The sequence below is a fragment of the Triticum urartu genome, chromosome 4A (assembly GCF_056163025.1).
Source record: "Triticum urartu cultivar PI428250 chromosome 4A, HENAU_Tu73, whole genome shotgun sequence".
Taxonomy (NCBI): domain Eukaryota; kingdom Viridiplantae; phylum Streptophyta; class Magnoliopsida; order Poales; family Poaceae; genus Triticum; species Triticum urartu.
The window spans coordinates 269,106,697-269,178,785 of NC_141876.1; positions in this window are offsets into that span (position 1 = coordinate 269,106,697).

Genomic DNA, 72,089 nt, shown 5'->3' on the forward strand with positions numbered 1-72,089 from the left:
GTAGAAACAGAATAATGCTATCACTACATGCATATATGGCTGGTGGAAAGCTGTATGGTTGTAGTTGTTGCGAAAAGCCAATTTTTTCCTACAACAACGGAATAGATTTTAATTTTACTATCATGGTGGTTGAAACATCATTGAGAAGGTATCCCCAACTCAGTCCCAATTAAAGTGATTAACATCCCAATAGTATTAATTAAGCATGGTGAGATACATGTGATAACCCAAGTACTAGATACTCAAGAATTGTCCATAACGGGGGACAGGACTAACCATGATTAGATTGTACACTCTGCTGAGGTTTGCGCACTTTTCCCCACAAGACTCGATCGCCTACGTTGGATTTCTCGCACTACATGGTGTTTGAGAAACGGATGACCCAGACACAGTCTTTTAGAAGCGTTAACTCTCAACTCCGGGTAGACCATAGCAAACCTACAAAACCCACTACCTGCTGATCTACCTCTTCAAGAGCTTCACGTAACTTACTCAACTATGCTAGAGCCCATAATAGCTTGTGGCTGCACACGGAAGTTTCTAGCATGAATCATCTCAGTTCCCTTTGAGCCTGGGTGGCGGTCCATAGGAAGATCACACGGGTACCCCGGGATTTCCAAAAAAACAGACAACACTGGGTTCCCCAGGTGCCTCAATCCACCCAGTTGTTTGATTAAGTTGCCACCTTAAGTTGAACCATTAATTAACAATCTCACCTCTGACATGAATTTCACTCAAACCCAAACCAAGTCTACGAGCATAGCATAGCAATAAGCAATACGTAGAAGTAACTCCCAAGGGTTTGAATGTAACAGGGCAATAGGTTCTACCTCAGCAACTACTTCCCAACCCACAAGTTAATGACATCCTAATCATGCAATGTTTGAGGATTCGAACTAATGCATAAAAACTGGGTAATAATGGGATATGATCAAAGTGTTACTTGCCTTGCTGACGATCCGTGAATCCTAGAGACTCGTAGTAACATGCTTCGCACTCCGGAAATTCTATCGCAAGCAAACAATAACATACATAAGTAACAAGCAATGATGCACAAGCAAAACTCAAATAAGAGAGGTTGACCAGAAAGTTCAAATTAAGAACTCCGGTTCGCAAAAAGAATCAAATCAAACGGAGCAACGAAACTCAAATGGCAAAAGAAAGAAGCTTCATTTACTAATCTGAAACTAGGTCAAATTTTACAGTAGCAAAAACTTGTTTGAGTTGGTTAAACGGAAAGAGGGTTTCGAGACGAAACTCCAGGCGCTTGAATCGCCTGATTCCGTTAAACGAGCGAAAAGATAAACAGAAACTAAGATCGGATCAGAAATCACGATCAGAAAAATCGCGGAATAAATCCAATAAAAGAAAACTCATGAACGGACTAACGAACGAGCGTTCGTTAGCTGTAACTAACGGGCGAAAACTTCCGTTGGTTGTAACTATCAAAAACTGTTCCTGGTAACTCCTCTGGGAAAACATCCGGGTAATCCTTCACTACAGGCATTTCCTCCTGAACGACTCCCATAAGGGCATTCACTTGACTCCTCCTAGGCACATGCCTAGATACATACTTAATCCTTCTTCCTTCCGGGGTGGTGAGATAAATCGACTTACTAGCACAGTCAATGCTTCCTCCAAACTTTGACATCCAGTCCATACCCAATATCACATCCAATCCTTGTGACTCCAAGATAATTAGGTCGGACGGAAAAACATGTGTACCAATGGTTAAGGGTATCTGGTCACACCATCGGCTAGCCATATACTCTGCTCCGGGTGAACTCACTAAAAGAGGGGCCCTAAGGGTTTGGGTTGGTATTTTAAACTTATCCATGAATCCCCTTGATATGTATGAATGCGATGCACTAGTATCAAAAAGAACAAGAGCGGTAAATGACTTAACCAAGAACTTACCTATTACCGCGTCCGGCTGCTCTTCAACCTCCTCCACGTTAACGTGGTTCACTTATCCTTTGTTGAATGGATTGGGCTTCTTCCCAGTGCTTCCATTTCCGTTTCCATTCCTTCCTTCGGGGCAATCATTGGCATAGTGCCCTGTCTTCCCGCACTTAAAACAGGTAACCTAACTTAAGTCTCTTTTGGCAGGACTGGACGGGTTGGAGCTGTTCTGATTGTTGTTAGCTCCGTTCCCATTCCCATTCTTAGCACCACTGTGGTTATGTGATCCTCCTCCAGTGTGGTTGTGACCTCCATGGTTGTGAATAAGTCCTCCCGTGTTCGGGGTTAGGCGAGGCTTCTGCTGAGCTCCTGAGTTATACTTCCCTTGTCCATACTTTCTCTTGCAGCTCTCAATCTGCTGTTGTTTCCCTTCAATCATAAGAGCCTTATCTACCAACTCCTGGTAGTTGTTGAAGGTTGCTACCATCAACTGCATGCTCATCTCATCATTCATCCCTTCCATAAACTTCTCCTGCTTCGCGGCATCTGTGGCCACATCATCAGGGGCGTAGCGAGATAACTTGCTAAACTCATCCACGTACCGACTCACAGTACGGTTCCCCTGGCGTAAGTTGCGGAACTCCCGCTTCTTCATTTGCATAGCTCCAGTGGAGACATGGGATGTGCGGAAAGCTTGCTGAAACTGGTCCCAAGTGACATTGGCTATAGGAAAAGTGGATGTGTAATTCTCCCACCATGAGGCTGCTGGTCCATCCAATTGATGTGTGGCAAAGCGCACCTTCTCAGCATCTGTGCAACCTGCGGTGTTCAACTCCCTTCCAATTCGGCATAGCCAATCATCAGCAACTATAGGCTCGGTGCTACGGTAAAACACCGGCGGCTGTAACCTTAGAAAACGGGCTAGGTTGTCCATTGGCGGTGGGTTGTTGTTGTTGTTGCCCTGGTTCTGAACTAGCAATTGCATCAAGGCATTCTGCTGCTGGATCAACTGGGTGAGCTCCGGCGGGAAGGCAAAACCGGTGTCATGTCTCGGAGGCATTTGAGGGGTTTAGATGGGAGAGATTTAGAATAGAAGAGGTCTAATGAGAAAACACTACCCATATGCACATGAGACAAACACAATCATTTCACTCAATCAATCAAGCAAGGGCATACAAACGGTCTAGAACTATCGCAAAAGTGCTCACTACTACTATATACATGGGGGAAATACTACTAATATATGGTAGTCATCTAGAAATTTTGATCGGTGGAAGACTACATGATGTCTGCTCTAGCTTCGTCTTCAAAGTCATCATCACTAGGGTTGGAGTCGGTGTCGTCGATGATGATGTAGTCCTCGGGGCGTATTTCCTTGGGTTCTTCTTCTTCTATTGGTGCTGGTCCTCCCATGAATACTACGATCTTCTTGACTAAGTCGTCATTCTTCTCCAGTAGGGTCTTGATTTCCTCCTCATATCCATCGCGGGTAAACTTGAGTTATTCCTCCAGCTTGATGATCCTAGTCTTCGCCTTCTTCAAGTCCATCATGTCCGCACACATCTGGTTCTCCTGACGTCGAATGTGCTGGTTTAACTCCGGGATGAAAGCTGCAATGGATCTATCCTTCTTAGTGCTGATTACTTCCCATTGCTCGTCTCGGCGCCCACATATTTGGTAAATAGCGTCCTTAAGCTCCCTGTTGTAAACTTCTCCAATGCGTCCCATGGTGATGTGAGCTGCCATACTCTTTCCTAAACTCCAGGTTGGTGCGTCGAAGGAAAATTCTATGGGTTTAGAAGTTGGCGAGAACGTCCTTCCTGGAACTTGTACTTGAATCATCCAGTGCTCCTCTTCAGGTAAAGTGGCGTTGTACGTCCCGGTGAAGCATGGTATTCCAATGTTCAAGTACCTAGTGACTTCCTTCAAGTGGCGTCCAAAAGGTGTGTCTTCATCCGGTTGTGCAAACTTGTTCTTCATCTCCGTCATCCTAAAGAGTAGAAAGTGGAGAGGAGTCAGAAATAAGAAGAGAAGTGTGACCTAGGTTTTATCTTAGTGGTCGTGTCCTACACTCAGCGTGTTCTCTGATACCATCTTGTAGCGACCCGACCTCAGATGGTCAAGTCTCTGTGCTTCAGTGTCATCCCTGGGTCGGTAATGCTGACACACACAGTACTCGAAGGATTTATAACAGAGTAGCAATCACACACTATTACATCGAATGTCTCCAAAGAGAACTTATTACAATAATATGGCTTAAGGCCATCTAATGCGATAACAGCGGAAGGCTTGGAAGATAGGGTGAATCCATCAACTCCAACGACATAGCTGAGCTGCACGGCAACGACCTAACGAACCTTACTCCTCGTCTGAAAAGTCTGCAACATAATACGTTGCAGCCCGAAAATGGGTCAGCACATGGAATATACTGGCAATATAACACAGTAGAGCAGAAACAGAATAATGCTATCACTACATGCATATATGGCTGGTGGAAAGCTGTATGGTTGTAGTTTTTGCGAAAAGCCAATTTTTCCCTACAACAACGGAATAGATTTTAATTTTACTATCATGGTGGTTGAAACATCATTGAGAAGGTATCCCCAACTCAATCCCAATTAAAGTGATTAACATCCCAACAGTATTAATTAAGCATGGTGAGATACATGTGATAACCCAAGCACTAGATACTCAAGAATTGGCCATAACCGGGGACACGGCTAACCATGATTAGATTGTACACTCTGCAGAGCTTTGCGCACTTTTCCCCACAAGACTCGATCGCCTCCGTTGGATCTCCCGCACTACATGGTGTTTGAGAAATGGATGACCGAGACACAGTCTTTCAGAAGCGTTAACTCTCTACTCCGGGTAGACCATACCAAACCTACAAAACCCACTACCTGCTGATCTACCTCTTCAAGAGCTTCACGTAACTTACTCAACTATGCTAGAGCCCATAATAGCTTGTGGCTGCACACGGAAGTTTCTAGCATGAATCATCTCAGTTCCCTTTGAGCCTGGGTGGCGGTCCATAGGAAGATCACACGGGTACCCCGGGATTTCCAAAAAAACAGACAACACTGGGTTCCCCAGGTGCCTCAATCCACCCAGTTGTTTGATTAAGTTGCCACCTTAAGTTGAACCATTAATTAACAATCTCACCTCTGACATGAATTTCACTCAAACCCAAACCAAGTCTACGAGCATAGCATAGCAATAAGCAATACGTAGAAGTAACTCCCAAGGGTTTGAATGTAACAGGGCAATAGGTTCTACCTCAGCAACTACTTCCCAACCCACAAGTTAATGACATCCTAATCATGCAATGTTTGAGGATTCGAACTAATGCATAAAAACTGGGTAATAATGGGATATGATCAAAGTGTTACTTGCCTTGCTGACGATCCGGAATCCTAGAGACTCGTAGTAACACGCTTCGCACTCCGGAAATTCTATCGCAAGCAAACAATAACATACATAAGTAACAAGCAATGATGCACAAGCAAAACTCAAATAAGAGAGGTTGACCAGAAAGTTCAAATTAAGAACTCCGGTTCGCAAAAAGAATCAAATCAAACGGAGCAACGAAACTCAAATGGCAAAAGAAAGAAGCTTCATTTAATAATATGAAACTAGGTCAAATTTTACAGTAGCAAAAACTTGTTTGAGTTGGTTAAACGGAAAGAGGGTTTCGAGACGAAACTCCAGGCGCTTGAATCGCCTGATTCCGTTAAACGAGCGAAAAGTTAAACAGAAACTAAGATCGGATCAGAAATCACGATCAGAAAAATCACGGAATAAATCCGATAAAAGAAAACTCACGAACAGACTAACGAACGAGCGTTCGTTAGCTGTAACTAACGGGCGAAAACCGTTTGTTAAAACGAACGTACGGACGAACGTCCGCTAACAGGAAGAACCGAGAAAAACTGGTGAATCCGAAAAAAAATGGATCTAGGGTTTCTGAATAAAAAACCGAACGGTTTTTATAAAAAAACCGGCGGCGGGGCGCGGTGGCTACCTCCGGCGAGGGGCTCCGGCGGGGCGGGGTGCGGGGCGGCGGGGCTTGGCGGCGGCGGCGCTAGGCGGCGGGGCCTGGCGGCGGCGGCGCTAGGCGGCGGCGGCGGCTGCGCGCGGCAGGGGCGACGGGGCTAGGCGGCGGCGGTGGTGGTGTTGGGGGCGGGGGTGGCGGCGTATATAAAGGGGCGGGGCGGTGACTTGGAGGAGGGGGCAAGGCCCGGCGGAGGCGGAGTCCAACTCGGACTCCGGTCCGAGTGGCGGCGACGGCGGCAGCGCGCGCAGGAGGCGGCGGCCTGGCGTGGCTGGGCCTTAGGCCCAGTCGGCGCAGAACCTCTTTTTTAAAGAAAAAACTTCGCCGATCGAAATAAAATCCTAGAAAAAAACCTAAAATGCCAAAACAATTTTTTCACCGTCTAAATAAAATATTTAGAACAAGATGAACATTTTCTTGGCCCTAAAATGCAATTTTGAAAAACATGCAATTTTTCTAATGCAAATAAAATCTGAATAAAATCAAATAAAAATCAATTTAATGATTTTAATATTTTTCCTCCAATATTTCATTTATTTTGGAGAAGTCATATTATCTCCTCTCTTTAATTTTTAATGTGAAATATTTTTCGGAGAGAAATAATTAAAATCAAATCCTCTTTTCATTATTTGATAAAAGAATCAAATATGAAGACCGGGAAATCCCCAACTCTCTCCAAGGGTCCTTGAGCTGCTTAGGATTTCGAGGATTATGGAACGGAAAAGCAATAAAACATGATATGCATGGATGATCTATGTATAACATTCCAAATTGAAAATTTGGGATGTTACATTTGGGTGAGGAAGATGAGCTTCTGTCGAGGACGACTTCATTTCAAGAAGGGAACGATGATGAGGACATCAATACCATTGTTACACCCACAGCCCCTGCTGCTATACATACTGGACCAATTACTAGAGCTTGCGCACGCCAATTAAATTACGAGGTACTTTCGTTTCTTGGTAATGATTCTAATGTTCATAAGAATATGATGCTGCCTAAATTGGATACATTTGTTTTGCTTACAAATGAAGGGCCTAGCTTGGACAAGAAAGATGAACCTTGGAGCAAGTTCAATCATGGAGATGATGGCGTGCTCAAGGGGAACAACAACGGAGTTACAAGTGATGATTCCAGGACTTTGAAGCCACCATAATGAGTGCATGAAGCCTTGGGCGAAATATATAAGATGCCACTTCATAAATTTCATCCAGAGGCTATCCTAGGTGCTGTGTCACCTTACTTCTGGGACAGGCCCATTTAATTTCGAAATACTTGATTATAGGCTATTTTTAGTGTCTGTATGTGTGGGGAAACAAGAGTTAGGGTTGGATTCAGACCCCTCCTCCAAGTGCCACGAAATTCCCCCCTCTCTCCTCCATATATACAACCCTTAGGGCATCATTTAGACTTTGGGTTTTGTTTAGATTAAAGTTCGCCATAGCTGCAACTTCGCCTACTTCGTTTGTGTTCGACAACCAGACAAAGGCGTCACAGAACCTCACCTCGATCAATAAAGCTTTCCTCTTATATTCGCAATATCCGGATTGCAATCTTAGTTTCTTGCTTGTTCTTCGTTTGCCCGCAGGAAACAGACCTTCGTGGTCAGGTTGATCGTGCTTCGGCATGGTCAGTAACCTCTTGGAGTTGGTTTAGCGATTGCTAAGGCGCGACGTCCTCGCACATTCATAGTCAGATCGTCAAAATTGGCTTCCACCAAAACGATAGCCACCATCTCATCGAAAGACGGGACACCTTTCCCTCTATAAGGGAACACAACACACCATGGCGCGCCCAGGTGGGTTGTGCCCACCTGGTGCACCTCCCTCTGATATTATTTGCACCAAAAATTCATAAATATTTAGAAGAAAATCGTATTAAATTTTCAGAGTATTATGAGAACTTTTATTTTGGGGTCATTTTTTATTCCGCGGTAAATTCAAAAAATAGACAAAACATGGCATTTTATTTTATTCAACTAATAAAAATATAAATAAAAGGTTGGGACAGAAGGTAGTTCTTACTAAATTCATCAACTTCATACCTCTCAAAAATGATCCATTAATAAGGTTGATCAGGTCTTATTAACAACGACTTTCGATTAGCATGAAACCGAAGAACTTTCGTAAATCACTAAGTTACCTTAACGGGGATATGAATGTCCCCAACAATAAGCATTTCATATTTCTTTTTGGCAGTAGGTAGAGGTAGTTGAAAACTTCCATTAATGATTGTTGGAGATTTTTCAATAACATTAATACCATTCACTTGGAATTGTTTCTTCGGAAAGTGCATTGTATGCTCATTACCATATGAAAAGTGACCTTGCTTTTATTGCAATCAATAATAGCCCCTACAGTATTCAAGAAGGGTCTACCAAGCATAATCGACATGTTGTCGTCCTCGGGCATCTCAAGTATAACAAAGTCAGTCAAAATAGTAACATTAGCAACAACAACGGGCACATCCTCACAAATACCGATAGGTATGGCAGTAGATTTGTTAGCCATTTGCAATGATATTTCAGTAGGCGTGAGTTTATTCAAATCAAGTCTTTTATATAAACAGAAAGGCATAACACTAACACCAGCTCCCAGATCACATAAAGCAGTTTTCACATAATTTCTTTTGATGGAGCAAGGTATAGTTGGTATTCCCGGATCTCCAAGTTTCTTAGGTACTCCGTCTATAAAAGTGTAATTAGCAAGCATGGTGGAGATTTCAGCTTCCGGTATTTTTCTCTTATTGATGATGATGTCTTCCATATACTTTGCATAAGGACGCATTTTAAGGATATCGGTCAAGCAAGTACGCAAAAAGACTGGCCTTAGCATTTCAGCAAAGCGTTCAAATTCATCATCATCTTTCTTTTTAGTTGACTTTGGGGGAAAGGGAAGAGGTTTTTGAACCCAAGGTTCTCTTTCCTTACATTGTTTTCTAGCAACAAAGTCTCTTTATTTTTAGGTTGTGGGTTATCAAGCTCAACTACAGGTTCTATCTCAACATCATTGTCTGGTTCTTCATTATTTGGTTGACTATCTTCATGAACCTCATCATTAACTTTTTCATTATCAGAAGGTGAGTGTTCACTACCAGGTTGAGTTTCAGCATCAGAGATAGATACTTCATTATCAGGAGGTTTTTTGACTTCAGGTTCACTAGAGGCATGCAAAGTCCTATCATTTTTCTTCTTGTTTTTCTTTTTAGAAGGACTACGTGCATCAGTGTTAGATCTTTGAGAGTCTTGTTCAATTCTTTTTGGGTGTGATGACCCACAAGTATAGGGGATCTATCGTAGTCCTTTCAATAAGTAGGAGTGTCAAACCCAACGAGGAGCAGAAGGAAATGACAAGTGGTTTTCAGCAGGGTATTCTCTGCAAGCACTGAAATTATCGGCAACAGATAGTTTTGTGATAAGATAAATCATAATGAGTAACAGGAAAATAAAGTAACTAAGGTGCATCAAGGTGGCCCAATCCTTTTTGTAGCAAAGGACAAGCCTGGACAAACTCTTATATGAAGCAAAGCGCTCCCGAGGACACATGGGAATTGTTTTCAAGTTAGTTTTCATCATGCTCATATGATTTGCGTTCGTTACTTTGATAATTTGGTATGTGGGTGCACCGATGCTTGGGTGCTGCCCTTCCTTGGACAAGCCTCCCACTTATGATTAAACCCTCTCGCAAGCATCTGCAACTACGAAAGAAGTATTGAGGTAAACCTAACCATAGCATGAAACATATGGATCCAAATCAGCCCCTTACGAAGCAACGCATAAACTAGGGTTTAAGCTTCTGTCACTCTAGCAACCCATCATCTACTTATTACTTCCCAATGCCTTCCCTTAGGCCCAAATAATGGTGAAGTCTCATGTAGTTGACGTTCACATAACACCACTAGAGGAGAGACAACATACATCTCATCAAAATATCGAACGAATACCAAATTCACATGATTACTTATAACAAGACTTCTCCCATGTCCTCAAGAACAAACGTAACTACTCACAAAGCATATTCATAATCATAGTCATAGGAGTATTAATTATCATTAAGGATCTGAACATATGATCTTCCACCGAATAAACCAACTAGCATCAACTACAAGGAGTAATCAACACTACTAGCAACCCACAGGTACCAATCTGAGGTTTTGGGACCAAGATCGAATACAAGAGATGAACTAGGGTTTGAGAGGAGATGGTGCTGGTGAAGATGTTGATGGAGATTGACCCCCTCTCGATGAGATAATCGATGGTGATGACGATGGTGACTATTTCCCCCTCACGGGGGGATGTTTCCCCGGCAGAACAGCTCCGCCGGAGCCCTACATTGGTTCTACCCAGGTTCCGCCTCGAGGCGACGACGCTTTGTCCCAAAAGCTTCTTCTTGATTTTTTCAGGGTAAAAGACACCATATAGCCAAAGATGGGCACCGGAGGCCTGCCAGGGGGCCTACAAGATCGGGGGGGGGGGGGGGCGCCCAGGGGGTAGGGCGCGCCCTCCACCCTTGTGGCTGGCTGGTGGCCCCCCTCTGGTTCTTTCTTTTCCCAATATTTTTTATATATTCCAAAAATAATCTCCGTGAAGTTCCAGGACTTTTCGAGTTGTGCAGAATAGGTCTCTAATATTTGCTCCTTTTCTAGTCCAGAATTCCAGCTACCAGCATTCTCCCTCTTCATGTAAACCTTGTAAAATAAAGAGAATAAGCAAAAAGTATTGTGATATAATGTGTAATAAAAGCCCATAATGCATTAAATATCAGTATAAACGCATGATGAAAAATAAACGTATCAGGGTGTCCCTCGGGATAAAGTGGCTCCTGAGTCATTTTACCTCCTCTAGTTACTACTCTAACAGCAAAGTCATGTATGTTATTGTTCATTTCATCTAGCAACTCTCTTTGAGATTTAGCAACTTGTTCTAACTAGGCTTGAACCATAGAAGCATGTTTTTCCACACCTCTAACATCATTTGAGATTCTAAATAACAAGTCACTCAAGCGAGCAATCGTATCGGAACTGTATTTCAATTGTTTCATAACATTTGCATTGAAGTGATCGTGTTTTCTAATATAATTTTCAAACTCATATAGACATTGGCTAGGGTGCATATTGTGAGGATTGTCATTATCATTGAATTTCATTAGAGAATTTACCTCTACCACCTTAGGCAATGGTGGTGTATTAAGCCCATGTGTTTCTTCAATAGGAGGTAAATTTTTGACATCCTCAGCTTTAATACCTTTTTCCTTCATAGATTTCTTTGCCTCTTGCATATCTTCCGGACTGAGATATAAGATACCTCACTTCTTTGGAGTTGGTTTAAGCGATGGTTCAGGAAGAGTCCAATCATCATAATTTTTCAATATGTTATTCAATAATTCTTCAGCTTGCCCAATAATTTGTTCCCTGAAAGCACAACCAGCAGAACTATTTAGGAAATCCCTAGAAGCATCGGTTAGTCCATTATAGAAGATATCAAGTATTTCATTTTTCTTAAGAGGATGATCAGGCAAAGCATTAAGCAATTGGCAAAGCCTCCCTCAAGCTTGTGGAAGACTCTCTTCTTCAATTTGCACAAAGTTAAATATTTCCTGCAAGGCATCTTGTTTCTTATGAGCAGGGAATTTTTTTTCCAGAGAAGTAATAAATCATATCCTGGGGACTACTCACACAACCAGGAGCAAGAGTATCGTACCATGCTTTTGCATCACCCTTTAATGAGAATGGAAATAATTTGAGAATATAGTAGTAGCGAGTTTTCTCATCATGACTAAAAGCGGTAGCTATGCCATTCAACTTAGTAAGATGTGCCACAACAGTATCAGTTTCATAACCATGGAAAGGATCAGATTCAACCAAAGTAATTAACTATGGGTCGACAGAGAATTCATAATCCTTATCATCAATTGATAGAGGCGAGGGTGTCCCGATCTTTCGATGAGATGATAACTATCGATTTGGTGGAGATGACTTTGATGATCCGGCTACAAACGTGCATGACGTTGCGCCTTAGCAATCGCTAAACCAATCTCTTGAGGTTATCGACGATGCTAGAAGCACGGTCAGCCTGATCACGAAGGTCTATTCCTGCAAGCAATCGAAGAACGAGCAAGAATATGATAAAGCAATCTGAATATTACCAATATATATGAAATATTGATAACTGTGGGGATCCGTAAACAGTCTTCGTCTGGTCGTTGGACACAAATGAAGTACATGAAGTTGCAATGGCTAACTTTTAACTAAACAAATCCCAATGAAAAAGCTACTAGATGGATCTACTTATATAGGAGCAAGGGGTGGCGGCTAAGGAGGTGGGTGGACATCCCAAGGCAACCTAAAACTAACCCTAGGTCAAACAAGGCTCATGGGCCCAAGTGGAGGTGATACAACACCTTTGGGCTTGTAGTTTGACTAGGATTCTGCTGCAATGTCAGATTGTTTCGTCCATAACTCAACGCTCCGGACGAATTTGAAGGTGAATCTAATTGGGTTGGAAAGAGCACGAAATCTACTTTTAAACAAAAAAAGAATCACCCAATTCAAAGGTCGTATGAAAATGGTGTTGGCATTTTGAGTCAGGTATGTATGTGCAGTCCGAATCTGAATCCAGAACGTGAGAGACTTGGACTCTATCTTCTCTTGGCCCAAAAGTGACGTGAGAGGACTTTTTGAACAGCACCTAAACTTCTCTTTTTTCCCTTATCTTCATATGTGGATTGTACAAATGTCCCATACACCACACAGATATACATGTATGCAATATTTTTGGTCATATCCAAGGTAGTCATGTCCTCATCATCCTCCCTTCTTCAGAACAAAGCCGTCCTCGGTGTTGCTTAATCTGAAATGTGGCTAACAAAAGAGAGAAGGTTTACATGTTGTGTATGTATATGTCATCCATTTTTACTTCTCTTGGTTTTTGCACAAATGACACATGTATACATGAGTAACTTTCATAGCTCATAAAATCTGAAACCGAAATATTATCACAAGAAGTAGAAGACATGAAAATATTGCAACTCAGTTTGCACATATAAGTGATGCTCTTATTCATATCAAAGGATTGACAATGTTCATCATTAAACCATCCCAACATTGGTGAATAAACCTTATTTGCATCAAATTTACATGCTACAACATGCTTAAATAAGCAAACATGCAATAAGTCATTTGACACAGAATCATCACCAAGATTAGAGGTCATATCAAAATGATTAAACATTGGTTCTTTTGCATCAACAGTTAATTCAATGGGTGCACTCAAAATTGTTGGTATTTCAATTGTTTGATCACATGACGCATTCATGACAGTAACAAGATTCTCTAAAATAGGTGGTGTGCTCAAATCAACAGGTAACTCAACACATGGTGCATTCAAGTTAACTAGGCATGCATTATTCTCATGTGAAGTTATATCATCAATACCTTTACTGTTACCTTGTCGCAAAGACGTAGCTGATGTAGGTATGGACGTTGACAATGTACCATACTCTTGAGATGATGTCGTGCTCACAATCCAAGGTGGGGCTGCTCTAGTAGGTGCAACAGTGGAGGAACCAACCGGCGGTGGTGAGCATGAACTGGAATAGTAGTTGTTGTAGTCACCCAATGCATCCTCCTGTATCTATCTCTCAAAGATACAAGCGCGCACATACATACCAGTAATGCAATGAGGAATATAATGAAATCTTGCTCGGATATCATGGTTCAAATCACCAAAAAATCTATTCATTGTGTCATCCTCAGATTCTTCTATGTCACAATGATGCATATAAGATTTGAACTCTTGGTAGTAAGCATGAACGGTGTTAGTGCCTTGTTTTAATTGTTCCAATTTGCAAAGCAATTCACGACGATAGTAAGGAGGAAAAAATTGTTATCTCATTATAGCTTTCAAAACTTTCCAAGTTTTGGATTGGTTATCAATGTTTTTCTTACAATGTACACTCCACCAAACAGAAGCAAAACCAGTAAAAGCTCTAGTGGTTGCTCGTACTCTCTCAAGTTTAGAAAAACCATGGTGACTAAAAACTTTTTCTACTTCAAGCTCCCAACCTAGATAAATAGTAGGATTAAATCTACCCGCAAATGATGGTAAAGAGATGACCTGACCATATGCTTGTGTGTGTTGTCCCAACTCTCGCGATGGTGAAGATGTGTCCGTTGTCCAAGAACTTCTATCTCCGGAACCTGTCATGATTAGTAGAAACAAGAAACAAAATTCGAGAATAATGTTCCTATGAACTACTAGGATGTGGTTGTAAAGTGCTCACAGTAAAGCAAATATCAATATCTTGCAAGTTCTTCCCATGCGGCAGGTGGTGACAGGCAACCAGCGGTATCAAATAACTCTGAAGATTGTGTAAAGCGATTGCCAGGGGAACGTACGTATACACGGTGTAGAAAAATGTGGAGCTGGGTTGGCTATATATGGTAGCAAAAGATTAGCAATAATCAATTCAGAGATGCAATGTTGAATAAACGCTCAATGACGGTACTGTGTTGCTCCTAGGCTAGACTGTACTAGAGACGCGAGCCTAGAACAATAATGAGGTCACGGCGTAGCACAACTAGCATCAATGAAGGATACTAAGTAGCTCTAGACGACAAGATATAAGTGAAGATCACAATAGCAGTAAAGATAATGATGAAAAACAATTGCCAAGCAGGATATACAACAACTTTCTCTCAAACTTTTCTCTGTGCCAATTTTCTGATAATTTTTCTCAAGAATGGCACTGACTCAAGCTTTCAAATGCAAAAAGAATCACTCAGTTCCGAGTTGAAATGAGGAGTCAAAAAATTCTAAAACTGGCATGAAAAACTGGAACAAGCTGTGTTGCGAACTTTGGAGGGCAAAAACACCTATTTAGAAGACGATTTTGAGGTGCCAAATATTGCACAAGTCTCTCCAACTATTTAGATGCAGATCGTCACTAGCTTTCATTTGAGTACTCGCGGAGCCAAACGGGCTTCGTATGAGGAAGTTATGGCTGTTTTACTGAATAGTGCACGAAACAGATTTCAATCCAAAATCAACTACGAGATTAAGTCTAGATAGATCCGAATTTTTTTCTTCTCTCTTTTTTTTACTCACACTTTTTTTCTTTCTCCTTTTTTTTCTCTAACTTTTCTTAACTTTTTTTCTTTGCCTTTTTTTCTCTCTCCCTCTTTCCAAGACAAACTAGATAAGATGCAGATTGGATCTAGCGAAGATGTGAACGACCTCAACTATGATTTTGACAATGAACAATGGGTAGCATGTGGTGGAAATTGATGAATGGGTGGTGGACAGTGGAGGGGATAACGATGCAGCGGCGGCGTGACTAATATGAATAGAACTTGAAACTCTAAAAGAACTAAACACTAAGACCAGCAACTCGACATGACGATGCAACCGATAATTCAACTATGCAAGCAATGGAAAGAAAATTGCAAAGGCTCGGACTGGCTTGGACAAAGGATGAATAGATCTAACTTTTTGTTGTTTTTTCTTGGACAATAGGTAAGAAAATAAATCTAATCTTGGAAAAACTGGAAATTCTCACCGAGCAACCTAAAAACTGATACCACTTGATAGAGGCGAGGGTGTCCCGATCTTTCGATGAGATGATAACTATCGATTTGGTGGAGACGACTTTAACGATCCAACTACAAACGTGCACGACGTTGCGCCTTAGCAATCGCTAAACCAATCTCCTGAGGTTACCGACGATGCTAGAAGCACAGTCAGCCTGACCACGAAGGTCTATTCCTGCAAGCAATCGAAGAATGAGCAAGAATATGCTAAAGCAATCTGAATATTACGAATATATATGAAGTATTGATAATGGTGGGGATCCGTAAACGGTCTGGTCTGGTCATTGGACATAAAGTAAGTACACAAAGTTGCAATGGCTAACTTTTACCTAAACAAATCCCAAGGAAAAAGCTACTAGATGGAACTACTTATATAGGATCAAGGGGTGGCGGCTAAGGAGGTGTGTGGACGTCCCAAGGCAGCCTAAAACTAACCCTAGGTCGTACAAGGCTCATGTGCCCAAGTGAAGGTGATGCAACACCTTTGGGCTTGTAGTTTGACTCGGATTCTGCTGCAATGTCAGATTATTTCGTCCATAACTCAACACTTTGGACGAATTTGAAGGTGAATCCAATTGGGTTGGAAAGAGCACGAAATCTACTTTCAAACAAAAAAGAATCAACCAATTCGGAGTCCATATGAAAAAGTTGTTAGCGTTTTGAGTCAGGTATGTCTGTACAGTCCGAATCTGAATCCAAAACATGAGATACTTGGACTCTATCTTCTCTTGGCCCAAAAGTGACGTGAGAGGACTTTTTGAACAGCACCTAAACTTCTCTTTTGCCCTTATCTTTATATGTGGATTGTACAAATGTCTCGTACACCTCACAAATATACATGTATGCAATATTTTTTGTCGTATCCAAGGTAGTCATGTACTCATCATCAATAAAGATAGGTGAAGTAGCAAACTTAGAATCATATTGCATTCTAGCATTTAAGGATTTTTCTTTATGCTTGCATAATAATTTCTCTAGATCATCTCTATCCTTACAAGCAAGAATGTCTCTAGTTGTCTCTTCATTCATAACATAACCTTCCGGTACCTTAGGCAATTTGTATCTGGGAGGGCTAGCTCTAGTAGGTGTTTCAAGATTTTTAGTTTCAAGCTCATCATCAGTTTCAACAATATCATGTTGTCTTACTCTAGCAATTTGTTCATCAAGAAATTCACCTAATGGCACATCATCATCAAGCAAGGTACTAGCATCATCATAAGTATCATTCATAGCGGATGTAGCATCATCAACAACTTGCGACATATCAGGATTAATAGCATGTGGTGGTGTTGCAAGTTTACTTATAACAGAAGGTGAATCGAAAGCAGAGCTAGATGGCAGTTCCTTACCTCCCCTCGTCTTAGAGGGAAATATCTTGGTCTTAGCATCCTTCAAATTCTTCATAGTGATAAATTGATAAATACCTATGCTCCCCAGCAACGGCGCCAGAAAAAGGTCTTGATAACCCACAAGTATAGGGGATCGCAACAGTTTTCGAGGGTAGAGTATTCAACCCAAATTTATAGATTCGACACAAGGGGAGTCAAAGAATATTTACAAGTATTAGCAACTGAGTTGTCAGTTCAGTCACACCTAGAGATTAATTATTTGCAACAAAGTGATCAATAGCACAGTAATATGATAGTTTTGATAGTAGCGGCAATAGCAATAGCAACGGTAACAGTGATAGCAATAATTTTGTAGCAAGTGCAATAGTAACGATAGTAGTGGTGACTTAGCAAGAACAGTATAAGAGAAATTCGTAGGCATTGGATCGATGATTTGTTGGATGATATTCATCATGTGACAGTCATATCCTAGGGCGATACGGCACTAGCTCCAGTTCATAAATATAATGTAGGCATGTATTCCGTAAATAGTCATACGTGCTTATGGAAAGAACTTGCATGACATTTTTCCTACCCTCCCATGGCAGTGGGGTCCAATCGGAAACTAAGGGATATTAGGGCCTCCTTTTAATAGAGAACCGGAACAAAGCATTAATACACAATGAATACATGAACTCCTCAAACTATGGTCATCACCGGGAGTGGTCCTGACTATTGTCACTTCGGGGTTGCCGGATCATAACACGTAGTAGGTGACTATAAGTTACAAAATCAGATCTAGAACATGGATATAATGGTGATAACATAAACGGTTTAGATCTGAAATCATGGCACTCGGGCCCAAAGTGACAAGCATTAAGCATGGCAAAGTCATAGCAACATCAATCTCAGAACATAGTGGATACTAGGGATCAAGCCCTAATAAAACTAACTAGATTACATGATGAATCTCATCCAACTCATCACCCACCAGCGAGCGTATGAAGGAATTACTTACTCCCGGTGGGGAGCATCATGGAATTGGCGATGGAGAAGGGTTGGTGATGATGAAGATCGAAGATCCCCCTCTCCGGAGCCCCAAACGGAGTCCAGATCTGGCCTCCCAGTGAAGAACAGGAGGTGATGGCGGCTCCGTCTCATGAAAAGCGATAATTCTTTCTCCCTGATTTTCTTCTAGAAATATGTAATTTTATAGTGTGGGTTTCAGGGTCTACGGGGCCACCAGGTGGGAACAACCCACTAGGGAGCGCCTGGAGGGGGCGCGCCCTGGTGGGTTGTGCCCACCCAGGTGCCCACCTCCGGTGGTACTTATCTCCAGAAATTCTCTTTTATTGTATAAAAAATCCTCGCAAAGTTTCGTTCCATTCCGAGAACTTCTATTTCTGCACAAAAACAACACCATGGTAGTTCTGTTGAAAACAACGTCAGTCCGGGATTAGTTTCATTCAAATCATGCAAATTAGAGTCCAAAACAACAGGAAAAGTTTGCTTGTTTTCTAGTTTCTATGGCTTATATTGCTCAATATAAATTGTGTAAATGATATGCTAGAGTAGGCATTGTGTGAGAATAGTTATGAATCTTGTCTTTGACAGTACCAAAAGTGAAATGGTTTGCTCTTTATCATACTAACCTATCTCAAAAATTTCCGTTAAGTTTTGTGTGTTTGAAGTTTTCAAGTTTTGGGTGAGATTTCGATATGAGGAGAATAAAGAGTGACAAGACCCTAAGCTTGGGGATGCCCAAGGCACCCCAAGGTAATATTCAAGGAAGATCTAAGCAGCTAAGCTTGGGGATGCCCCGGAAGGCATCCCCTCCTTCATCTTCAACATCATCGGTAACCTCACTTGGAGCTATGTCTTCATTCGTCACATGATATGAGTTTTACTTTGGAGCATGATTTTATTTTTTAGGATTATCTTGCTTTTATTTAGAATAATGTTTTGCATCTTTTATTTCAATAAAAGTGGCAATTATAGCCTTTGCCATGCTTATTTTGCAAGTATACATGTTGCTGTTTGAAAACAGAAAGTTTACCGTTGTTGCAAAAATTCCCTAGAAAAGTCAGAATGAGATAAAATGTTGAAATTTTACAAAATAAGCTCTAATAAATTTTCTACAGTGTGGTAAATGTTCATAATATTTGGAGTTTAAGAAGTATTGATACTCTTGCATTCTTTACAGACTGTACTGTTTTGGCATATTGCTGTTATGTTTGCATTGTTTGCATATGTTTGCTTGTTTGGTGACTCTATTTGAGGATGGGAGTATTAAATATGCAGAGGCATTTAGTATGCAATGTTGAATAATAATTTTAGTGATTTGCTACAATAGAGAATGATAAGGTTTTTGCATTGGTTTATACTAACTTATCTCATGAGTTCTTGTTGAGTTTTGTGTGGATGAAGCTTTTGAGATTTAGGAAAACCGTGATATTAGAAGAATTAAGGAGACAAAAAAGCTCAAGCTTTGGGATGCCCAAGGCATCCCAAGATAATATTTCAAGAAGTCTCAAGCATCTAAGCTTGGGTATGCCCCGGTAAGCATCCCACCTTTCTTCTTCAACAATTATCGGTTAGTATCAGTTGAGCCTAAGTTTTTTGCTTCTTCACATGATGTGTGATATTCTTAGAATGTCATTTTATTTTGTTTTTGATTGCTGTTTTAATAAAATGCTTAGATCTGAAAGTTTTTGAATAAGAGAGAGTCCTCAAATAGCTGCCTATTTACTTAACTACTCGCTTGATCTTCACTTACATCTTTTTTGGAGTAGCCTGTCATTTGCTCTAGTGCTTCACTTATATTTTTTTGAGCACGGTGTGCTTTAGTATTTTTGAAGAAATTATCTCTTGCTTCACTTAAATTAATTTGAGAGAAATAAATATTATGCTCATGATCTTCACTTACATTTGTTTGAGCTTATCAAAAGCAACACATGAAAATTAGTTCCAAAGTGATAGATATCCAAGAAGGATATAATAAAAACTTTCATGAAGATCATGGAGAAAATAAACTTGATTCTTTGTAATAGTTTTAAGATATGATGATAGTGATATGTGAGTCATGTTGGAGAGTAATTATGCTTTAGTGAGAATATTGGTGTTAAGGTTTGTGATTCCCTATGCAAGCACAAAAGTCAATAGTTGTGCAATGAAATTACATCCTACTTGTGGTGCATTATTCGGTGTTAATTATGCTCAATGCTCGCTTATGAGATTATTCATTTCTTGGTTGGTCGCTTCTCAATCTTTAGCTAGCCTTCATTTTGCACTAAGTATGATCACTACTTGTGCATCCAAAATCTATTAAACCAGTTTTGCCACATGAGTCCACTACACCTACCTATATGCGGTATTCTTTTGCCATTCTAAGCAAATTTGTATGTGCCATCTCTAATTTTCAAAATAAATTTCTATTTTGTGTGCTCGAACCGCTCGCGAGGCGGTGAGGGGTGGCCAATATTTTCCATGCTAGATGTGTTATTCTCACGATGAGTGTTTATTCACTTGTCATTGCATGAGAGTAAGGCAAAGGGATGCCCAGTCCCAAAATGAAAAACAAATTTACTTTATGTTGTCAAATAATAAATTCCTTGGAAAGTGTTGGTATGGAGGGCACCCGTGGATACGGTTAGCCATGGAAAGTGAAAGTATGGTGGAAAAAGGAATAAACTTTATTTTCTACTTGGGAACCGCCTATGATATATCTAGCATGGAAAGTGTTGGGAGCTCTAAGTCGTTTTCGTTGGTGGGAACAGTATGCCTCTCAAAATGTTTTTATCTCTCAATTTTTTCTTTGAGCTCTGGCACCTCTACAAATCCCTACTTCCCTCCGTGAAGGGCCTTTCTTTCACTTTATTCAATTTTTATTTTAAATTTGAGTCTCCATCTTCTCTTATAAAGCACCAACTAGGGGGCACTATGATCGTACTTGAGCATTGGGTGTAGTTAATATGCGAGTGTGTTTCATGAATGGATCAATGATTGAGCATGATGGGCTAGGGATAACTTTTTTAGCGTTGATATTCTGAAAGACATGGTTTCTTGGTGATATGCTTGAGTATTGATGTCCTCATATCAAATTATAGACAATTACTTTGGATCATTCAAGTCCAAATGTCCATGCTACAAAAGAAAAGAGTATAGGATGAATATGATAGGTAGAATTCCACAACAAAAATTCTGTTTTAAATTGCAACTTTATCATGATAAGTTTTATGAGAAAGAGTTGCCGTTATGATGCTAGGAAAAGTGATTGAAATTACCATTGATCAAACTTATGCACTTTGCTAGCATTCACACTTCATAAATTATTTCTTTTATCATTTACCTACTCGAGGACAAGTAGGAATTAAGCTTGGGGATGCTGATACGTCACCAATGTATCTATAATTTATTCATGCCATGTTTACAACAATTTTATATGGTTTTGGTATGATTTGCATGGAACTAACCCAGACTGACGTTGTTTTTAGCAGAACTACCGTGGTGTTGTTTTTTGTGCAGAAATGGAAGTTCTCCAAATGTGCTGAAACTTTTTGACGATTTTTTGGAACAAAAGAGACCCCCTAAGCTTCGTGGGAGGGCCAGATGGGCCTCGAGGTGAGCACAACCCACCGGGGCAAGCCAGGCCCACCAGGCGCGCCCTGGTGGGTTGTGCTCACCTCAAGGCCCATCTTATGGAAACACAATTGAATCATATGGAAATCCCTCAACGTGCGACAAAGAATCACTCCAAAGTTTCTGTCGGAGAACGTAGGATGAAAATGTGCGTCAACCCCTATGCATAGATTACCCCAATGTCACCTCGGGAATCCGTGAGTTGAGCGCCAAAACATACATCAAGTGAATCAATAGAACATCCCATTGTCACCACAGATATCCCATTGCAAGACATACATCAAGTGTTCTCAAAGCCAATACTCAATCCAACATAACAAAACCTCAAAGAGAAAGACTCAATTCATCACAAGAAAGTAGAGGGGGAGAAACCATATGATCCAACTATAGTAACAAAGCTTCCTCAAAAGAACTATAGTAACAAAGCTCGCGATACATCAAGATCGTGCCAAATCAAGAACACGAGAGAGAGAGAGAGAGATCAAACACATAGCTACTGGTACATACCCTCAGCCCCGAGGGTGAACTACTCCCTCCTCATCATGGAGACCACCGGGATGATGAAGAGGGCCTTCGGTGATGGTTTCCCCCTTCGGCAGGGTGCCGGAACGGGCTCCCGATTGGTTTTCCATGGCTACAGAGGCTTGCGGTGGCGGAACTCCTGAAATAGGTTTCTTTCTGGGGGTTTTGTGATTTATAGGAATTTTTGGCGTCGGTCTCACGTCAGGGGGTCCTGAGGGACCCACAAGCCTGGCGCGCCCTCCACCCTTGTGGTTGCCTCGGGACTCCTTTGGTCCATCTCCGATGCCCCGTGGGTCTCTTCTGGTCATAAAAATTCATCAGAAAGTTTCAGCTTGTTTGGGCTCCGTTTGATATTCCTTTTTTGTAAAAACTCAAAAATAAGGAAAAAAACAAAAACTGTCACTAGCCTCTAGGTTAATAAGTTAGTCCCAAAAATAATATAAAATAGCATATTAATGCATTTAAAACATCCAAAACCGATAATATAATAGCATGGAACAATCAAAAATTACAGATACGTTGGAGATGTATCACTGATCGACTTCGACGTGGCCCACATCAGCCTCCTGTACAATGCCATCCTGGGATACCCCGCCCTCGCCAAATTCATGGCGGCCACCCACCATGGCTACAATGTCCTCAAGATGCCAGGGTGCAGCAGCGTCATTACTGTCGCCTGTGATGAGAAGGATGTGGTTTGCTCTCTTGAGCATGCTTATCGGGCCGCAACGACTGAGAACTCTAGCGGTGAAGGTGATGTCGCACCTCCTGAGGCTGCTCCCTGTGAAGAAGAAGCAACTCCTCCCCAAGAGCCGCCCTGAGGTAAAGAAATCCATCAGCGACGCCTCAGGCTTCGCGCCTGCCGCTGGGGCGCCTCTCCCTCCCGCATAGGAAGGTGCGCCCGGCGCCTCCCTCAGGACGGTTGATAACCCACAAGTATAGGGGATTGCAACAGTTTTCGAGGGTAGAGTATTCAACCCAAATTTATAGATTCAACACAACAGGAGCCAAAAAATATTTGCAAGTATTAGCAACTGAATTGACCATTCAGTCACACCTGGAGATTAATTATCTGCAGCAAAGTGATCAGTAGCACAATAATATGATAGTTTTGATAGTAGTAGCAATAGCAACAATAACAGTGATAGCAATAATTTCGTAGCAAGTCCAACGGTAACGATAATAGTGGTAACTTAGCAAGAACAATACAAGAGAAATTCGAAGGCATTGGATCAATGATTTGTTGGATGATATTCATCATGTGACAGTCATAACCTAGGGTGATACAGCATTAGCTCCACTTCATAAATATAATGTAGGCATGTATTCCGTAAATAGTCATACATGCTTATGGAAAGGACTTGCATGACATCTTTTGTCCTACCCTCCTGTGGCAGCGGGGGTCAATCGGAAACTAAGGGATATTAAGGCCTCCTTTTAATAGAGAACCAGAACAAAGCATTAACACACACTGAATACATGATCTCCTCAAACTACGGTCATCATTGGGAGTGGTCCCGACTATTGACACTCCGGGGTTGTCCGATCATAACATGTAGTAGGTGACTATAACTTGCAAGATCGGATCTAGAACATGGATATAATGGTGATAACATAAACAGTTTAGATCTGAAATCATGGCACCCGGGCCCAAAGTGACAAGCATTAAGCATGGCAAAGTCATAGAAACATCAATCTTAGAACATAGTGGATACTAGGGACCAAGGCCTAACAAAACTAACTAGTATAAATGATGAATCTCATCCAACTCCTCACCGACCAGCGAGCCTACAAAGGAATTACTCACTCCCGATGGGGAGCATCATGGAATTGGCGATGGAGAAGGGTTGGTGATGACGAAGATCGAAGATCCCCCTCTCCGGAGCCCCAAACGGAGTCCAGATTTGGCCTCCTAATGAAGAACAGGAGGTGACGATGGCTCCATCTCATGGATCGCGATAATTCTTTCTCCCTGATTTTTTTCTGGAAATATGTGATTTTATAGCGTCGGTTTCAGGGTCTACGGGGCCACCAGGTGGGGACAACCCACCTGGGCGCGCCTGGAGGGGGGGCGCCCTGGTGGGTTGTGCCCAACCAGGTGCCCCCCTCCGGTGGTTCTTGGCTCCATAAATTCTCTTTTATTGTATAAAAAATCCTCGCAAAGTTCCGTTCCATTCCGGGAACTTCTATTTCTACACAAAAACAACACCATGGTAGTTCTACTGGAAACAGCGTCAGTCTGGTGTTAGTTTCATTCAAATCATGCAAGTTAGAGTCCAAAACAAGAGGAAAAGCATTAGGAAAAGTAGATACGTTGGAGAAGTATCAACGGACTCGGGGGCTTCCATCTAGAGAGCGTCTGACCTGACCAATGCGACGAGGGAGGTGATAGGGTACCACTTGGAGGCGTGCTTCGACACGCGCCCCCACAAGCAAGGAATGAGGCGTGAAGTACCAGGAGCACGAGAGTTCATCACCAAGGCGATCGAGGAACTTCAGGAAGCACAAGCCACTGGTACAACGAGGTGCTATACAAACGGTTTTTAACCCGTTTCCACGATGGCGTTTTGAACCATCGCCAAGTGAGTTACTGCGATAGGGGGGTCCTTCCCACATGACTCAAAAACCGCCGGGGATAGGCCCTCCAGTCACACACACTCGGCAAAGTGAGGTCGTGTGCGACGAGCGAGCGATCAAATATGATTATATGTACAATTGTGCTAAGAAATACAATTATACATGCCAAATCGTTTCTGGTCGTAAGTACATCCCACACAGTCAGTCCCAGCTAAACGTTTCCATTCGTATGTACATTCCACATAGTCAATCCAAGGGGTATGTTTCCGTTGCTATGTACATCCCACATAGTTAATCCAAGAAGTCTGTTTCCGTTCGTATATACAACCCACATGGTCACTCCAAGTAAAATGTTTCTGTTTGCAGTTGCATCACACACAATTTTCCCCACTAAATCATTTGTGACAGTGTTGCCATTACACATGATATTAATAATTTTATTGTTTGTGTTATTGAATGCATCACACATGGTGCGTAGAAGAAACTGTGTGGCAAAGGCTGTTCACCACACACACTTTTTATGTGGTAAACGTTAGCGCAAGGTGGCCTAATGCAAACAGTTTTCAAGAGGATGTGTGTGTGATTGTTCATTGATCCAACACGGTTTATTCCTAGAAACTATTTGCGTTGCCTGAGGTCATCGCCCATGGTGTTTTCTCAATAACCTTTTGCAATAGGAAGAATCCAATTAGTAGGCTAATTGGCCATTGGCAGGCTAATTGTTCTATTATTAATAATCCATTTATTAATCTAATTGACATTTCATATTAAGAACACAATATATTTCATTTTCATATTAAGGAAGCAGGATTTCATAATTGAAATACATCAGAGTACAACATCATATAGCTTCAGCACTCAGCTACCAAATTACACAACTACACCAACACCAAGTTTCACATGCAACATTTATAACCTTTTGAAATTAGCATCATAGACGGTACATGGACAGATGAATCTCATCTGGAAAACTGCTGAAGCGGAAGGCGAATATTGAGCCTTCATTGATGTTGAAGGTCTTTGCAACTTTAGGCCAGTGCCTGTGGATGATTGACCGTCCATCCTTCGTCCTCTTCAGGAACACTTCAATATTGAATTGTGGGTGTTGTATGAATACCTTCCTCGCCTCCTGACCATACAGGTGGTTTGAGAGATGAAGTGCTTTGGAAAGGCCTGAAAACAAGGATGTGCATACGTACCTTCTCAATATTGGAAATGGGGCAAAGGAATAAAAAAGACAAGGTATAGCAGTTACTATTAACCTTGTAGTGAGCTAATGTCTTCTTCATTGTGCAGATAAAAATCTTGTTGTTTTTTGTCGCTAATTTCTTTATCCTAACAATCTTTCTGAGTTTATTGACTTGAATGATATTCATGGACAACTCATTTCCCCATATGCAAAAAGGGTCGAACAGTGGGTCAAAACCTCTGACAACAGGACCTACATGTGCAAGACCAAATTGTTAAAAACCTAAATATTAGAATGGTTCCTCCAATTGCACAATAATGTGCTATTAGACAAAGGACCGTGCGTGTGCAAACATCAATTGTAAACCTTGGTGCTTCCCATTGTTTCCCTACAACACATATAAGGTAGTTAGTGATCAGGTTAAGTGAGGGTTCACAAGCTATTAGTAAAATATGTTGATGAAAAATAAGCACATTGCAAATTCATCAGATTAATTCAAGCCACATGGAAAACCCATTTATCCAAACCAAGCATGATTAAGAACTAGGAAATATAGCAATTTTATATGTTTCTCATGTATTAAGTGCAGCCAAATTTGATTTATTCCTCACATGCACAACAGTACAAAACTCTACCCACGACAATTGGACATCGCACTGCATAACTGAACCAAGCAGTTAACAAAACACCACAAAAAATGAACCAAACATTAACTGAGCACCACATTGCACAATGTAACATACTCCTAATAGAATATCAGATAGTTAACCAAACCAAGCATGCCCAATTGTATTTGTTTCTCATGTATTTAGTACAGCCAAATTTGATTTATTTCTCACATGGTATACAATAACAGAATGCACCCACAACAATTGAACATCACATTGCAGAATTGAACCAAACAGTTAGCTAAACACCACAACAAATGAACCAAACAATAACTAAGCACCATATTGCACAATGTATAACATACTAGAAGATCAGACAGTTAACCAAACCAAGCATGCTTGACAACTTGGAAATATAGCAATTGTATTTGTTTCTCATGTATTTTGTCAAGATAAATTCGATTTATTTCTCACATGGAAGACAATACAAAATTGCACCCTGAAGAATTGAACATCACATATGCATAATTGAACCAAACAGTTAACTGAACACGACAACTAATTAACCAAACAGTTAATAAGGAGCACCACAATGCACGACATATAGAACATATACACTAGAGCAACAGATTGCATGGTAAAAGTAGATAGGACAATTCACTAGAATTTCTTAAGGAAAGGCAGGAGCAGCACATGCAACGGGTAAACCGAGCATGCTTAACCGGCGTAGCTAGCAAGCTGAACGTAGGTCCTTACAGTGAGCTAATAAGACGAGCTACTCCTCATCGTCGGAGATATCGATGAAGATTGGCTCCTTCGACATGGAAGAGGGCGAGGCCTCCACAACGTGGGTGCCCTCGTCATGGTGGTGAGTTTCCTGAGACGCTCCGGGTACCAACCTGCTGGCTCTCGAGTTGAGGTAAGCACAGGCACACTGAAAAAACACCTCATAGTCTTCATCGAAGGCACCAATGGTGGCCTCGAGAAAACGCCACAAACAATTGTTTAAAGCAGCCAACCGCGTCGTGGCATCGGTGCGCGAGGCGTCGATGGTGGCCTCGACAGCGAGGTGATCCTCCAAGATCTGGGGGTCGGCATGAATGGCAGCCATCGCAACCTCATCCGCGTGTGCGGCCGCGATTTTATTCTCTGCTGCCAAATGCTCCTTGAGCTCCTGGCTATACTGCGTGCACCATGGCTTAGGGCGGCGCTTATGTGGGAGAGGGGTTGGTGATTTGAGTGGAAGGTGTCGCGCCGGCGGGCGGGGCATGTGGGATGTGGAAGGAGGAGGAGGAGGATAGGGGTCGGGTGTGGATTACCTGCCTAGATTGACGAAGCCGAGCAGCGTGAAGGAGGGTTGCCGGTGAGGAGGCGGTGCTTCAAGTAAGGAGTGAAGGTTTCCACTTGGAAAGGAAGGCAGAAATAGAGGAAATGTGGCTTTTGGAAAGGGGGTCCAAGAAGGTAGATATTTCCGCGGAAGCCAAAATTTTTGAATCGGTTCAACGAAAAAACTGGCGCGCAAAGTGTCATCAGACATGGTCCCTTATTTAGCACTGTGTACAATATGTGAATATCACAAACGATTCATATAGCTTAACCCGTGTGTAATGAGTTTGAACGTGAAAAATTTTGGTTCAAATTTCCCTGGTTACAGTGGTCATCCATGTCATTGCATAATTTGGGTACACAAAGGAGACTACAGCACACCCACACTTCTTAATCGAGCAAGTTCAGTAATTAAACAGAGCTAGCTAACCTAAACATTACTCTAAGAAATTAAAGACCAGCGCTCTTAATTAAACAAAACAAAGAGTACTGCTACAATTGGTGCTCGTCGATCTCCGCCGCCTCCTCCATGTCCAGCTCATGCCCGACGATCTCATGGGGAAGGGGCTCCATGGCATCCACCGCACCATACTCGGCATCCATTGCACCATATCTTTGGAATAGGCCGCCATGAGCTGGGCGTGGGCGGCCGCGATCTGGGCTTGGTCGGGCTCCATCATGGCAAGGTATGCCACGCAGGAACGGACGGCTGCTAGAACGCTCTCGGCGATTGCCAACTCTTCGGCCGTGGGTTGCCAACCATTGTCGGAGAAGCTTCATTCGATTTGTGTGGTGACCGCCATGACCTGGGCGTGGGTGGCCTTAGCATGGTCGTGGGCGGCCTCCATCGGGGCTAAGGCTGTCGCTGCGGAACGAACAGCTGTTGTGCCGCTCTCGCCAGTTGTTATCCCCGAGGCAGATGTTGCTGTCGCCACCTGAGAAGCAACAGCGGTTGTTTGGGCTGCCTTGGCTGCCCGGTCGCAGATTGCGGTCACGCTCACGAAGCTTGTTAGCACGCTCCTGGTGGCTACGGCCGCGCTCTCACCGGAGTGGGCCACCGAAGGTGCCCTCACGAAGCGGGTCCACATCCCCATCTTTCACCTGTGATGATTGAACAGTGAAATGATATTTGGGGAGCGAGCTGGTGTGCTTGACACGCCGGCTGTGGACTGAAGCCGACACACCTTCTTGCGTAAGCCGTATGCATACTATACTCCGACGGTACTCCAAGATATTTTGTGTTGCATCTCACACGGTTGGTGATAATAAACTCTGTGCGATTTACTTGATTTTTCGTCTTGATTTGAATTACATAATGGGGCCACAGCTGCAAAAGATGGTGTTTGAATTGCTAGAACTTTTATCTGCAGTGAACATGTAACTATAGGTGTGTCGTCAAAAAATGGAATTATTTAGGGTTCATTTGGACATTTTTATACATTAACTTGGTTTTCTAGGCATTTCAGGTGCACAATTCAAAATTAAACTACATGCACATGCTCCGGTGCACCAAAATTGGTTGTTAAATGATATATATATATATATATATGTGTGTGTGTGTGTGTGTGTGTGTGTGTGTCCATGGGTCGATGCTTATGTCCCATGCAAGAAATGGGGATGAATTTCAAACATCACGGCACCGTGGCTCTCCGGCAAACGTTGAGGTGCTTGCTTTTGTAATTCTAGTAAATCCAAAAGTCGTCTGAATTCATGAACCTTGGCATGCTATCATGGAATGGCATCAACATGCTGGGGTAAAAAAATATTGTCCCATTTGGGGTAGGTTATGGTATAAGCTTCTCAAAAACCAGAGCTTCTCACAAGAAGCCTCATGGTTCCGGTAGGGAAACATGTCACCTTTGTGGACGAAACGATATCTGTTGCCTCTTGTTGCTTTCAAAACATTTCTAGTGTTAGCGTAGAATAACAGGAGTGTTGTGTATTTTTGGGGATTTTCCGTGGTTCGCTTGGACATTTTTATACATTAACTGAGTTTTCTATGCATTTATGTGCATAATTCAAATTTGAACAACATGCACATGCTCCAGTGCATATAAACGGGTTGAAAAATCAAATGTGTGTCATTGGTTGCAACCTTAGGTCACATGCAAGAAATGGGAATGAATGTCAAAAACCTTTGCCACCATCGCTCGGCCGCTAACATTGAGATACATGATTTTAAAATTCTAGTAAATCAAAAACTCGTCTGAAATTCATGAAACTTGACATGATATCATGGAACGGCATCAACATGTAGTGGTAAAAATATTGTCCCATTTGGGGCAGGTTGGGGTATAAGATTCTCACAAACGAGAGCTTCTCGCAACAAGCCTCATGGTTACGGTAGGGAACATTTCACCTTTCTAGACAAAACGATATATGTTGCCTCTTCTTGATTTCAACTTTTTTCTCTGGTGTCAACATAGAACAATAGGAGTGTTGTGTTTAATTTTGAAAAATTTCGGGGTTCGTTTGGACATTTTTATACATTAATTGAGTTTTCAATGCATTTATGTGCATAATTCAAATTTGAACTATAGGCACATCCTCTAATGCATATAAATTGGTTGAAAAATCAAATCTATGTCCTTGGTTGCATGCTTAGGTCCCATGAAAGAAATGAGAATGAATGTCAAACACCCTGCCACTGTCGCTCGACTGCAAACATTGAGATACATGGTTTTTAAATTCTAGTGAATCCAAAACTCGTCTAAAATTCATGAAACTTGGCATGCTATCATGGAGCGGTATCAACATGTCGTGGTAAAAATTTTGTCCCGTTTGGGGCAGGTTTGGGTATAAGCTTCTCACAAACCGGAGCTTCTCATGACAAGTCTAATAGTTTCGGTAGGGAACATGCCACCTTTGGGGACGAAACGATGTCCGTTGCCTCTTCTTGCTTTCAAAATTTTTCTAGTGTCAACATAGAACAACAGGAGTGTTGTGTCAATTTTTGGGATTTTTCAGGGTTCGCTACGACATTTTTATGCAATAACTAGGTTTTCTTGGCATTTTATGTGCATAATTCAAATTTGAACTGCATGCACATGCTCTAGTACAGAAAAATGGGTTGACATATCAAATGTGTGTCCTTGGGTGCATGCTTAGGTCCCATGCAAGAAATGGGAATGAATTTCAAACACCATGGGACTGTTGATTGCTGGCAAAATGTTGAGATACTTTGTTTTAAATTCTACTAAATCCAAAACTCGTCTGAAATTCATGAAACTTGGCATGCTATCATGGAATGGCACCCGACATGTTGTGCTATTTTCCATGTCCATTTTGAGAGAAGGCGCACTCGAATAACATCCAACAAATGCATTTTGAAACAAAGAGATGCCACGGTAACATCTCAAACATTTTGTATAATTTAAATCATGTGTGTTCTGTTAACCATTCATGTCACGCGACGCCTCACTCTTTTAATGGCTAGGAGGTGTCGTGCGGACAGGTGCTTGACTAAACGGGAGGCGTGAGAGCTGTACTCCAACGCGCAAGCTCACCGGGAAGCGTGCGAGATGTACGCCGCACAGGCTCACTAGGAAGCGAGCCCTTTGACTTCCATGGCCACCCGCCTTGCTTGCGTCCTCTCCATTAATGGCGCCCAAGCCACAGTTTAATACAGTTTTTAAATATAAAACACTCATCACAAACCTTTTAGTTAGAACACCCGTATCCAAACTGGCAACTTCCCCAGGAAGCCAAGCGAAAATGTGTCGAGCAGGATTTGTGCAGCTGTTGATCGCAAACGTTTTAGATAGGACACCCATATGTAAACTGACAGCTTCCCCAGTAAGCCAAGGGAAAATGTGCTAAGCAGAATTTGTGCAGCTCTTCATCTCAAACGTTTTAGATAGAACACCTGTATACAAAGTGAGAGCTATGGTCTTCCCTAGTAAGCCAAGGGAAAATTTGCCGCGCAGGATTTGTGCATCTCTTCAATGCAAACAACTCAGAGTGAATAAGGTATGCAAAGCGAGATTTCGGCGCTAAGCCAAGAGAAAATCTGGCAAGCAGGATTTGTACCTCCCTTCAATGCAAACGATTTTTTCGGATGACCCGTGTGCAACCCCGTACAGACAATTTGGTAAGATTTGCATCTGTCATATTGGGTATATTGCCATTTGTCAAACTGGAAAGATTGACATTTGTTGATCTAGTAACAATGCCATTTGTTAACCTTCTAACACTGCCATTTGTCAAAATATGCGGCTAAATATCACTCGCACTATCTAATTTTTGCAACTAAAATTCAGTAATTAAGCATAGATTTGATTCATAGATTAAGCAGTCATTCTTTATACAAACAGTTCAACTCGACAGCTGAACCGACCAAACTTTTCCCCAATTGTTGCCAACCACGTACTGAAATAGCTAGTTCAACTATATACACTAGCTAATTTTAAGTACGTTGTATAGTTCTACCACATCTATAGTTAGATGAACTAAACAAAATAGCCCCTAAATACTACTACGGAGGGGCTTTGTACTACTTCCGGCAGCCTCTCCTCTGCCGAGCATGCTCAGTAAGAGGAAGAGGATGAGGAGCCTACCGACGAGCTGGACAACTGCAATACGGTGCCTGCCGTTGTTGCACCTTTAGCGACGCTCACCTCGAATGCCCTCTGCCGCTCCAGATGACCCCTCTCGAAGCGGCAGGACTGCTCGTAGATCTCCTGATTCCTCGCCTCTACATTGGTGTGTGCTGCAGCCACGGCTGCGGTAAGACACTTTGCATGCTCGACGAGGCGCTCCTCCTCCTCCTCCTGCAGGAACTCAATGTAGTGCACAAGGTCGCTGACGCACGTGCGGGCCTCCACCTCTGCCTCCCACCTTCGGGCGACGGTGGTGGAGCGGGTGATGACCCCGGCGGTCGACGGTGGGTCGGCGACCACGGTGGCCGATGATGGGGTGGTGGCCATAGTGGCCGGCAGTGGGGTGGCGGCCACGACGGCCACTTCCTGCATTCGGGCCACGTCAGCGCAGCGGGCGATGACCCTAGCTTTCGATGGTGGTGTGGCAGCCACAGCGGCAAATGGTGGTGTGGCAGCAACGGCGGCCGACAACAGCTGCCGACGGGCAGCGGCAGCGGAGCTTGTGGTGGGTGTTCCGCGCACACCCAACAGGGACGCCACACTGATACGTCTAAAACATATCTACTTTTCCTAACGATTTTCCTCTTGTTTTGGACTCTAATTTGCATGATTTGAATGAAACTAACCCCGAACTGATGTTATTTTCAGCAGAACTATCATGCTGTTGTTTTTGTGCAGAAATAAAAGTTCTCGGAATGGAACGAAACTTTGCGAGGAATTTCTATATGATATATAAGAATTTCTAGAGCTAAGACCTACCGAAGAGGGGCCCCTGGGTGGGCACAACCCACCAGGGCGCGCCCCCGTCTCCTGGCACACCCAGGTGGGTTGTCCCCACCTAATGGCCCTGCAGACCCTGAAACCGACGCTATAAAATCCTATTGTCAGAGAAAAAAATCAGGGAGAAAGAATTAACGTGATCCACGAGACGAAGCCATCGCCAAGCCATGTTCTTCCTCGAGAGGGCAGATCTGGAGTCCGTTTGGGGCTCCGAAGAGGGGGATCTTCGTTCTTCATCATCACCAACCCTTCTACATCGCCAATTCCATGATGCTCCCCGCCGGGAGTGAGTAATTCCTTCATAAGCTCGCTGGTCGGTGAGGAGTTGGATGAGATTCATCATGTAATCAAATTAGTTTTGTTAGGGCTTGATCCCTAGTATCCACTATGTTCTTAGATTGATGTTGCTATGACTTTGCCATGCTTAATGCTTGTCACTTTGGGCCCGGGTGCCATGATTTCAGATCTGAACCGTTTATGTTATCATCATTATATCCATGTTCTAGATCCGATCTTGCAAGTTATAGTCACCTACTACGTGTTATGATCTGGTAACCCCGGAGTGACAATAACTGGGACTTCTTCCGGTGATTACCGTAGTTTTAGGAGTTCATTTATTCACCGTGTGTTAATGCTTTGTTCTAGTTCTCTATTAAAAGAAGGCCTTAATATCCCTTAGTTTCCAATATGGACCCCGCTGCCACGGGAGGGTAGGATAAAAGATGCCATGCAAGTTCTTTTAATAAAGCACGTATGACTATTTACGAAATACATGCCTACATTATATCGATGAACTGGAGCTAGTGTCGTATCTCCCTAGGTTATAACTGTCACATTATGAATATCATCCAACAAGTCACTGATCCAATGCCGACGAATTTATCTTATATTGTTTTTGCTAAGTTACTACTTCTATCATCACTGACACCGTTACCGTTACTGCTGCTGCTATTATCAAAACTATCATACTACTTTGCTACTGATCACTTTGCTGCAGATAATTAATCTCCAGGTGTGGTTGAATTGACAACTTAGCTGCTAATACCTTCAAATATTCTTTGGCTCCTCTTGTGTCGAATCTATAAATTTGGGTTGAATACTCTACCCTTGAAAACTGTTGCGATCCCCTATACTTATGGGTTATCAAGGCCATTTTCTGGCGCCGTTGCGGGGGAGCATATCTATATTTGTTGAGTCACTTGAGATTATTATCATATTATCACTATGAAGAATCTGAAGGATGCTAAGACTAAGATTTTTCCCTCAAAGATGAGGGGAGGTAAGGAACTGCCATCCAGTTCTGCTTTAGATTCACCTTCTGTTATAAGTAGACTTGCAACACCACCACATGCTATTAATTCTGATATGTCGCAGGTTATTGATGATTCTACTTCTGCTATGTATAATGCTTATGATGATGCTAGTACCTTGCTTAATGATGATGTGCCACTTGGTGAATTTCTTGATAAACAAATTGCTAGAGTTATACAACATGATGTTGTTGAATCTCATGATGAGCTTGAAACTGAATCTCCTGAAACACCTACTAGAACTACCCCTCCTAGATATGAATTGCCTAAGGTACCGGAAGGTTATGTTATGAGTGAGGAGACAACTAGAGATATTCTTGCTTGCAGAGATAGAGATGATCTAGAGAAATTATTATGCAAGTATAAAGAAAAATCTCTGAATGCTAGAATGAAATGTGATCCTAAGTTTGCTACTTCACCTGTCTTTATTGATGATAAGTATTATGAATTCTATGTTGACCTAGAGTTAATCACTCTGGTTGAATCTGATCCTTCCCATGGTTATGAAATTGAAACTGTTGTGGCACATCTTACTAAGTTGAATGACATAGCCACCCTTTTTACTCACGATGAGAAAACCCGTTAATACTTTATTCTCAAATTATTTCCTTTCTCATTAAAGGGTGATGCTAAATCTTGGTACCATACTCTTGCTCCTGGTTGTGTGCGTAGTCCCCAGGATATGATTTATTACTTCTTTGAAAAATATTTTCCTGCTCATAAGAAACAAGCTGCCTTACAGGAAATATTTAACTTTGTGCAAATTAAAGAAGAGGCTTTGCCAATTACTTAATGCTTTGCCTGATCAACCTCTTAAGAAAAATGAAATATATCTTCTATAATGGACTAAAGATGCTTCTAGGGACTTCCTAGATAGTTGTGCTGGTATTGTTTTCAGGGAACGAACTGTTGGACAAGCTGAAGAATTAATGAATAACATATTAAAAAAATTATGATGATTGGACTCTTCCTTAACCACCGCCTAAACCCACTCCGAAGAAGAGGGGTATATTATATCTCAGTCCTGAAGATATGCAAGAGGCAAAGAAATCTATGAAGGAAAAAGGTATTAAAGCTGAAGATGTTAAAAATTTACCTTCTATTGAATAAATACATGGGCTTAACACACTACCACTGCCTAAGGTGGTAGAGGTAAATTATCTTATGAAATTCAATGATAATGACAATCCTCACAATATGCATCCTAGTCAATGCCTTTATGAGTTTGAAAATTATATTAGAAAACAAGATCACTTCAATGCAAATGTTATGAAACAATTGAAATACAATTCGGATATGATTGCTCACTTGAGTGACTTGTTATTTAGAATATCAAATGATGTTAGAGGTGTTGGAAAGCATGCTTCTATGGTTCAAACTCAGTTAGAACAAGTTGCTAAATCTCAAAGAGAGTTGTCGATGAAATGAAAATAATAATATGCATGACTTTGCTGTTAGAGTTGCAACTAGAGGAGGTAAAATGACTCAGGAACCACTTTATCCCAAGGGACACCCAAAAAGAATTGAACAAGATTCACAAAGAGCCAACACTAGTGCACCTAGTTCTTCTAAAAAGAAAAAGAAGAAGAAAAATGATAGGACTTTGCACACTTCTAGTGAACCTGAAATAGAAAAACCTCCTGATAATGAAAATGAAACTTCTATCTCTGATGTTGAAGCTCAATCTGGTAATGAACACTCACCTAGTGATAATGAAAAAGATAATGATGAGGTTCATGAAGACACTCAACCAAATGATAAAGAACCAGATAATGATGTTGAGATAGAACCACCTGTTGATCTTTATAACCCACAACCTAAAAATAAAAGATATGATAAAAGAGACTTTGTTGCTAGGAAACACGGTAAAGAAAGAGAACTGTGGGTTCAAAAACCTATGCCTTTTCCACCCACAACTAAAAAGAATGATGATGGAGAATTTGAACGCTTTGCTGAAATGCTGAGGACAATCTTTTTGCTTACTCGCTTGACTGATATCTTGAAAATGCCTCCTTATGCAAAGTATATGAAAGACATCATCACAAATAAGAGAAAAATGCCTGGTAGAGGCGAGGGTGTCCCGATCATTCGATGAGATGATAACTATCGATTTGGCGGAGACGACTTTGACGATTCGACTACAAACATGCATGACGTTGTGCCTTAGCAATCGCTAAACCAATCTCCTCAGGTTACTGACGATGCCGGAAGAACGGTCAGCCTGACCACGAAGGTCTATTCCTACAAGCAATCGAAGAACAAGCAAGAATATGATAAAGCAATCTGAATATTGCAAATATATATGAAGTACTGATAATTGTGGGGATCCGTAAGCGGTCTTGGTCTAGTCGTTGGACACAAACGAAGTACACGAAGTTGCAATGGCTAACTTTTAACTAAACAAATCCCAAGGAAAAAGCTACTAGATGGATATACTTATATAGGAGCAAGGGGTGGCGGCCAAGGAGGTGGAAGGACGTCCCAAGGCAGCCTAAAACTAACCATAGGTCGTACAAGGCTCATGGGCCCAAGTGGAGGTGATGCAAGACCTTTGGACTTGTTGTTTCACTCGGATTCTGCTGCAGCGTCAGATTGTTTTGTTGATATCTCAATGCTCCGGACGAACTTAAAGGTGAATCCAATTGGGTTGGAAAGAGCACGAAATCTACTTTCCAACAAAAAAGAATCACCCAATTCGGAGTCCGTATGAAAAAGTTGTTAGCGTTATGCGTCAGGTATGTTTGTGCAGTCCGAACCTGAATCCAGAACGTGAGAGACTTGGACTCTATCTTCTCTTGGCCCGAAAGTGACGTGAGAGGACTTTTTAAACAGAACCTAAACTTCTCCTTTTCCCTTATCTTCATATGTGGATTGTACAAATGTCCTATACACCTGCAATTAGACAAAACACAAAAGTGTGTGAAGTATTTTTGTTCTGGATAACATAAATAAATTATTGAATAGTTTGCACTAGAAATCACCTGACAAATATGCATGTATGCAATATTTTTTGTCGTATCCAAGGTAGTCATGTACTCATCAATACCGGAAGCTGAAATCTCCACTATGCTTGCTAATTACACTTTTATGTGCCTAAAAAACTTGGAGATCCGGGAATACCAACTATACCTTGCTCTATTTAAAAGAATTATGTGAAAACTGCTTTGTGTGATTCAGGAGCTGGTGTTAGTGTTATGCCTTTTTCTTTATATAAAAGACTTGATTTGAATAAACTCACACCTACTGAAATATCTTTGGAAATGGCTGATAAATCAACTGCCATAACTATCGGTATCTGTGAGGATGTGCCCATTGTTGTTGCTAATGTTACTATTTTGACTGACTTTGTTATACTTGAGATGCTCGAGGACGGCAACATGTCGATTATCCTTGGTAGACCCTTCTTGAATACTACCGGGGCTGTTATTGATTGCAATAAAAGCACGGTCACTTTTCATATTAATGGTAATGAGCATACGGTGCACTTTCCGAAGAAACAATTCCAAGTGAATGGTATTAATGTTATTGAAAAATCTCCGACAATCACTATTGGAAGTTTTCAAATACCTCTACCTACTGTCAAAAAGAAATATGAAATGCTTATTGTTGGGGACATTCATATCCCCATTGAGGTAACTTAGTGATTTACGAAAGTTCTTCGGTTTCATGCTAATCGAAAGTGGTTATTAATAAGACTTAATCAACCTTATTAATGAATCATTTTTTAACAGCATTAAGTTTATAAATTTATTAAGCAGTACTTTCTGTCCCTACTTTTTATTCTCTGTTTTTATTAGTTAAATAAAATAAAATGCCATGTTTTGTCTGTTTTCTGAATTTCCTGTGCAATAAAAAAATGACCCAAAAATAAAAGTTCTCAAAATGCCCTGAAAATTTAATATGATTTTTTTCTGAATATTTGAGAATTTTTGGTCCAATAAACATCAGAGGGAGGTGCACTAGGTGGGCACAACCCACCTGGGCGCGCCAAGACCCCCAGGCGCGCCCTGGTGGGTTGTGGTCCCCACGTGGGCCCTCTCACTTATCTCTTTATACCACATCATCACCTACCTCCAGAAAAAAATCTCCATTGCTCTCTCTCCTGTGTTCTTGCTCTCAAACTCGCGGATTTCGATCTCTTTGCTCGAAGCTCCGTTTCCGAAACTGTTTCGGGGGATTGTTGCTTGGTATGTGACTCCATTGTTTGTCCAATTAGTTTTTGTGTTAGTGGTTTCCGAAACTGTTTCGGGGGATTGTTGCTTGGTGCTGCTCTAGATGGGCTTGCATGTTGAATTCTTAGTGTTCTAAGTAGTTTGAATGCTTGCTTTGGCCTCTATGTATCCCTATGAGTAGTTGGTATCAATCTTATAAAGTTTTGTTGATAATTTTTGTCACCCCAAAAAATTTTATTTTCAGAAAATTGTACGGGGACATGATGAACCTATTTGGAAGGAGTTCCTCGAGGAGGCGATCCTCGAGAGCATCTTCTAGTGAAAGTTCTGCTCGCCGGTCTTGTGTTGAACCAAGTGAAAGTTCCACACGAGATGCCGCCACCAAAACATGCTTATGGCCTTGCGATGAATATATGATGCGTGTGGGCATTAAGGAGGAATTTGAGCAATATGTTCACAATGTCGATCTTGGTCCCTACATTTCAGATAAGTGCGAGCAATGCCACCTTCTCACTGAGTCGTTTGTCAAAGGATTTAAATTCTTCCCTTGTGAGTCTAGAGTGTCTTTTATGCTTTATGATAATCCATTTCCATCTCACTCGAGAATTTTGCTTACCATTGCAAACTTCCATATTGGGGCTCGCTTGACGAACCACCGAAGGCTGAGTTCGAGTCTTTCTTGACCAGCCTTTGCTACGGTGAAAATAGGGGAGTGACACAAGGAAGAATAAAGAGCATTCATTTTCCCGTAATTCGGTATTTTGCATTATTTAACGAGAAATGCATAGTAGGCAAGCAAGACTGTAGCATACTTTGTGCACCAGACTTGAGCCTCATTCGCACCGCTCTCACTGGTGAAAGGAATTATAACCTTGGAGCGATTGTTGCACGTAGACTTCAGCACAATGCTAACACTGGCTGGTTCTATGGTGGAATTTATGCCACGCGTTTAGCATGAGGGCTAGGTGTTTCACCTTTGCCCTTTGATCCTACCCTAGCCACGCAGTATTTAGATTTTAACACCTTAAAAGAGCATAAAATTCTCAAGGGAAAGGTTGATAACTTCACTTATAATTTATTGTTTAATCAAAAATCTGTAGTGCATACATATTTGCATGCGCCTGCTCTTTTTGACTGTCACATGAAAGGAAGATATTTTGTACTTGAGAGCAAGGCCCGAGCACACAACGCAGCACTGGAGGCAGCACGGCAGGCCGAGACATCCGCACCAAGAGCCTCCGTGAGCTACCACGCCGACTACTACCCTCCAGGCTACTGATTGATTACCAAGTTAGCCCAAAAGCCTAAGCTTGGGGGAGTACGTGTTTCTCACCGACATTATATTCATGCTCACTTATATTCATTTGTCGGTGTTCACACTTTTTCATTGTATCATCCATGCTTAGATTTTATTTTTTTTCTTGCTTTCTTCTTGTGTGTTTGAAAAACTTTAGAAAAACTAAAAAGTTAGTTGTAGTAGTTTACTTTCTATGCATGCTTTGATGACGACATCAATACCATTGTTACACCCACAGCCCCTGCTGCTATACATACTGCTATACATACTGGACCAATTACTAGAGCTCGTGCACGCCAATTAAATTATCAAGTACTTTCGTTTCTTGGTAATGATTCTAATGTTCATGAGAATATGATGCTGCCTAAATTGGATACATTTGTTTTGCGTACAAATGAAGGGCCTCGCATGGATAAGAGGGATGAACACTGGAGCAAGACCAAGCATGGAGATGATGGCATGCGCAAGGGGATCAAGAATGGAGTTACAAGTGATGATTTCGGGACTTTGAAGCCACCATAAGGGGTGCATGAAGCCTTGGATGAAATATACAAGATGCCACTTCATAAATTTCGTCCAGAGACTATTTTAGGTGTTGCGTCACCTTCATAACAAGAGATAGGGTTGGTTTCGGACCCCTCCTTCAAGGGACACGAAATCCCCCCCCCCTCTTCCTCCATATATACAGCCCTGAGGGCATCGTTTAGACTTTGGGTTTTGTTTAGACTAAAAGTTCGCCATAGCTGCAACTTCGCATACTTCGTTTGTGTCCAACGACCAGACCAAGACGTCACAGAACCCCACCTTCATTAATAAAGCTTTCCTCTTTTATTCGCAATATCCAGATTGCAATCTCAGTTTCTTGCTTGTTCTTCGTTTGCTTGCAGTAAATAGACCCTCGTGGTCAGGTTGATCGTGCTCCGGCATGGTCAATAACCCTCGGAAGTTGGTTTAGCGATTGCTAAGGCGCGACGTCTTCGCACGTTCGTAGTCGGATCGTAAAAGTCGAATCCCACAGAAAACGATATCTATCTCATCGAAACATCGGGACACCTTCGCCTCTATCAAGTGGTATCAGATTTCCAGGTTGCTCGGTGAGATTTTACAGTTTTTCATAGTTTAGATCGAGTATGTTCTTCATACCTACAGTCCATGAAAAAGCCAAAAAAAATTAGGGTTAGTTCATCATATCTGAACCAGTCTGAGCCTTTGCATAGTCTTTTCAGTATTTTGCTTTATTGAATTTGCAGTTGCATCGTCGTGTCTAGTTGTTGGTCTTAGAGTCTAGTCTTTTAGAGTTTCGAGTTCTGGTCATAAGTTGTCATGCTGCCGCCGCACCATCATCATCGTCCCTGCCATCTACCACCACCAACAACATATTCCTTACCACTGCCATATACATCCGCCTGTCCACTTCCAATCCGAGTCCACATATACATCCGCCTGTCCACCACCAATCCGAGTCCACATATACATCTGTCTGTCCACCACTAATTCGAGTCCACATATACATCTGCTTGTCCACCACCAATCCGAGTTCTTTTCATATTAGGATTGTTTTCGAGATACATCTAGTTTTCGTTTTGTGTTTCCTTGCCTAAGTAGGTCTCGAAAAAAAAAGTCTGGAGACCCCCGGGCAGTTTTTAGGCCAAAATTTCGGCGACCGAAAATATTTTTTCCTATCCTATTTTTAGGTCCCACGGAGCGTTTTGAGACACTCGCCATCATAGTGATTTTTTGTCGCACTTTTTCGTCGTCGCTACCCCGATTTCCGAAAAAAATGTAAAATCGTGCCCATCCTGTCAGTTTGACGAGGGAAGAGTTTTGACACACTCGCCATTATAGTGATTTTTTGCAAAAAAAAAGTGGAGCGCAAAAAAAAGAGGAGCACCAAAAAAACAGAGCAATAAAAAATCCAGAGTGTGATTTTCCCTTGTTTACGTGCAGCGCCGTGATTTTGTTAGTGTTCTAGGCTCGCGTCTCTAGCACGGTTTAGCCTAGGACCAACACAGTATCGTCGTTGAGCATTTATTCAACTTTGCATCTCTGAATTGATTATTGCTGGCCCTTTTTGCTACCATATTATAAGCCTTCCCAGCTCCACATACATCTACGTCGTGCATTTGACTCTCCCTAGTAATCGCTCTATCCAAGCTTTGAGAGTTTTGACTACGACGGTTGCCGATCACCGCCTGCTGCTGAGTAAGAACTGGTAAGAATTTGAGATTTGCTTAACGGCTTTGTGACACCCACCTCCACCTCTTGTTAGTAGTATGTAGGATCATATTCTTGTGTGTTTCTATTGCTGCTAACCATGGCAGGATCACAAGCCGACGAGACTGACTGGAGAACATGACGAATAAGGAGTTGCGTGATAAATTTCAGCAAATGATGAGTGAACAGGTGCAAGATATGCTCAACAGATTTGAAGAGGCCATGGAGAAGATAGATGGCATGGACAAGACGTTCGAAACAAATCTCGATAACAAGTTCAATGAATTGCTCGCGCGTCTTCCACCACCACCACCGGCTACACCTAACGCACCTCTACAACAACAACAACGACTACCTCCACGTCGCAAAACAGCCCTCCGCCGAGCGAGCCGTGTCCCTCTTGCGCCTGGCCAAACTATTGGTGCTGCTGCTGATACTTCTGTGGCTCCTGTTGCTGATGCGGAGGAGGATGATTAGGTGGGTGATTACGAGGATGAGGTTGATCAAAATCAGAACTACGTGCAACCACCAGGTCGTCCACATGCAAATAGTGGCAATGGTAGGGCTCTCCCTCAGGTACGAGATCGTGACCATCTCCCTAAACTGAAATTGAATATTCCACCATTTGAGGGTAGATATGTTCCTGATATATATCTAATTGGGAGTTAGAAAATGAACAACGATTTACATGTTTACAATATCATGAGGAGAGACGTGTTCCTATTGCTGTTTGTCCTTTCACTAGCTTTGCATGTGTTTGGTGGTCTGAACATTGTAGATTATATCCTATTCCAGCTACTTGGGCTGCTTGGAAAACTGCTATGCGTACTCGTTGGGTTCCACCATATTATCAACGTGAATTACTTCAAAAATTGCAGTGTTTAAGACAAGGAAAAAATTCTGTAGAAGAATATTATCAGGGATTACAAACTGGCATGATTAGATGTGGTATTGTTGAGGAGAATGAAGCTATGCTTCCACATTTTATGGGTGGATTAAGTAGAGAGATTCAGACCATTCTAGAGTATAAGGAGTATACTAATATCACTCGTTTATTCCATCTTGCTTGTAAAGCTGAACGTGAAGTGCAGGATTGATAGGCATTCACGCAAACTAACTTTTCTGCAGGTCGATCTTCATCATGGACACCACGTGCATCCTCTACATCCACTGCACCAGCATCTCCATGAGGTGCCACCTCCAGCCATGATACAAGAAAGAAGGCACAACCACCACTATCTGCCAAGAGCACACCTACCGGGCCTGCGTAGAGCTCTGCTTCTTCCATGGCATCAACAAGGCACACAAGTGATATTATTTGTCATTGTTGTAAGGGAAGAGGACATTTCGCGAGAGAATGCAAATCTCAGTGTGTGATGATTGCTACTGAGGATGATGGGTATGAGTCTGCTAGTGACTATGATGAGGAGACATTGGCTCTTATTACACATGAAGAACACGGCGGAGATGATTCTGATCATGAGACGCAATACATGGCTGCAGAAGATGCTGACAGGTATGAATGTTTAGTTGCTCAACGTTTTTTGAGTGTGCAGGTTACACAAGCTGAGCAAAATCAGAGGCATAATTTGTTCCATACAAAGGGAGTTGTGAAGGAACGTTCTATTCGCGTCATCATAGATGGAGGGAGCTGCAACAACTTGGCTAGCATGGAGATGGTGGAGAAGCTTTCTCTCACCACAAGACCGCATCCACATCCTTACTACATCCAACGGTTCAACAACAACGGCAAGGTTAAGGTAACACGTACCGTTCGTGTGCATTTTAGTATCTCTACATATGCTGATTATGTTGATTGTGACGTGGTACCTATGCAAGCATGTTCCTTATTACTTGGTAGACCATGGCAATTTGATAAAAATTCTGTACACTATGGTAGAAACAATCAGTATACTTTTGTTCATAAGGACAAAAATATTACATTGCTTCCTATGAATCCTGATTCCATTTTGAAAGATGATATTAATAGAGCTAATAAAGAAAAACAGGAGAAAAATAAGAGTGAAAATCATATTGTCGCAAAAGAATTTGAGCAACAAATGAAGCCTAATAATAAACCATCTATTGTTGCTTCTGAAATTAGATTGAAAAGTGCATGTTTACTTGCCACCAAATCTGATATTGATGATCTAGATTTTAGCAAATCTGTTTGCTATGCTTTTATGTGCAAAGAGGCATTATTTTCATTCGAGGACGTGCCTTCCTCTTTGCCCCCTGCTGTCACTAACATTTCACAGGAGTTCGCTGACGTCTTCCCACAAGACGTGCCACCGGGATTACCACCTATTCGAGGGATTGAGCATCAAATTGACTTAATTCCCGGTGTATCATTACCCAACCGTGCACCATACCGTACCAATCCAGAGGAGACGAAAGAGATCATGCGTCAAGTACAAGAACTGCTCGACAAAGGTTATATACACGAATCCCTTAGTCCTTGTGATGTTCCTATCATTTTAGTGTCAAAAAAGGATGGTACATCGCGTATGTGCGTTGATTGTAGAGCCATTAATAATATTACTATTCGTTATCGTCATCCTATTCCTAGGCTAGATGATATGCTTGATGAATTGAGTGGCTCTACAATATTCTCCAAAGTTGATTTGCGTAGTGGATACCATCAAATTCATATGAAATTGGGAGATGAATGGAAAACAGCATTTAAAACTAAGTTTGGATTAAATGAGTGGTTATTCATGCCTTTTGGATTAACTAATGCACCTAGTAATTTCATGAGATTAATGAATGAAGTTTTACGTGCTTTCATTGGACGATTTGTGGTAGTTTACTTTGATGACATATTGATTTATAGCTAATCTTTGGAGGAACATTTGGAACATTTACATGTTGTTTTTATTGCTCTACGTGATGCATGTTTGTTCGGTAACCTTGGAAAGTGCACCTTTTGCACCGACCGAGTATCTTTTCTTGGCTATGTTGTTACTCCACAGGGAATTGAAGTTGATAAAGCCAAGATTGAAGCTATTGAGAGTTGGCCGCAACCCAAAACCGTCACACAAGTGAGGAGTTTCCTTGGCCTCGCTGGTTTCTATAGGCATTTTGTGAGATATTTCAGCACCATTGCTGCACCTCTCAACGAGCTTACAAAGAAGGATGTGCCTTTTGTTTGGGGTACCGCACAGGAAGAAGCCTTCACGGTATTGAAAGATAAGTTGACACATGCTCCTTTACTCCAACTTCCTAATTTTAATAAGACTTTTGAGCTTGAATGTGATGCTAGTGGAATTCGATTAGGAGGTGTGTTATTACAAGATGGCAAACCTGTTGCATACTTTTCTGAAAAATTGAGTGGGCCTAGTCTGAACTATTCTACTTATGATAAAGAATTATATGCTCTTGTTCGGACCTTAGAAACATGGCAACATTATTTATGGCCCAAAGAATTTGTTGTATATTCTGATCATGAATCTTTGAAACACATTAAAAGTCAAGCAAAACTGAACCGTAGACATGCTAAATGGGTTGAATTCATTGAGACTTTCCCTTATGTCATTAAACACAAGAAGGGTAAAGAAAATGTTATTGCTGATGCATTGTCTCGTCGTTATACTATGCTTTCACAACTTGAGTTTAAAATATTTAGTTTGGAGACCATCAAAGATCAATATGTGCATGATGCTGACTTTAAAGATGTATTGCAGAATTGTAAGGAAGGGAGAACTTGGAACAAGTTCATTCTTAACGATGGATTTGTGTTTCGTGCTAACAAGCTATGCATTCTAGCTAGCTCCGTTCGTCTTTTGTTGTTGCAGGAGACACGTGGAGGAGGATTAATGGGACACTTTGGCATCAAGAAGACGGAGGATATACTTGCTACACATTTCTTTTGGCCAAAGATGAGACGAGATGTTGAGCATTTTGTTGCTCGCTGCACTACATGTCAAAAAGCTAAGTCACGACTCAATCCTCATGGTTTATATATGCCTTTGCCTGTACCTAGTGTTCCTTGGGAGGACATATCTATGGACTTTGTTTTAGGTTTACCTCGAATAAAGAAGGGGAGGGATAGCATATTTGTTGTCGTGGATAGGTTCTTGAAAATGGCACACTTTATACCATGTCATAAAAGCGATGATGCTATTAATGTTGCTGATTTGTTCTTTCATGAAATTATTCGCTTGCATGGTGTGCCAAATACTTTTGTTTCATATCGTGATACTAAATTTCTTAGCCACTTTTGGAGATGTTTATGGGCTAAGTTGGGGACTAAACTGCTTTTTAGTACTACTTGTCACCCCCAAACTGATGGACAAACTGAAGTAGTCAATAGAACATTGTCTACTATGCTTAGGGCTGTTTTGAAGAATAATAAGAAAATGTGGGAAGAATGCTTTCCTCATATTGAATTTGCTTATAATCGCTCAATTCATTCTATTACTAAGATGTGCCCTTTTGAAATTGTGTATGGTTTCCTACCTCGTGCACCTATTGATTTGTTGCCTCTTCCATCTTCCGAGAAGGTTAATTTTGATGCTAAAGAACGTGTTGAATTGATTTTAAAAATGCATGAGTTAACTAAGGAAAATATTGAGCGTATGAATGCTAAATATAAACTTGCTGGATATAAGGGTAGAAAGCACGTTGTGTTTGCACCTGGAGATCTTGTTTGGTTACATTTGCGTAAGGATAGATTTCCTAATTTGCGCAAATCAAAGCTAATTCCACGTGCTGATGGTCCTTTTAAGGTGTTAGAGAAAATAAATGATAATGCATATAAAATTGAGCTGCCTGCAGATTTTTGGGTTAGTCCCACTTTTAACATTGCAGATTCGAAGCCTTATTTGGGTGAGGAAGATGAGCTTCCATCGAGGACGACTTCATTTCAAGAAGGGGAGGATGATGAGGACATCAATACCATTGTTACACCCACAGCCCCTGCTGCTATACATATTGTTATACATATTGGACCAATTACTAGAGCTCGCGCACGCCAATTAAATTATCAGGTACTTTCGTTTCTTGGTAATGATTCTATTGTTCATGAGAATATGATGCTGCCTAAATTGGATACATTTGTTTTGCTTACAAATGAAGGGCCCGGCATGGATAAGAGGGATGAACACTGGAGCAAGACCAAGCATGGAGATGATGGCATGCGCAAGGGGATCAAGAACGGAGTTACAAGTGATGATTTCAGGACTTTGAAGCCACCATAAGGGGTGCATGAAGCCTTGGACGAAATATACAAGATGCCACTTCATAAATTTCGTCCAGAGAATATTTTAGGTGCTGCATCACCTTATTATTGGGCCAGGCCCATGTATTTTCGAAATACTTAAGTATAGGCTGTTTTTAGATTCCGTATGTGTGGGGAAACAAGAGATAGGGTTGGTTTCGGACCTCTCCTTCAAGGGCCATGAAACCCCCCCCTCTTCCTCCATATATACAGCCCTTAGGGTTTTGTTTAGACTAAAAGTTCGCCATAGCTGCAACTTCGCGTACTTCGTTTGTGTCCAACGACCAGACCAAGACGTCACAGAACCCCACCTTCTTTAATAAAGCTTTCCTCTTTTATTCGCAATATCCAGATTGCAATCTCAGTTTCTTGCTTGTTCTTCATTTGCTTGCAGGAAATAGACCCTCGTGGTCAGGTTGATCGTGCTCCGGCGTGGTCAATAACCCTTGGAAGTTGGTTTAGCGATTGCTAAGGCGCGACGTCTTCGCACGTTCGTAGTCGGATCGTCAAAGTTGACTCCCACAGAAAACGATATCTATCTCATTGAAACATTGGGACACCTTCGCCTCTATCATGCTTAGTAGAACTATTAAAAAGAAAATCCAAAAATATTTCCTTGTTCTTCTTTTCTTTGTCGGGAGCTTTCCCGTGTAAATAGTTTTTCTCGTTTTTGCTTTTTATTTGCTTGTTGAAGAAAACCAAAACCTCCAAAAATATTTCAGTGTGTTTTTCTGAATTTCTTTTCCTTTTATTCGAGTTGTACCGAGGAGAAGACCACAATGAAAATGTTGAGTGGCTCTCACATGAATAACTGTTGAACTAATAAAGAGCAGATTTTACCTTGTCTTCTCCTGTTAAATAAAATGTTTTGCAGATTCCAACTTAGTCCATGGCACTCTTGCACTATTATTATTTCCATACCTTCGGTCGTACAAGTGAAAGGTAATAATGATGATATTAGATGAACTGGTCGTGGCAGAGAGAAACTGGTATGAACTAGACGTGTTCTTTTTATGTAAATATGTTTAACCGAGTATCCATGATCCATCCCATTATGATTAAAGATGTTTGCAATGACAATTAGAGATTATAGTTTCTCATGCCTTGCATAAGTATCTGGGAGTGAATAATGATTTATCTTGGATATCAACATAGCGTTGAAATGATTGTGATGTAGTATGATGATATGGTATCCTCCTCTGAATGTTCAAGTGGCTTGACTTGGTACATGTTCATGCATGTAGTTGAATCAAAACCAACATAGCCTCTATGATATTTATGTTCATGGTGTCCATATCCTACTCATGCTAGTGTCCAATGTTACTTATGCATAATGCATGCTTATGATCATTGTTGCTCTCTAGCTGGCTGTAACACCCTCGATGCGACTATATCTCCCACGTGTCGAGGCACAACTTAGAGGCATAATCGCATTGAAGGCATATGTCGCAAGTTAGGCAATCTTCACAAACATCCCATGTAATATAAATCATGAAGAGGAGATAACATAGTTGGCTTACACTCGCCACGTCAATCAAGTACATAAATAACATTACATCATCCAAACACTCATGGCCCGACTACGGAGCCAAAATAAAAGAGAGCCCAACATGTGACACGGTCCCAATCACCCCCAATTGGGCACCACTACTGATCATCGGGAAAGGAAACATAGTAACGTTGAGAGTCTTCGTCGAACTCCCACTTGAGCTCATACGCGTCTGCTGGAGCGGAATCATCAGGCCCTGCATCCGGGGTAATAGTAATCTGTGAGCCACACGGACTCGGCAATCTCGCACCCTCGCGATCAAGACTATTTAAGCTTGTAGGTAAGGCAAGGTAAATATAAGTGGAGCTGCAGCAAGCGACTAGCAAGTATGGTGGCTAACTTATTCGCAAAAGAGAGCGAGAAGAGGAGGCAAGGCACGAGCGAGGAACTAGAGAGCAACCTACGCAAACATTACTCCAACACCGTGTCCAATTCCCGGACTCCGCCGAGAAGAGGCCATCACGGTAACACACTCGGTTGATTCATTTTAATTAAGTTAAGGTTCAAGTTATCTACAACCGGACATTAACAAATTCCCATATGCCCATAACCGCGGGCACGGCTTTCGAAAGTTCAAATCCCTGCAGGGGAGTCCCAACTTAGCCCATGACAAGCTCTCACGGTCAACGAAGGAATAGACCTCCTCCCAAGACGTTCCGATCAGACTCGGTATCTCGGTAATTCAAGACACTTCGACAGGTTAAAACAAGACCAGCAACATCGCCCGAATGTGCCGACAAATCCCGATAGGAGCTGCACATATCTCTTTCTCAGGGCACACTCATATTGTCTTAGGTACGAGTAGGCCAGCCCAGAGTTGCCCCTGGTGGCCACCGGTAGCTGACAGGTGGACCAACACTCAGAGGAGCATTGGCCCGGGGGGGTTAAAATAATGATGACCCTTGAGTCTGCAGAACCCAAGGGAAAGAAAAGGCTAGGTGGCAAATGGTAAAACCAAGGTTGGGCATTGCTAGAAAAGCTTTAATCAAGGCGAACAATCAAGGGGTTCCCATTATAACCCAACCACGTAAGGAACGCAAAATCCGGGAACATAACACCGATATGACGGAAACTAGGGCGGCAAGAGTGGAACGAAACACTAGGCGAGAGGCCGAGCCTTCCACCCTTTACCAAGTATATAGATGCATTAAGATAACATAGCAATATAATGATATCCCAACAAGTAAATAAATGTTCCAACAAGGAACGACCTTCAATCTTCACCTGCAACTAGCAACGCTATAAGAGGGGCTGAGCAAAGCGGTAACATAGCCAAATAATGGTTTGCTAGGACAATGGTGGGTTAGAGATTTGACATGGCAATTTGGGAGGCTTGCAAGCAAGTGGTAGGCATCATAGCATTGGCATAGCAAAAGAGCGAGCAAACTAGCATAGCAAAGATAGTAGTGATTTCGAGGGTATGATCATCTTGCCTGCACAGTTGTCAGAGTTGACTGGATCCTCGAAAGCAAACTCAACGGGCTCCTCGTTAGCGAACTCGTCTCCCGGCTCTACCCAAACAAGACAAACAAGCAACAAGGATACAATCAACCACGTGCAAAGATCAAGCAAAATGATGCAATGATGATATGCTATGCGGGATGCGATGCGGGATGCGAAATGCAAGATATGACAGGAAATGCATAAACCTGGCCTCAGCTTGGAAAACCAAGTGTGCCACTGGAAAGGTGAGATGAAATCGCTTGAAAACGATACAAAGAACGCCGGAATCGGAGTTACGGTTTGGAAATGGCAAGCGAAACAAAAATGACACCGGTCTGCGATTTACAACAAGTAGCCATCTAAATGCAAAGAGATGAACATGCTACAGCACCCAAACATGACAACAAAATACATGGCAGGGATGCACACAAGATGCTTAACAAAAGTCTAGCACTGAGCTACGGCCAAATCATCCATTAACAGGTTCAAACAAGCATGGCAAAAATGCATATGACAAACAGATCTCGGAGAGGCGGCGGAGAGGCGCGGCGACGACAAAGGAGGTGCGGCGGCGAGGCGCGGCAGGGTTCGTCGGCGGCGGGGCCGGCTTGCTCCGGCAGCAGCGGCGCGGAGGAGGAGGCGGCGCACTCGGGCGGCGGGGAGGCGGCCTGGCTCGGCGGCGGCGGCGGATGGCGGCTAGGGCCACGGGGGCCGGTTGCGGGCCGGCCGGGCCGCGGGCGGAGACGGTGGCGGCTTGCCACGTGGCGAGCGCGGGGAGGCTGGCGGCGGCGGAGCGGACGCGTCCGGATGGGGCGGACGTGTCCGGCCGGCACGGATCTGGGATTTAGGGTTTGAGGACGAGGGGGGATCCGGAAATTTCGGAGGAGGGGCTAGTTTTATAGGTAGAGGGGGCTAGGAGAGTCCAAATGAGGTGCGGTTTTCGGCCACGCGATTGTGATCGAACGCTCTAGGTGATGGAGCAGAGTTAGGTGGGTTTTGGGCCAAATTGGAGGGGTGTTGGGCTGCAACACACACGAGGCCTTTTCGGTCCCTCGGTTAACCGTTGGAGTATCAAACGAAGTCCAAATGATACGAAACTTGACAGGCGGTCTACCGGTAGTAAAACAAGGCCGCTTGGCAAGTCTCGGTCCAATCCAGAAATGTTTAATCCCCACACATGAAAGAAAGCTAGAATTGACCACCGGAGGAGAACGAAGCACCGGAATGCAAAATGGACAACGGGGAAAATGCTCGAATGCATGAGACGAACACGTATGCAAATGCAATGCACATGATGACATGATATGAGATGCATGACAACGACAACAACACACGGAGACAAAGAATCCGAACCCGAGGAAATAAATATAACTTAACGCCGGAAACGGCAAGAGTTGGAGTACAAATTGGGAAAGTTACATCCGGGGTGTTACAACACTCCACCACTACGAAAGGATCTCATCCCGAGATCTAGGACTGAAAGAACGCCGGGTACTCAGAACGGAGGTGATCCTCGCGTTCCCAGGTAGCTTCACGGTCGGAATGGTGTGACCACTTGACTTTGAGAAATTTGATTGACTTGTTGCGAGTCCTGCGTTCAGTATCTTCAAGAATAGCAACTGGGTGCTCACGATAAGAGAGATCTTCTTGGAGCTCAATGTCCTCAAAGTTGACGGTGCGATCAGGAGTCTTGAAGCACTTTCGAAGCTGAGAGACATGGAACGCGTCATGAACATTTGCAAAGTTTGAAGGAAGCTCGAGTTGATAGGCGAGGTCGCCTCTCTTGCTGACAATCTTGAAAGGTCCCACGTATCTGGGGGAAAGCTTCCCTTTGATACCGAAGCGATGAGTACCTTTCATAGGAGAGAGGCGGAGGTAAACATGATCTCCGATCTCGAAAGCCAAATCACGGCGCTTACTATCATAGTAGCTCTTCTGACGGGATTGGGCTGCTTTGAGGTTATCTCGAATGACTTTGCACATTTCTTCTGCCTCTGTGATTAAGTCATTACTCAAAAGCTGACGTTCACCGGTTTTAGACCAGTTGAGAGGGGTACAGCACTTCCTGCCATACAGAATTTCAAATGGGGCCTTGCCCGAACTTGCTTGAAAACTGTTGTTGTAGGAGAATTCAGCATAAGGAAGACAATCCTCCCACTTCATGCCGAAGGAGATCACACAAGCCCTGAGCATATCTTCAAGAATCCGGTTGACACGCTCGACTTGACCGCTAGTTTGAGGATGGAAAGCTGTGCTGAAGCGGATGTTGGTGCCCATGGCCTTCTGAAAAGAATCCCAAAACTTCGAGGTAAAGATGTTGCCACAGTCTGAAGAGATCACTTGTGGAATACCGTGCAGAGAGACAATTCAAGAGGTATAGAGTTCCGCCAATTCAGCTGCAGTGATCGACTCTTTGATAGCCAGAAAGTGAGCCACTTTGGTGAGTTTGTCGATGACAACGAATATAGCATCATTGCCACGCTTGGACTTTGGAAACCCAGTCAGGAAGTCCATTTCAATGTGGTCAAACTTCCATTCTGGAATGACAAGAGGTTGGAGGAGACCTGCTGGCCTTTGGTGTTCTGCCTTCACTCTTCTGTAGACATCACATTCATTCACGAATTGAGCAATCTCGCGCTTCATTCGCGTCCACCAATAAGCTTGCTTGAGGTCCTGATACATCTTCGTACTCCCAGGGTGGATGGAGAGGAGAGAATTGTGAGCCTCGTTCATGATCACTTTACGAAGGTCACCTTTGGGTACAACAATACGATCCTCGAAGAAGAGAGTGTCCTTGTCATCAAGGCGGTAGCACTTGTACTTGGACTGGCTCTTGGCAATCCCAATCTTCACCTTTTTCACCATAGCATCAAGAAGCTGGGCTTGGCGAATCTGGTCTTCCAAGGTAGGAGAGGCTTGAAGGTTGGCGAGGAAACCTTGAGGAACAATTTGCAGATTAAGTTTGCGGAAAGCGTCACAAAGCTCGGGTTGATAAGGCTTAAGAATCAGACTGTTGCAGTAGGCTTTCCTGCTCAATGCGTCAGCGATCACATTGGCCTTGCCTGGTGTATACTCAATACTCGGATTATACTCATGAATCATTTCGACCCATCGAGTTTGCCTGAGGTTGAGATTAGGCTGAGTGAAGATGTACTTGAGACTCTTGTGATCAGTGAAAATGTCCACTTTTCTTCCTAATAGAAGATGTCTCCAAGTCAAAAGATCATGCACAACTGCCGCCAACTCGAGATCATGAGTGGGGTAGTTCTTCTCATTCGGCTTCAACTGGCAAGAGGTATAAGCAACAACTTTCTTCTCTTGCATCAATACTGCGCCAAGGCCTTGGAGAGAGGCATCACAAAAGACCTCGTACGGCTTGGATTCATCAGGCGGAGTCAGTACTGGAGCAGTGATCAATTTCCCTTTTAAAGTGTTGAAAGCAATATCACACTCCGGAGACCAAACATAGTTGACGTGCTTTTGAAGAAGATTTGAGAGAGGCTTCGCGATCTTAGAAAAGTTTTCAACGAATCTTCGGCAATAGCATGCGAGACCGAGGAAGCTACGGAGTTGCTTCACGTTCTGAGGAGGTTCCCAATTCACAATTGCAGACACCTTCTCAGGATTCACGGCAATGCCCTTGGCAGAGATGATATGACCAAGATAAAGAACCTCATCGAGCCAAAATTCACACTTGGAGAACTTGGCGTAGAACTGATGTTCCCTGAGCTTATCAAGAACCAAACGCAACTGCTTGGCATGATCTTCCTTGTTCTTGGAGAAAACCAGAATGTCGTCGAGATAGACCAAAACGAAGTCATTTGTGTAGGCGTTGAAGATGAAGTTCATCATGCGAGAGAACGTCGGAGGAGCGTTGACGAGACCAAAAGACATGACAGTGTATTCATATGAACCAAAGCTTGTCCTGAAAGCCGTCTTGGGAATATCTTGCTCACGAATTCGAATCTGATGATAACCCATACGGAGATCAAGCTTGGAGAATACTTGGGCACCTTTGAGTTGTTCGAATAGCTCATTGATGTTGGGAAGTGGGTATTTGTTCTTGATGGTCTTCTTGTTCACTGGACGGTAGTCAACACAAAGTCGGTCCGTTCCATCCTTCTTCACAAAAAGAACACCACAACCCCATGGAGAAGAACTAGGCCGGATGAGACCCATTTTCTCTTGAATATCGAGTTGCTTCTTCAGCTCCTTCAACTCTTCAGGTCCGAGCTTGTAAGGACGCTTGCACACAGGTTCCGTGCCAGGTTCAAGATCAATAACGAATTCAACTGGCCGGTGCGGAGGCATTCCCGGAAGCTCTTCTGGAAAGACGTCTTGATATTCGCAAACGACTGGAATTTGCGAGATAGCATCCAATTCACCCTTCTCATTGAGAGAAAATAGACGGATGGTATTATCATGAGCGGCAAAGACAATTACATCCTCAGACGAATGAGTCAATTGAATCTGCCTGGCAGCACAATCAAGATGTGCCTTGTGCTTAGAAAGCCAATCCATTCCGAGAATAAGATCAATATCCGAGTCACCAAGAACCGTAGGAGAAGATAGAAACTTGTAGTCTCCCAAAGTGATAGTAACATCCGGAGCAATGGAGTTAGCATGCATGCGCTTACCGGGAGAGACAACTGCTAAAGGACTAGGCAAAATTTGCAAAGGCAACCCATGATTAGATGAAAACGGTCTCAAGATGAAACAATGCGATGCACCCGTGTCAAACAGAACTTTTGCAGGAACATCGTTAACAGGAAGGTTACCCATAATCACATCTGACGAGTCCTCTGCCTGAGCTGCATTCATCAAGTTGACCTTGGCGTGCTTGGGGTTATGCTTGACCACAGCTGTACTTGCCGATCTGACAGGAGGAGGAGGAGGAGGAAGACGCCTCTGGTTGAAACACTTGTTGGCATAGTGACCCTTCTGTTGGCACTTGTTGCACGTGACCTTTGAAAGCGGATGGTGATACGGAGCACTCGATCTTGGAGCTTGAGACAAAGTCTTGTTCTGAAAGCCAGGGTTGGGTAGGTGGGAAGAACCACTGCCACCTTTGCTCTTCTGCTGATACGGCTGACGAAACGGAGGAGGAGGAAGCCAGTACTTCTGTTGCTTGGCCACTTGAGTAGAGGAAGAAGGAGTAACATCTCTGACTCGCTTCTTGGAAGCATCACACCTCAACTGAGCAGCCTCTTGCTTCAGTGCCATGTTGTAGAACTCATCGTATCTCAAGGGCTCGAAGAGAACAAGAGCTAGCTGAATTTCTTCTCTGAGACCACCCCTGAACTGGTATATCATGCTCTTCTCATCAGGGACGTCCTGCTTGGCAAAGCGGGCGAGCTTCTGGAACAACTTGTTGTAGTCATAGACAGACAAAGAGCCTTGCTTCAGGTTGCAGAATTCCTCACGCTTGCTTTCAACCACGCTCTGCGGAATATGATGAGCTTGGAAATCTCGACGGAAATCATCCCAAGTGATAACACGTCCACCTCGGGAATCCTTGTACTGCTGGAACCATTCTGCAGCTTGATCTTTGAGTTGGAAGGAAGCGAACTTAACAAAGTCCTCAGGCCTGACGTTACTGCACTCGAAATGCTTGCACAGATCCACAAGCCAATCGTCAGCATCGGTTGCCTCAACACAATTGCTAAAAGTCTTTGGCCCGTTAGCAAGGAACTGGGTGAGTGTAGCAAAGTGATTCTGATTGCTGCCTTGATTCCCTTGGTTGCCTTGATTGCACTCTTGAAGAATTTGCATGATCAACTATGTGTTTGCATTGGTTGCGGCCATCACAGCTTGCCATGCCTCCGGAGGAGGTGGAGGTGGTGGTGGATCAGGATTCGGAGTCGTGCGTGTTGGAGGAGCCATCCTGAAGAGGTTGACCACCATTAGCACATTGACAGACAAATATTGAAGCTGAATCCAATGGAAAGAAAATTGCAACATATAGTCTTCACATCCGAACAAAATGAACGAATGCATTCCTCTTGAAATGGTCACATATCCATAAATTGAGAACGAATAATTGGTAAGAAATCCCAATCTCAAACCAATATCCGTGGAAGAAGAACTAGAGCTACAAGAATTCCCACCTATGAAACTCCCGAACCTTTCCGGTTATGCAATCAGGTGTTGGGGATACAGGGGAAGCATAATATCTCACCCAAACTAGCAATTCCTACATCCAGCTGTATCCATCCTTCAACACATAACCAAGAAACCTTTGGAAACCATCTACCTCAACCTTTGAAAAGCCATTATACAAGTTATGGCGATACTCCCGAACTCCCGCCCCAGTACTGGGTGGCGTCGAAGTTATCTCACCAACGAACTGCATAAAAGAGATTTTCGATGTCGGCGTACTAAACTCAGGTATTCCAAAACTGCAACGATAAAATTATGATGACAACACCTCAGAGCTCAACTCCCCGGGACACTTCCACTAAACCCCTGACAGGAGGCACCAAGACAATGTTCTCATCATAAAACCATCGGAACGATTCCAAGATACCCGCGTGATCCTAAACAAAATTAGTGAAATTTGAGAAGAGAAGAGTCAAAACTCTACGTCAGGATGCCTTACCAGAGCGATGAGGAGACTGGAAAGTAAAAAGAATTCCTAATCTCTCCGATATATAATTCCTAGAAGACTCAAAACATTTTTCTAGACACAACTCGGCCGCTAAAAACGATCAAGCAATGGGGCTCCTAAGGTCGGGGAAGGCTCTGATTACCAACTTGTAACACCCTCGATGTGACTATATCTCCCACGTGTCGAGGCACGACTTAGAGGCATAATCGCATTGAAGGCATATGTCGCAAGTTAGGCAATCTTCACAAACATCCCATTTAATATAAATCATGAAGGGGAGATAACATAGTTGGCTTACACTCGCCACATCAATCAAGTACATAAATAACATTACATCATCCAAACACTCATGGCCCGACTACGGCGCCAAAATAAAAGAGAGCCCAACATGCGACATGGTCCCAATCACCCCCAACTGGGCACCACTACTGATCATCAGGAAAGGAAACATAGTAACGTTGAGAGTCTTTGTCGAACTCCCACTTGAGCTCATACGCGTCTGCTGGAGCGGAATCATCAGGCCCTGCATCTGGGGTAATAGTAATCTGTGAGCCATAGGGACTCAGGAATCTCGCACCCTCGCAATCAAGACTATTTAAGCTTTTAGGTAAGGCAAGGTAAATATAAGTGGAGCTGCATCAAGCGACTAGCAAGTATGGTGGCTAACTTATTCGCAAAAGAGAGCGAGAAGAGGAGGCAAGGCACGAGCGAGGAACTAGAGAGCAACCTGCGCAAACATTACTCCAACACCGTGTCCACTTCCCGGACTCCGCCAAGAAGAGGCCATCACGGTAACACACTCAGTTGATTCATTTTAATTAAGTTAAGGTTCAAGTTATCTACAACCGGACATTAACAAATTCCCATCTGCCCATAACCGCAGGCACGGCTTTCGAAAGTTCATATCCCTACAGGGGAGTCCCAACTTAGCCCATGACAAGCTCTCACGGTCAACGAAGGAATAGACCTCCTCCCAAGAAGTTTCGATCAGACTCGGTATCTCGGTAATTCAAGACACTTCGACAGGTTAAAACAAGACCAGAACACCGCCTGAATGTGCCGACAAATCCCGATAGGAGCTGCACATATCTCTTTCTCAGGGCACACTCAGATTGTCTTAGGTACGAGTAGGCCAGCCCATAGTTGCCCCTGGTGGCCATCGGTAGCTGACAGGTGGACCAACACTCAGAGGAGCACTGGCCCGGGGGGGTTAAAATAATGATGACCCTTGAGTCCGCAGAACCCAAGGGAAAGAAAAGGCTAGGTGGCAAATGGTAAAACTAAGGTTGGGCATTGCTGGAAAAGCTTTAATCAAGGCACACTATCAAGGGGTTCCCATTATAACCCAACCGCGTAAGGAACGCAAAATCCGGGAACATAACACCGATATGACGGAAACTAGGACAGCAAGAGTGGAACAAAACACTAGGCGAGAGGCCGAGCCTTCCACCCTTTACCAAGTATATAGATGCATTAAGATAACATAGCAATATAATGATATCCCAACAAGTAAATAAATTTTCCAACAAGGAACGGCCTTCAATCTTCACCTGCAACTAGCAACGCTATAAGAGGGGCTGAGCAAAGCGGTAACATAGCCAAATAACGGTTTGCTAGGACAATGGTGGGTTAGAGATTTGACATGGCAATTTGGGAGGCTTGCAAGCAAGTGGTAGGCGTCATAGCATTGGCATAGCAAAAGAGCGAGCAAACTAGCATAGCAAAGATAGTAGGGATTTCGAGGGTATGATCATCTTGCCTACACAGTTGTCAGAGTTGACTGGATCCCCGAAAGCAAACTCAACGGGCTCCTCGTTAGCGAACTCGTCTCCCGGCTACCCAAACAAGACAAACAAGCAACAAGGATACAATCAACCACGTGCAAAGATCAAGCAAAATGATGCAATGATGATATGCTATGCGGGATGCGATGTGGGATGCGAAATGCAAGATATAACAGGAAATGCATGAACCTGGACTCAGCTTGGAAAACCAAGTGTGCCACTGGAAAGGTGAGATGAAATCGCTTGAAAACGATATAAAGAACGCCGGAATCAGAGTTACGGTTTTGAAATGGCAAGCGAAACAAAAATGACACCGGTCTGCGATTTACAACAAGTAGCCATCTAAATGCAAAGAGATGAACATGCTACAGCACCCAAACATGACAACAAAATACATGGCAGGGATGCACACAAGATGCTTAACAAAAGTCTAGCACTGAGCTACGGCCAAATCATCCATTAACAGGTTCAAACAAGCATGGCAAAAATGCATATGACAAACAGATCTCGGACTTAGTGAAATTAACACTTGTCTGGAATTTCAGATCAGGTAGCACTCTTCGTAGCAACAAAACTACATGCTACAGGACCGGAACATGGCAAAGTAAAGCATGGCATGGAGCTACTCAAAGAACTTAACAAAAGTCCCTTAGTGACCTTGAGCCAAAAGGGATCAGAAAAAACAATTGCAAGCATGTGAACATAGCAAAAAAAACCTAATCAGTTTTCATACTTAGTGAAAACTGGAGCAAGCTGAAATATAACTCAAGTAGGCATGTTTACGAGCTCGATGCACTCACTACGGAGCAAGTAATGACAATCTAAGCATACACCCATCAAGAATACAAAAAATGCAAGCTAGACATGGCAAGAACAATAGCATAGCATGCACGGATCAACTACAACATCCTCGGCAAAATCGCTAACAAGTAGACAATCTGCCCAGATTCACGAAGTAGCAAAAGTAGAGCTCGATTGACTCAAGCTAGGGTGCTCCATAATTGCAAACAAAGACATGGATGGATAGAGCACTACAATATTAACAAAATATCCTTACTGATCATCCTCAAAAGAGGCACGGATCACTAGGAAACAACAAGAACATATGGCATCATGAGATAAACAGCTCCAGGACTTAGTGAAATTACTAAGTCCCTGAAAACAGAATTAGCAAGTGCACCACTTTGCAAGCTTGCACTAGTCACCACACACATCCTAAAAATACATGGGTTGCACCTCTGGAAAGATGACAAAACCCTTAACAAAACACGTGTAGAGCATCAGGGGATATCATGCACACATTAATCATGGCAAAAATGACAAAAACCTAAACGGAGTAGCAGATCTGACAATTATCTCAAGTAGCCCTCTTCTAATAGCATTTCGGGCATCAAGATGAACTCAAATGAAAATGATGCAATGGAATGCAATGATGTATTCTCTGAGATGAACAGTTTGATATGCTATATGCATGAATCGGAGCTACGGATGTAAAGTTATGGAGCCGCAAACAGGAGCACTTGAACTGAAAATCCGGGGACTTAGAAGAAAAACAACCTCTCCGGGACAGATCTAGGGTTTACTGTTCACGGCACGGAATCCAAGGACGGCGGCGCGGCTCGCCGGAGAAGTCGAGGACGGCGGCGGCCGGGGTTGGGGGCGCCGGATCCGGCCCTCCCGCGGCCGGATCTCGCCGGATCCGGTCGCCGGCGAGTCGGAGAGGCGCGGCGACGACGAAGGAGGTGCGGCGGCGAGGCGCAGCGGGGTTCATCGGCGGCGGGCCGGCTTACTCCGGCAGCGGCGGCGCGGAGGAGGAGGCGATGCACTCGGGCGGCGGGGAGGCGGCCTGGCTCGGCGGCGGCGGCGGATGGCGGCTCGGGCCGCGGGGGCCGGCTGCGGGCCGGCCGGGCCGCGGGCGGAGACGGCGGCGGCTTGCCATGTGGCGAGCGCGGGGAGGCTGGCGGCGGCAGAGCGGACGCGTCCGGCCGGGGCAGACGTGTCCGGCCGGCGCGGATCTGGGATTTAGGGTTTGAGGACGAGGAGGGATCCGGAAATTTCGGAGGAGGGGCTAGTTTTATAGGTAGAGGGGGCTAGGAGAGTCCAAATGAGGTGCGGTTTTCGGCCACGCGATCGTGATCGAACGCTCTAGGTGATGGAGCAGAGTTAGGTGGGTTTTGGGCCAAATTGGAGGGGTGTTGGGCTGCAACACACACGAGGCCTTTTCGGTCCCTCGGTTAACCGTTGGAGTATCAAACGAAGTCCAAATGATACGAAACTTGACAGGCGGTCTATCGGTAGTAAAACAAGGCCGCTTGGCAAGTCTCGGTCCAATCCGGAAATGTTTAATCCCCACACACGAAAGAAAGCTAGAATTGACCACCGGAGGAGAACGAAGCACCGGAATGCAAAATGGACAACGGGGAAAATGCTCGAATGCATGAGACGAACACGTATGCAAATGCAATGCACATGATGACATGATATGAGATGCATGACAACGACAACAACACACGGAGACAAAGAATCCGAACCCGAGGAAATAAATATAACTTAACGCTGGAAACAGCAAGAGTTGGAGTACAAATTGGGAAAGTTACATCCGCGGTGTTACACTGGCCGCTTCTTAATATAAATTGCTAGCCTTCGTCTGTACAAAGTGGGAACTCTGCTTGTACATCAAAAACCTTGAACCCAAAGTTATTCCAGATGAGTCCACCATACTTACCTATATACGGTATTACCCTGCCGTCCCAAGTAAATTTGTATGTGCCACCTCTAAAAACTTCTAAAAAAACTATCCGTTTGTGTGCCTGGATCGTTCAAGGAACAACAGGAGGTGGTCGGTATCTTCGATGCTAAGAGGGTTATTCTCAGGTCGAGTGTTTATTCACTCGCCATCGCATGAGAAAAATGGCTGTAATAGGGATTCCTAGTCCCAAACTGCAAAATACAAAAAGATTTAATCTCTCGAATAATCAAACAAAAACTCCCAATGGATTCAAAACCTTTACTTTTATCACTTAGGAACCGCCACTAGCCTATTTAGCATGGGAGATATTGATAATTGATGGTCGTGAAGTAAATGAGAAGGGTGCATGTCTCAAAATAATCATTTATCTCTATTTTAACACTTCAGCTCTGGCACCTCTGCAAATCACTGCTTCCCTCTGCGAAGGGACTATCTATTTACTTTTATGTTGTGTCATCACCTTCTTATACAAGCGCTAGAAACTAAGAGAACACAGCTGTCATAATTTATGCATTGTGTGTAGCTAATGTTGGATGCATCATGACTAGATCTTTTCTACCATGAATTACAATGTTTAGTCGCTGCTTGGACTTTGGAGGTGCTCTGCATTTATGTTTTGCGGTCTCGGAAAGAGCTAGCAAGATACCACTATTGTCATATTATATCATGGTTGTTTTGACAATGTGTTGCCATTTGAGATGTCTTATTATTGCTCGCTAGCTGATTATGTCATTGACATGAGTCATTATAATTTTTAGGAGTTATTGTCGGCATGGTTAGTTATAATGACGGTTGAAAACCTAGGTGTTGTTTAAGCTTATTTATGCAAACAAGAGAAAAAGAGTTCGTAAAAGTTTTTCTTTTTCACTTTCAGTTTATCAACTGAATTGCTTGAGGACAAGCAAAGGTTTAAGCTTGGGGGAGTTGATATGTCTCAAACGTATCAACTTTTCCTAATGCTTTTCCTCTTGTTTTGGACTCTAATTTGCATGACTTGAATGAAACTAACCCCAAACTGACGTTGTTTTCAGCAGAACTACTGAGGGAGTCCTGATTAGTGGGTCTCCGGACAGCCAGACTATATCCTTTGGCCGGACTATTGGACTATGAAGATACAAGATTGAAGACTTCGTCTCGTGTCCGGATGGGACTCTACTTGGCGTAGAAGGCAAGCTAGGCAATACGGATATGTATATCTCCTCCTTTGTAACCGACCTTGTGTAACCCTAGCCCCTCCGGTGTCTATATAAACTGGAGGGTTTTAGTCCGTAGGACAACATACAATCATACCATAGGCTAGCTTCTAGGGTTTAGCCTCTCCGATCTCATGGTAGATCTACTCTTGTACTACCCATATCATCAATATTAATCAAGCAGGACGTAGGGTTTTACCTCCATCAAGAGGGCCCGAACCTGGGTAAAACACTATGTCCCCTGCCTCCTGTTACCATTCGCCTTAGACGCATAGTTCGGGACCCCCTACCCGAGATCCGCCAGTTTTGACACCGACATTGGTGCTTTCATTGAGAGTTCCTCTGTGTCGTCGCCAGAAGAAGGATGTCTCGTCTTGTCTTTAAAGACGGGACTACTGTTGGGGGAGCTTTGGCTGTCGGCCAAACTCTCCGGCTAGGCGGGTTCATCATGACCGTCTGTCCGGCCGCCACACTGATGATGAATTCTCGGGTCATCAAAAACAGCCTCCACGTCAAATCGGCGCTCGCCGAGCAGATGGATCCAATGGAGCTCTCCTCCTTAAATGAGCTCTTGGATCGCATCGCCGCCTTGGGAGTCGCTATGGACTATGATCGGATTGGGCTTAAACCCGATCAAAGGGAGATTAATTATCCACCGGTCACCCATCATATTGCAGTGGTGGAGGAACAACGCGGCGACCTTCCTCTATCCTGAGGACCAACTATGTCCGGATTTCCGAGCTATCCGAGTCGGACGCCCGTTCGCGGGAAGACAACATCCAATCCCTGAACTTAGAGTCAGACAGTGGACCAGGATTAGCGGGTAACACCCCGAACCGGAACTTCCAAAATTGGAAACTCCTCGGCCCCTGGATCCCGGATCGGGTAGGGGTTCGGATTCGATTCCACCCACCCACCCAAACACAAGCGATCTTTCCCACATCACGCAAGAGCCCCAAGAAACAGTACATCATTACTGGGCCAGATTCCTCCTTGCGTTGAACAAGGTTAAGGACTGTCATGAGGAAGACGCAATCTTATTTTTCTGCAATAATTGCACGGACAAGGGAATCCTTAACGCCATAAATCACCGTAAGATAACACGCTTCCCTGACTTGGCGTCCATAGTATGAAAGTACTGTGCGATGGAAAGTGCCCGGAAAACCGAAACAAACTTTTGGGATAATCCGGCCCTGAACACAAACCCAGTCCGAAATAAAAGGGTGCATCATCACAATACACCTAGGTTAACTACCAAAAAGCAAAAACCCTCTACAGGGCAAGGAACCGTACTGGAGGGATGGCTCAACGGACCCTGCAAAATTCATAGCACGGCGGATATAATACCAACGCACAGCCTTAGAGCATGTTGGATACTTCGGCAGGTGGCCAAAATTGGTGAGGATCTTCTTATCCCACATACCACAGACCACCATCCAGTGGATAACAATACGGTGTTAACAGTGTCCGAAACCTTTGCATCAAATAATAGGCGCAAGCGAACACTCTGCAGCATGGCCGAAATCTTCCACGTAGCAGCAACAAATCCATGGAGTGACACGACTATTACCTTCAATGCCAGTGATGAACCTAAATTCCGAACGGCCCGAGCACCAGCCGCACTGGTCCTCAGTCCAATCGTGGACGGCTTTCGACTCACCAAAGTACTCATGGACGGCGGCAGCGGACTAAACCTCATTTATGAGGAAACTCTCCAAAAGATGGAAATAGACTGGAACCGCATCGAGCAAAGTAGCACAACCTTCAGAGGAATTATCCCAGTCAGGAAGCACGCTGTGCTGGGAAAATCACACTAGATGTGGTATTCGGCACGCCGGACAATTACAGGTCCGAAGAAATTACATTCCAAGTGGCCCCGTTCAGCAGTGGCTATCACGCTCTTTTAGGACGGGAGGCGTTCACAATCTTCCAAGATGTACCCCATTACGGGTACATGAAGCTTAAAATGCCCGGGCCCAACGGAATAATCACTCTCGCCAGTGATCCGGACACAGCACTCCGTGCCAAAAAGAAAACAGCCGCATTGGCCCTCGAGGCATTATCCGAAGCACTCTCGGTCGAGGAATTAACCACGCTACGCTCCATAGTGGAAAGGGACGATGTGATACTTGACAAGAGATCCAAGTCCACCTCCTTTAAACCAGCGGATGAAATAGTCAAATTCCAAGTCCACCCAACGGACCCTACAAAAACAGCCTCCATTGGGGCACAGTTAAACCCCGCTGTGGACGCCGCACTACGAGAGTTCCTGCGCGAGAATTGGGACATATTCGCCTGGCATCCTTCTGACATGCCAGGAATCCCACGCAGGCTGGCCGAGCATAGCCTCAATATCCTAAAGGGATTCAAGCCGGTCAAGCAAGCTCTTCGGCGTTTCTCCGAACCTAAGAGATAGGACATGGGAGAAGAACTAGCCAAGTTATTGGAGGCCGGATTCATTAGAGAAATAAAACATCCGGACTGGCTAGCAAACATGGTGATGGTACCAAAGAAGGACAAATCCTGGCGCCTTTGCGTCGATTTCAAAGACCTCAATAAAGCTTGCCCAAAGGATCCCTTCCCCCTCCCACACATTGATTAAATCATTGACACTACCGCAGGACATGAGTCATTGTGTTTCCTCGACGCATACTCCGGTTACCACCAAATCAAGATGGCGGAGTCCGACCAAGCCGCAATGGCATTCATCACACCATACGGTCCCTTCTATTTCAACACAATGCCTTTTGGGCTCAAAAACCCCGACGCAACATATCAGCGCATGATTCAGACATGTCTGGAGAAACAAATTGGCAAAACAGTAGAGGCATACGTAGACGATGTGGTCGTCAAAACCAAACACGTCGACTCTTTGATAGACGACTTGAGGCTCATGTTCGACAACCTCCGAACATATGACATCAAGCTCAACCTGGGAAAATGTGTTTTCGGCATACCAGCCGGAAAGCTCGTGGGATTCATCGTCTCCAGTAGAGGTATTGAAGCTAATCCGGCCAAAATCCGAGCTTTGTCACAGTTGGCTACCCCAATAGACCTCAAACAAATCCAGAAGTTAACTGGATGCGTGGCGGCTCTAAGCCACTTTATCTCCCGCTTAGGAGAAAATTCTTTACCCCTTTATCGCCTACTTCGGCGTACCGAACACTTCGAGTGGACGGACACGGCCACAACTGGATTGGAAGAAATAAAGGCCATTATGGCAACCAACCTGATCCTGGCTACGCCAAACATCGGCGAACCAATGCTGTTGTACATTGTGGCAACTCATCAAGTTGTAAGCGCGGTGCTTGTTGTTGAATAGGAAGTGGACGGGCACAAATTCCCTCTGCAAAAGCCGGTATACTATGTATCCACTGTCCTCACTCCATGCAAATCACGGTACCCACATTACCAAAAGATAGCATATGCGGTATTCATGGCATCACGGAAACTGCGACACTACTTTCAAGAGTGTTCGATTACAGTAGCCTCGGAAGTGCCACTCAATGATATTATCAACAACCGCGACGCTATGGGACGGATTGCCAAATGGGCCATTGAGCTCCTCCCATTCGACATAACATACAAGCCTCGCCGAGCCATTAAATCGCAAGTACTGGCCGACTTCGTTGCCGAATGGACGGAGGCCGAACTCCCTAAAGAGTACGGCGCATACTCCAATTGGATCATGCACTTCGACGGTTCTAAAATGCTGGCCGGTCTTGGGGCTGGCGTCGTCCTGACATCCCCAACCGGAGATACCGTTCGGTACATATTGCAAATATTGTATACAGACTCCAACAATGAAGCCGAATACGAAGCTCTGTTGCATGTCTTCGGATGGCAGTCCCCGTGGGCATTCAACGCCTGGAGGTGCGTGGGGATTCAAACCTCGCAATATCCCAAATAAACGGAGATTTTGATGCCAAGGATCCGAAAATGGCGGACTATCGAAACGCCGTCCTAAAAATGTCAGCTCGGTTCGAGGGACTCGAATTTCACCATGTGGCTCGGGAAAACAATCAGGCGACGGATATCCTCGCCCGCATCGGCGCAAAACGCGACGCGGTCCCCCCCAACATATTTTTGGAAAGGCTTTTCAAGACATCCGTAGTATTGGAAGGGGACACCGGTAACAGCAGTCCGGACCCAGCCAAAAAACCTGATACCGAACTCTCTGACACAATCGGAGGCTCCGCCACCGAAATAACACCGTCAGCCCACGAAATAATGGCCATTATTGCCCCGTGGACAGAACCATTCCTGGCCTACCTAACTAGACAGGAACTTCCGGAGGACCAAAATGAGGCATGCTGCATAGCGTGGCGATCCAAGGCCTACAGAGTCCATGAGGGAGAATTGTACAAGAAAAGCACTACCGGAGTCCTTCAAAGGTGCATCTCCGAAGAGGATGGGCGGAATCTTTTGGCAGAAATTCACGTCGGACTCGGTGGTCATCACGCCGCAGCCCGGGCTCTTGTAAGCAAGGCCTTCCGTACAGGATTCTATTGGCCAACGGCCCGGGCAGACGCACAGGACTTGGTCCAACGCTGCGCCGGTTGCCAGCTCTTTGCAAATCAAAGCCACATGCCACCCACCGCCCTCCAAACAATCCCCATTACATGGCCCTTTGCTGTCAGGGGGCTTGACATGGTTGGACCCCTTAAAGGGGGAACCCACAAGAAAAAATACTTATTGGTCATGGTGGATAAATTCACCAAATGGATAGAGGTCAAACCGGTTAAAACAGCCGAATCCGGACCGGTGATAGATTTCATATCCGGGGTTGTACACCGATACGGCGTCCCCCACAACATCATCACTGATAACGGCACGAACTTCACGGCCGACGAGGTAAAACTCTGGTGTAGCAAAATGGGCATCAAGCTCGAGTATGCATCAGTCTATCACCCACAAACCAACGGTCAAGTCGAGCGAGCAAACGGTCTTATAATGAGCGGCATTAAACCTAGATTAGTGCGTTCCTTAACGGAGTCTAACACACACTGGGTAGAGGAGCTCGACTCCGTACTCTGGGGGCTGCGGACCATGCCGAATCGCAGTATCGGATACACACCCTTCTTTATGGTGTACGGCGCAGAGGCAGTCTTGCCCTCTGACATAATTCATGACTCACCTCGAGTGCGCATGTACGAAGAAAGAGAAGCCGAGCTCGATCGGCGGGACAGTCTGGACACCTTGGAGGAGGAGTGCGACGTAGCCAAAGCCCGTTCCGCATTTTATCATCAATAGGCTCGCAGATACCAAAGCAGAGAAGTACGGGCCAAAACTTATAACGTTGGCGAACTAGTTCTACGCCTGCCCGATAAGAAAAAGAACAAGCTCGAGCCCAAATGGGAAGGTCCCTTCATTATCGACCAAGGTCTGACCGGTGGAGCGTACCGACTGCGGGATGCATCGACTAGTCGACTCGAGCCAAACCCATGGAACGCGGCCAGGCTCCCAACATTCTATGCCTAGCACCGGACTATGTGTTAGTCCCCCTCCCTTTGTTCATTTTTCACAAATACATTATCTGTCTTGTTTTCCTTTCTTTCTTTCCTTTCTTCTTTCTCTAGGCCTTCAAGGGCCACCTTGTGCCTTGTTTGCACAGTACAGATGCGCTAGCCGAACTCTTCATACATGGGGGCTTCTTTCACAGAAGCTTAAATTATTTATCCGGGCTTCATGCCCAACACATGCGTTATACTTCCGCATGTACCTTTTTTCACCATTATATGCATCGATATGACTTAAGTTTTGGCCAAGCTGGGTTGCCTGGCTCTTGTATTTATGCCCTTCGTTCCCGTTAATTCGGCTAGGGCATAAGGGGAGCACCTCTGCGATTGTTACCGCCGGGTCGGCCGGATGTGTACCTCAGACTGGGTGAAGTCGAAAGCTAGCGTTCTTAAGGGAATACTCGGTCGGTGACAAAATACAACTTTTATTTTTCCTATCTGCCCCCAGATGTTTTTCCTGCGTTTCCTATCGCAGTCTGGACATGCACTTTAGGGCATGCTTGCCCAGGAAAAGGAACCCTTAACGGAACTATTCTCCCTGGAAGATGTTTCTTACTACCCATGTAATATAACATAACTAGTTGGGCACTTGTCTGATAAAGCACTAATGACCCCTACGCCTAGTCTCCACGCATACCCCGATTCTTATATAACTGAGCGGGTATTCGGATACACTCCGGACTATTGGGCTCGGAGGCTGAAGCGAAAAGGTCCGCAACAACAAATGATCTACAATCCGGCTAGAAGGCATTACACATGTCACTTCAATTACATAGTCACGCAGACTGACTAAATTCTTCTTCTATACCATCCAACAGGCGGTCTAGCTTACAATCCTGTTGGGAATACTTTGCGGCTAATTCTACTTGCCCATACACTAAGCTAACGGGAATTTCTTTTCCGTCGGGCCCCACGGGTCGGACCTCGGCCATGTGATTTGGGTCTGCTTTGGTATACCGCGTCTTCACCATGGCCCAGGCTTCTCTGGCACCTTGTTGGCAGGCGGATATCTTCCATAAGCGGAAGCGCCGCCGCGCCCCTTTGAGCTTCTCCGCAAGCTCCGCAACACGCTCTGGCAGGGAGACGGACGGCCACAAAGCCTGGGCAACACCCTGCATCACCTGCCGAACTTGTTCGTGTAGATGTGACAGCTCAGACAGAAGATCACCCGCAGACCCGGGCATTTCCTCCACGGGACGACTCGTCAGCATACCTACAGACATAACGCTATTAGTCGGCTTCTTCGCTGAATACCTTTAAAGGATTCATTCATGCACTTACTAAAAATGCCGCGTCGAAGCCTCTTATTCTCCTTCTCGGAGTCTGCAAGCTGGCCCCGAACGTTTTTTAGTTCCACGTTCAGCTTTATATTAGCGTCCTGGAGATTATTTTTCTCCCGCCTAACCTCAGTCAGCATGCGTTTGCCAGCTTCTAGCTGCGGCATAACATGTTGGTCCCCCGGATTTTCTCCGGATTCATCTGCAAAATCTATTGTTAGATCTGCAGCCATGCCGCGCACTATATGGTAACCATCATTCTTTAAAATATTACCAGCAGGAGACTTTTTATGTTCCTGCAATGCAGCAATAGCGGCCCGCAGTTGGGTCTTGCATTCCTCCAACTCCTGGGACAGCCTAGTATTCTTCTCTGTAAGAACCTGCACAATAAAGATGATCCTTAAATCAGTTCTGCTAACTGTTTCAAGTCTTAGGGGCTACTAATACACACAAATCGTCAGATTCACTCACCCGTACATCCTTTACATATTGATTCGTGGCTCAGGCTAAACCATCTTGAGCGGCACGGAGGTACGCCTCTCCAGAATTAAAGGCATCAAACGCCTCTGGTGAGAAACAAGCGTCACGGAGTACGGCTCAGCGGCGCCTATGATTCATGGCGCTTTCCACTTTCGAGTGTGTAGCAGATAACCTATCCGCATCCTCTATAGGGGGATTATCCGGCGCCTGCCCCATATCGGCTTCTGCCTCCGTGTCCGGTCCTGGTGCCCGACTGGTGGAAGCGTGATCGGCAACATCGCCGGACATATTCTGGCGAGCGTTGTTTCTGTTAAAGAAACACGGGCGTCATTATATTTTGAAAAAGACGACAACCACGGAGCGCGGTTTGTTGTACCTTCGCGCCGGCGTCTCCGTCCTAACCACCTTCCTTTTTGGCCTACCCTGCCTCGATGCCTCCTGTTGGAACGTTGCTACAGGACGTCCCGAATGCCTTCCCTGTAAAAAAGGCCATGTGAATATGGCAGGTGAAGTGTCTAAAAGGGGATCCTACTTTCTTGGGTTGGGATTTTTCGGTTTTTCTTACATGCGATGCAGGGAGCAGTCCAGGGTAGTCAGCCGTAATGGCCACCATGGCATCATCGCAGCTTAACTGATAGAACTGCCAGTTTATCAGCTCCACAGAGATAACCGGATCTTCTTCGAGTCCAGAGTCGAGGGCCTGGTCAGGGTCCTCCGATTGTGGAGAAGGGATGCTGACCTCCTTTATGGCCTTTCGCAGTTCCTGCCGTAAATTGGCAAGGTGAATACTTGCAACGGAAAACACGGGAAGATGGAAATAAGGGGATATAGCTTACCCAGCTTGGAGGATTGTACATGGAGAATCCGTCCCGTGGCTTGATGCGGGTGAACTCCTCCTCCTCTCCCTTGAACAGTTCGGACAGAATTTTGGCTAATGCGGCAGCATCGCCCGGACCCTTACGCCCGTAGCGGGTGGCGTCATCCTCCCCGTTGAAACACCACAAGGGGTGCCCACGATATTGAAGTGGTTGCACTCCCCGCATTATGCAAATCGACATAACTTAGGTTATTGTCAATCCTGATTGAGCCAGTGCCTTAATCCGGTTCATCAGGTAGAGGACTTCTCTGTCGTCTTCCACCTGGGGGCTCCGTGGGCGCCAACTTCGGCGCTTCTTCAGAGGAGCATTGTTGAACTCAGGAAGACCCCGCCGAACAGGGTCTGGAAGGGGAACGTCCTCCATATAAAACCATTCTGAAGGCCAGCCTTCGGACAGCTTCTTCGGGGTACCGGGCAGATATCCGCCCACTTGATAAAGTGATCCCCTCTGTGTGCGAGGAACAAGTCAAAATAGCCTTTTCCACAGCTCGAAATGAGCCTCGCAGCCCAGGAACAACTCGTAGACGGCAACGTAGCCGGCGATGTGTAGGATGGAGGCAGGGGTGAGATTGTGTAGTTGGAGGCCGTAGAACTCCAGGAGCCCGCGGAGGAACTGATGAATTGGAAACCCGAGTCCCCTTAGTAAGTAAGGAACAAGGCAAACCCGTTCCCCCATGGAGGGACAGGGAAAGTTCTCCGCTTGCTCCCCGCCATTGTAGGTGGCAAGCCCAGCTCGAACGGGCACCATGTATGCCGGGGGAAGAAATCCCTTGGTCTGCAGTTCGACCAATCGACTATGTGGAACTGAACACCTCTCCCAATCACCAAGCTTAGGGCTACGGGGGCGGGAGGAGGAGTTGCGGAGGTTGGCCATGCTGGAATGGATCTTTCCGAAACGCGCTCTGACGGATTCTGGCTGAGGGGAGGATGGTGTGGATCGGATCTAAGAATCCCAATCCCTTTAATAGACAATTTATTTATCTGACTAGGGGGTGCATGTAAGAATGCCCTAGCGCCTCGTATTCGTTCCGAGAAGTTTCCCTTATTGGGTGCAGAAGCCAAGAGGATCAACATTTCTAGGGCCGGATACTATTTACCAACACTTGGAAATTGAAGAAGAACCCGCCTTGCAATGCCGAAGACAATACTGCGCACCGGATTCGTCGTCATTGAAGCCTGGTTCGGGGGCTACTGAGGGAGTCCTCGATTAGGGGGTCTCCGGACAGCCGGACTATATCCTTTGGCCGGACTGTTGGACTATGAAGATACAAGATTGAAGACTTCGTCTTGTGT